This window comes from Eublepharis macularius, chromosome 11 (assembly GCF_028583425.1).
Source record: "Eublepharis macularius isolate TG4126 chromosome 11, MPM_Emac_v1.0, whole genome shotgun sequence".
In the NCBI taxonomy this organism is placed as follows: Eukaryota; Metazoa; Chordata; class Lepidosauria; order Squamata; family Eublepharidae; genus Eublepharis; species Eublepharis macularius.
The window spans coordinates 93,411,071-93,465,348 of NC_072800.1; the positions used below are offsets into that span (position 1 = coordinate 93,411,071).

The 54,278-nt window shown below is 49.1% G+C and overlaps 4 protein-coding genes across 4 annotated transcripts in view; 2 read left to right on the forward strand and 2 right to left on the reverse strand.

Annotated features, from left to right (window-relative positions):
• Window positions 1–1,362: 1,362 nt before the first annotated feature.
• Window positions 1,363–5,465, reverse strand: LOC129337800 (cathelicidin-2-like). The gene is made up of 4 exons (XM_054991751.1): window positions 5,200–5,465; window positions 4,064–4,171; window positions 2,984–3,067; window positions 1,363–1,655 (listed from the first exon to the last, which is right to left on the reverse strand). Exons 1-4 carry the CDS (start codon window positions 5,374–5,376, stop codon window positions 1,545–1,547), a joined length of 480 nt encoding a protein of 159 aa, XP_054847726.1. The 5' UTR covers window positions 5,377–5,465; the 3' UTR covers window positions 1,363–1,544.
• An 8,872-nt stretch (window positions 5,466–14,337) lies between these two features.
• Window positions 14,338–34,818, forward strand: LOC129337373 (antimicrobial protein CAP18-like). The gene is made up of 8 exons (XM_054990974.1): window positions 14,338–14,514; window positions 15,983–16,090; window positions 18,401–18,484; window positions 20,570–20,656; window positions 28,756–28,944; window positions 31,181–31,288; window positions 32,430–32,513; window positions 34,732–34,818. Exons 1-8 carry the CDS (start codon window positions 14,338–14,340, stop codon window positions 34,816–34,818), a joined length of 924 nt encoding a protein of 307 aa, XP_054846949.1.
• An 8,310-nt stretch (window positions 34,819–43,128) lies between these two features.
• On the reverse strand, window positions 43,129–47,036 carry LOC129337374 (cathelin-like). Its single transcript, XM_054990975.1, has 4 exons — window positions 46,854–47,036; window positions 45,669–45,779; window positions 44,704–44,787; window positions 43,129–43,239 (listed from the first exon to the last, which is right to left on the reverse strand). The coding sequence occupies exons 1-4, from the start codon at window positions 47,034–47,036 to the stop codon at window positions 43,129–43,131; spliced, it is 489 nt and encodes a 162-aa protein (XP_054846950.1).
• Window positions 47,037–52,760: 5,724 nt separating this feature from the next.
• Window positions 52,761–54,278, forward strand: part of LOC129337241 (uncharacterized) — a 10,893-nt gene continuing 9,375 nt past the window's right edge. Inside the window, exon 1 of the mRNA XM_054990795.1 lies at window positions 52,761–52,844. The gene's annotated coding sequence lies outside the window, so the exon portion shown is untranslated. The remainder of the gene's footprint in view (window positions 52,845–54,278) is intronic.

Consider the following 54,278-nt stretch of genomic DNA (forward strand, 5'->3'; position numbering starts at 1 on the left):
AAGTTGTAAAACTGCGGGAAAGTTTATGTAGTGTGGATTTGGCCCATATTCTGTGGTCTAGAACGCAACAGCTGATGCAGCAGAACCACTCAAAGTCTCATGTGTGAATCCTGCCTCTGCCACATACTGACTCAGCGGCCTTAGGCAAGACTCTCCTTCTCAGCCCTCCGGCATGAAGACAATATTTTACAGGGTTGTTGTAAGGACTGAGATTCTGGATCATACCCCTCTGCTCTGCTAGCAGTGCCTTTCTCTAGCAGTGCCTTTTTCTGCAGTTGCTGCTGGTAGCTGATTAGAGTGGCAGGATCCAACCCAATGTAGACGAAGCACATTGAAAACTGGAGAGGGGCATATAATGCTAACTACTGATGTTGGTTTGCAAGGTTATTCCAGACCTGTCTCTGCCAAATGCATTCTCTGCTATAGTTAGCTGATGAAATCTCTTTCCTGGCACATTTTTATTCCGCCTTTCCCCTCCTTTCCATTCATGTCTTTCTTCACATTATCCTCACAAGAGCCCTGTCAGGTAGGTAAGGTTGAGAGAAAGGGACTCATCTCCCATAGCCTAGACTAATGTCCTACTCCTAACCACTGTCTAAAGAAAATGGAGAAGGGGCACGAGAAGGGGGGGAAATATTCATTTGAGCACTGAGGAGCACAGAAGGGAGAGGCTGCGAAATCCTTTGTGGAGGTCATTGGCCCCAAAGGGGAAGACAACGTGATGCTTTTTCAACATTTTGCAAGATTTTCCAACGCAAGATGCACCTAATTCCATCAATGAATTGCATTTACCCAAAGCCAGTGTGGTGTAGTGGTTAGAGTGTTGGACCAAGACCTAGAAGATCGAGGTTCAAGTCCCGCATCTGTCATGGAACCTCACTTGGGCCCCTCCTCTATCTTAGCCTTGGTCTACATCTCACAGGGATTTTATTTTGAGGACAAATGGGGAAGGATCCTGCTGACTGTACCTGAGCTCCTTGAGAGCCAAGCTACAAGTGACGCCTCACACAGGTTAGACACTTGTTAGCTTCCCTCAAGTTTTGATGGGAAATGTAGGCGTCCTGGTCTTGCAGCTGTAATGGAGAGCCAAGCTGTAAAACCAGGACGCCTACATTTCCCATCAAAACTTGAGGTAAGCTGACAAATGTCCAACCTGTGTGAGGCGTCACTTGTAGCTTGGCTCTGAGTCTCTTGCCATGAAAACCCCACTAGGGGCCGCAACAAGTCAACTAAGGCTTCAGGGAAGGATCTTTCAGTTTGACAACAAGCTGGTCTTGGTGGTGGATTGATGTCCCCAAAACAACATGGCGCATTAATCTCAAACAACGTTCTTGCAAATTACAATCACAATGGTACAAATTTTATTATGGACTGAAGTCTTACGGCATGCATCAGGAAAAGGGAAAAGAAAGGAGCTGTGTGAGAAGCAACATGGGGCTTTCAAAGACTGCAGGCACAACTCCCCAGGTATCTTTTCCATGCAATTGTGGCAGTGCGTCTCGAAGGACTGCAACCAGCTGTAGGTTGGTTTTCTCCGGCCATTGCTATCCACGTAGTCGCAGGGCTGCCAGACCAATGCTGACACCATGCTGCTTTACAAAATTCTTGGTTTTCCTCCAGAATCTTCTCCAGCGGCTACGGGTGATGCGGTTCAGCTAGAGCAAGGAAAGGAGAGACAGGGGTCAAGAGCTATAACAGAGCCAATGTCTGCGCATTGTAGCAAGCCAGCAAGACTTTGGCCTGCTGGGGGCAAAACTGCCAAGTGGCCAGAATTTCAACCTCCTCTTCTCCAGTCTCTGGGACATAAAAATCCATTTGAAAACCACAACCTGATTCCCTTCCCCCACTCAACATAAACTCAAAGATCCAAAGAAGTTAGCTGTGTTAGTCCATAGTTGCAAAATAGTAAAGAGTCCAGTAGCACCTTTAAGACTAACCAACTTTATTGTAGCATAAGCTTTTGAGAACCACAGCTCTCTTTGTCAGATGACAAAGACAGCTGTGATTGTCAAAAGCTTATGCTAAAATAAAGTTGCATCTGATGAAGAGAGCTGTGGTTCTTGAAAGCTTATGCTACAATAAAGTTGCATCTGACAAAGAGAGCCGTGGTTCTCAAAAGCTTATGCTACAATAAAGTTGGTTAGTCTTTAAGGTGCTACTGGACTCTTTACTATTTTACTATTTTATAAACTCAAAAGGTCTTAAACATAAAGTGTGAAAATTTTGGTAGACAAAAGCTGGTGATCGAATATCCATGTATGTGTGTGGACTCCTCCAAATTGACAAGGATGGATTCAGGAAGCCACTGCTTTTCGTTTGTTTCTACAAGATGGGCTGAAAAGATTATACTCTTTGGGAAGAACCTTTCATATGCTCAGAGGCAGTCTTTCCTTACATTAGAAAAGAGCAAGAGTCCAGTAGCACCTATAAGACTAATAAAATTTGTGGTAGGGTATGAGCTTTCATGAGCCACAGCTCACATCTTTAGAGAAGTTCTCTGAAAAAGTTCTCTGAAGAAGTGAGCTGTGACTCACGAAAGCTCATACTCTACCACAATTGTTAGTCTTGTAGGTGCTACTGGAGTCTTGCTCTTTTCTACTGCTACAGACAGACTAACACGGCTACCCATCTTGATCTATTTCAATATACTGATTGTTTGGGTTTTTTTAAACCATCCATCAGATGTGTACTTTGCATGTGCTCAGGAGCACGGTGTCTTTGGGGAAGACACCAAGTGGGAACATCCTCAAACACATACTTTTGGAAATCAAAGCTGCAACCTGTCAGATCTCTGCATGCATCTGTACAGACTTTGGAATAACTTTTGGGAGTCCTCTTGGCTCTCCTATGAGATATCTGCAAAGACGGACTCAGAAGCCGGTCCTTGCTGGGATCTCCCCCCCTCCCTCCCTCACGCACACACATTTTGGCAGCACCCCAGCTCTGAATGCAAAAGAAGAAACAGAGTTGTCCAAAAAAATACCTCCTGATCCATATCTTCACACTGGACGATGATCAGTGGTGGATCCTGATCAGCAGAATAGAACCCAGAGCAGTCCCTGTCAACCTGCCCAAGCAAAGGAGGAGAGAAATCAGCCCCAAGCAAGCTACGAGTTCAGGAGCTGCTCACCCCCTTGCACACCCTCATCCTTGCACCAGGGTGAGCAGGACAAGCCTGCATGGTCCAGCCCAGGGCATTTCCAGCCCGCGTGAATTCCCCCCCCCCAAGTATACTCCAAATTTCTCGCAGAAAAAAGGCCCTTTGGACTCTGTATCTTTCCTGCATATCCCCTCAGGCATAGGGGGAGGGGGGGACTCAATAGCCCAGCATAGCCCCAAGCCCACTGCAGAATGGACCCTCTGTTGAAGACTTGGAGGGGATCCGCACTCCCTGCTTAAATGGCACTCGGCATCCTCTAGAGTTGCCACATCTGGGTTGGGAAATTCCTGGAGGTTTGGGGCTTGAGCCTGGCGAAAGTGGCATTTGGGGAGGGAAGAAGCTCAGCAGGGTACAACGCCAGAAAGCCCACCCTCCAGAGCAGCCATTTTCTCCAGGGGGAAACGATCTCTGTCCTCCGGAGACGTAGTAATTTTGGGAGCTCTCCAGGCCCCTCCTGGAGTTTGGCAAGCCTAGCACCATCAAATCCCATTATGTCTGCAACACATCAGCTATTCTATTTTGGGGCTTTGGCTGCAGGCTTGGGTCTTCGCTGGCAGGCCCAAGAAAGCCCCGCCCTCAATTTGTTTTTTGGACTGAACCAATTTCCGGTCTGATGAAGAGTTCTGCAGAGCTCCAAAGCCTGCACCCTCTTTGGTGTTCCTAATAAAAAGGTATGAAAAATCTTTTGCTTTGAGGATTTTTCTGAAATGGGGCACCGTTACCTTCGCTCTTTGTTTGGTTCAGGAATACACAAATGAGTGTTAGGAAGACAGCAGGCAAACCCCACCCCGCCATATCAGGCAGAGCATCACCTGCATTCTTATTGCACGCCTGCCGTTCAGGCATGGAAGCTGTGCAGTACGAACTGGGCCCTCTTCTCTCCCCTACGAAGGATCTCCTTACCCCATCGTCTTTGTAGTCACACTGGCTCAAGTCCAGGTTCTCGGCTGTGGAGCAAACCGTCTCTTTGATGGAGAATTTCAGAGATTGGATGGTTTTGGCAGAAGGGTCCTGCAAAGACATTCAGCCCAGAGATCAGTCATGTCTGCAGTGGGGGCCTGAAGGCAGCTGCCCTGCCTTGCATGAGCTGGACTCCTGTCTGGAGAAGCTGGGAGCCGCCAGTCCTTGATCTGGCCAAGTGCTGCTGAAAGCTGCACAGCAGCAGGGCAGGGAGAAATTCAGCTATGCACATGCACGGGGAACGGGGAGCTCCACCTGGTGGATTTCTGCCTGTTGTGATGCTGTAAAAGGTACATTGGCCTTGTTGGGAATCCAGGAATCAGGGGAGGTCCAGAAACACAATGGACAGGTTGCCCCCCTGCAGCCAGCCAGGAATGGCAGATGGCTGGTTTACCCCTGCCTGCATTAAGAACTATTCTGAGGGTGGAACAGACCTGAAGAAAATGTCTGGACCTTTTAGCAGAGGCTTAATGTGTGGAAATGGGCCATTACACATTTCATGACTTGGGGGTAAGTAAAAATAATAACTACACTCTTCTGGACAGATCAGTGCCCCACTCAGAGCAGTGAACGAAGTCACTGTTGTTAATATCCCCATAATACAGCTGGGGAGCTGGGCTGGGGGGGAGCGGTTGACTGGAGGCCACCTGCTGCTCTCATGGCAGGAGTGGGAGTTGGACTGGCAGAGTGCTGATTTGCAGCCCAACCACTTGACCACTATGCCACAGCAGCACACCTGGTAAATTAAAAGTGACCGGACACTATTTCTCCTGGTCTATTGGCAACCCTGTGGCAAAAGAGGAGGAGGAGGAGGAGGAGGAGGAGGAGGGATTCAGATTCTCCTTTCTATGCTCAGCCCTCGATGGGCCCAATGGATAGTCAAACAGCGGGCCACGGCTTTAGGAATGCTTGGATTCAGCCATGCTTTTCAAAAAACAGTCAGATTTTTCAGACGCCAGTGCCTGGAGGCTGAAAGGATTTCTCTCCCCCTGAATGAAGGGAGCAGAGAGGAAAGAGGTGCTGGTGGAGCAGCGTCCTCTGTGCTCACGGAGACAGGCCCCGGTCAAGGAGCGACTCACCCAATCTGGCAGGGGCTCGGCTTCCAGCAGGCGGAAGGCGTTCTCCTGGCCCAGCTCCTGGTTGTAGGTGGAAACCGCAGACGCCAGAACCTGCTCATAGCTGAGAGGGGTAGACCGTGTGGGGGCTGCTGAGGCCACCCCCACAAGCAGCATCACCAGTGCCCAGCAGCTCTGCATCCCGGCTTCAGGGGGTGCCCAAGGTGCCACTCCAGCCTGCCTGCTCCTTTTTTATATCCTTCCCCCGGTGGGCCTGGTGGGCTAACATCCTGTCGGCTGGGGATGGAGTGGCTTTCTCTCCCCTCGGCAGGAAATGCCCGTTGTTGGCCAATTTGCCAAAGTGGGATAGCAGTTGGATCTGCAGAGAGGAACTGCTGAAATCCTTGGCTCTGCTTGCACAACGGCCCAGGTGGGGAGGCTGGGAGGGAGGGGGCTTTGTGTTAGGAAAGGCTGGTGCAAGTGGGAAGTCCATCTTCTGCTGGATCAGGGACTCAATTGAACTGGCCCATCTCCCAAGCTATAGATCCACTGTGAGAGACCCTTGAAGTGAGTGGGGGCTGTGCACAAGTTCTCACCTATTTGGATCTGGAGCACACGGATATGCCTGATACCAAAGCAGGCAGCGTATATCGACTGGTAGCAGCTCTCCGGGGTCTCAGGCAGAGGCCTGGTCCTCTTTAACTAGAAATGCTGGGGGATTGAACCTGGGCCCTTCTGCACGCCGAGAAAATGCTGTATCACTGACAGCCTCTCTGCACGAGACGTTGGACATAAAGAATACATGTTGGGAGATGCAATGTTAGCTAGGAAGGGTAGTTTAAAAAGACAGAGCTGGTGGCAGAGCAAAGGCTTTGCTATACACTGGAGCTGCGTGAAGGGGCTGTGAAACGCCAGAAGGGGAACTTCAGCCCATCAGAACCTCTCCAGGTCCAAGCCCAGCTCTGGAAGGCAGCTCCAGCCCATTTCCATTCCTGCCTGCTCTCCGGTTGCAATTCCACACAGTTTTAGATTGGAGAGGAGAAATTGACAGAGCCTTCTGGAGTCGAAGATGAGTGATCTCCGCGGGCTCTGTCTTTTTAAACTATGCTTCCCAGCTAACATTATGTCTCCCTACATTTGATGAACACACACCAAGGCAGCTCATGTACAGAGACTCTAAGCCATGGCCTCTGTTGCAGTGGAGCTAATGCAAGAGAATTTCCAGTTGGTCTGAATCCCAAGACTCCACACTTGGAGACTTCGCATGCTCTTGAAAGGCCGAAGTCAGTTGGATGCAGAGGCCTGCTAGAATTTGTGCACACGCACAAAACCCCCCTTGTAGTACGCGGGACTCGTGTGCTATCTATTTATTTAGAAAATGTGTATGCCTCCTCTCCAGACCTTCTCAGTGGGATCTCTCATCTCATTGCCAGATTATTTTATTCCGTCATTTTTGTGCTGTCATTTATCCGCCAGTCCAGCTCCCTCTCTGCTGGATGTCCTTCCATATTTTTCCCCAGTGAAGTCACATCTGCATTTTGAAGCACTTTTAATTAGCACTGAGGAATCCCTCCCCCCATTGCAGTTAATGCAGCAGGGAGGGAAAGACTGGGAGGAATATCCTGGCCAGGTGTAAAATTTTGCTAAGCATGAGCTATCCCCTTCTTGTTGCAGGTATGAGGCTCAGGCATACCCAGAGCCATCAGCCTAAGGGCACGAGCCAAAGGGCTCTTCGCTTGTAGAATCATAGAGCTGAAAGGGACCTCCAGGGTCATCTAGTCCAACCCCCCACACTGTCAGGCTATGGATGGCAGGATATGGCAGACAGATCCCTGTACCATTGCAGCAAGACGCAGGTCCTTGGTTAAATGGTTTTATTCAGAAATCAAATCATTTTCATATATGTGTCCATAGAACTACTCAGAAGCAAGGTAAGCATCTAAGCATCAAGAGTAAAAATTGACAGGAATGACGACATGTGAGAAAGTCCTTTCTTTTAACATTCGAGTTTGCTCCTTTCCCCCTCCCAACAATAAATAAGAGTTCGAGCACTCTCCTTGTGTGAGAACGGTTTACATATTCATACTATCAAGATGAGTCACTGAAAACCAAGAAATAGCAAAGCCCAAGAGGGAGTAGCATACAAGGTCAGAAATACTGGAAACTTTTGCAGTTCGTTAGATAAACACATGTGAAAGCCTGTGAAAGAAATCGTTATGGCATTGGTAATATGACATCAAGTTACAGCAGGATACATTGGTTCAGAACAAAAGGATTATTAAAATTGGCATGGATGGGGCTCAGACATAGGGTTGCCAGCTCCAAGTTGGGAAATTCCTGGAGTTCTAGGGGGTGAAACCTGGAGAAACCTGGAGAAAGTGGGGTTTGGGGAGGGAAAGGACCTTGGCATGGCATAATTCCATAGAGCCCACCCCTCAAAGTAGCCATTTTCTCCAGGGGAACTGATCTCTGTGACCTGGAAACCAGTTGTAATTCTGTGAGATCTCCAGCCACTACCTGGAGGCTGGCAAACCTACTCAAACATGACATTCTGCCCCCACCCCCAAAGATAGCCCCTCTCCTCAAGGGCCAGGTTTGTCCGGATAACGTTTATGGAAGTTTGAAATCAGTCTGGGGGCATTCATATGGGATTGCTCTACCCATTCTTTGTAAGATTCATCGAAGTCCTTCCATCTGACCAGGTAGAAAAGTTTGTTGTGTTTAATTTTAGAGTCTAGGATTTCCTCCCCTTCATAGTGAATATGTCCCATCTATTAGCATTGGGTGTGGGGATCCCCTTTCTGGATGCCGCTGATCAGGTGGGGGAGCCCTTTTTAGAAGACTGAAGTGGAATACTGGGTGGATTTGTTTTAAATTCTTTGGGAATTCAATTTCCACAGTTACATCATTGATTAACTTTTTTTACAGGAAAAAGGCCTAGATATCTCCACCCCAATTTTTTTGCTAGGTTGTTCCCCTTTTATGTTTTTGATGGACATATATACAAAGTCTCCTGGTTGTAGTTTCTGTTGCTCTGAGCGTTTTTTGTCAGCAAATTTTTGTCGTCCTCTTTTGCTTTGTCCAAAGTCTTTTGGATGATTCCCCATTGGGAAGTTAAGTTAGTCCACCATTCCTCCAGGTCTCCCACCTGTTGGGAGCTACGGGTAGCAGCAAAAGGCAAGGTGTTTCCTTCATATCCATGTACTATTTTAAACGGGGTGGCTCCTGTCGTGCTACGTACTGAGTTGTTATATGCATATTCGCGAAATCAAGAAAATCAAACCAATCATCTTGTTGATAGTTAATGTAGCACCTTAGGAACTGTTCTAGCACTTGATTTGTGCATTCAGATTGTCCGTCGCTCTCGGGATGATAGGTGGAGCTAATTCCTTGTTCAATCCCTGCGAGTTTAAGAAGCTCCCACCAGAATTTGGCAACGAACTGTGGACCTCAGTGGGATATTACCTTATTAGGAAACTACTGCAGTTTTACCACGTGTTTTAGGAACAGGCTGGCTAGTTTCTTAGCTGTAGGAATTGTAGTACAAGGATATTCCACAATGCAGGAAATTCACAAATATTTCCCCCCAACAACCTCAGTGACCCCTACTCCATGCCCAGAAGATAAGCAAAAATGTAGACACTAGTCCCTGTGAATAACAATCCAAATCTCACAATTTTATCTATCTTAAAGTGCAAGGTGAATGATGAAGCAAACTATGATTATAACAGTAAACATTCACTCTATTACATAAATGCCACCAGCACTCTGATAACAACACTATATCACATGTACTCATAAACATACATCAATAAATACAGAGTTCAGGAATCGTATCCAATAAATATTCAATAAATTCAATAAATAGTAAAAACAGTATATGAAACAGTATAAGCTTGCGCTACAGGTCCTCAGATGTAATTCTATGCAACCTCAGTCCATCTATTCCTACGGTGTAAGTGGATGGTAGAAAATATATTCTGTTATTGCAAAGTGGGTGGATAGGTCTATATTATTGCAAATAACTTCAAGATAGTATGTTTCTTCTATAGTTATCTGCTTAAAAGCCTCCAAAGAAGGAGAGCCCACCACCTCCCGAGGAAGCCTGTTCCACTGAGGGACTGCTCTAACTGGAAGGAAGTTATTCCTAATGTTTAGCTGAAAACTCTTTTAATTTCAAGCTGTTGGTTCTGGTCTGACCTTCTGGGGCAACAAAAAACAACTCCATGCCATCCTCCATATGGCAGCCCTTCAAGTACTTGAAGATGGTTATCATATCACCTCTTAGAGCCAAGCTACAAGTGACGCCTTACACAGGTTGGACACTTGTCAGCTTACCTCAAGTTTTGATGGGAAATGTAGGCGTCCTGGTTTTACAGCTTGGTCCTCCATTGCAGCTGCAAGACCGGGATGCCGACATTTCCCATCAAAACTTGAAGGAAGCTGACAAGTGTCCAACCTGTGTCAGGCATCACTTGAAGCTTGGCTCTTAGTCATCTCCTCTCCAGGCTAAACACACCGAGCTCCTTCAACCTTTCCTCATAGGACTTGGTCTCCAGACCCCTCACCATCTTTGCTGCCCTCCTGTGGACGCGTTCCAACTTGTCTCTTTCCTTCTCAAATTGTGGTGCCCAAAACTGAACACAATACTCTAGGTGAGATCTAACCAGAGCAGAAGCTAAGCAAGGTCAGCCCTGATTAGCAACCGGATGGGAGACCTCCAGGAAAGACCAAGAGGCTGGCAATGGCAAACCACCTCTGTTCTTCTCTTACCTTGGAAGCCCTTCGGAATCACCATAAGTCAGCGGCAACTTCACGGCACTTTACACGCAGAGACAGAGGAGGAGAAGGAGAGCGAAGGGAAAGCTGGGGGCAGTCTCTGTGGAAAGGGGGGGGCTGTCTCCACCAACCTTATGGCGGAATGGCACCTGAGTCCTGTCCCAGGGCACACTGGGCCTAGCATTTGGGGTGGGTCAGTGAGGAGACACATCTTCTCCATCACTGTCTAAAGAAGTGTGTGGTGGCTCTTGAAACGGGAGCAAGTTGCACATGTGAATGGCCTCCAAGCTCAACTCCGTGAAACGGGAGGACATTCCCAAGTTAACATGAAAGCCTTTGAAAATTCATGCGCCGCATTGAGGCTTCTGCCAGGGCTGAGCCACAGCTCAAGAGCATGGGCCCTGAAGGGGTTAATTTTCGATCTGGATTTCAGTTTGCTTCTGGTGAACCTCTTGTGCAAGGCCCCACCACAGGCGCGGCTTGCAGTTGGGCTGCATCAGCATTAACGTGGTTGCCGTTGCAGAAGTCAGACCTCCACAGGCAGGCTGCCTCTCGGATGACCTTGGGGGGCTGATTAGGAAAGCTTTCCTAATGCTTGGCTCTTATCTGCCCCCCCCCCGCCTGTTAAATGCTGATTCTCTTAAGACATCCTGTTTGTACAGGAGAGAACAAAGGCATTTTTCTTCTCCCAGTTCATCTCAGCTCCACAGAGCACATGCTCCCTGTTTTAGGAGCACAGAGGCTGCAACAGCGCCAGGATCAAAGAGCAGGGCACTGACGGAGGCGGCTCCAGGTAAATCGTTCAAGTGAGCAGAGACCTCTGGTGTAGGGAGAGGCGACACCCAGAAGCGCACCCATTACACCTCACCAATTGAGCTGACCGGGAGGGGAAGTCCTTCCAGATTCCAAAGATCGGCGGGGGGGGGGGGGGGAGTCATTCTCTGAAGTCCTAACGACACGTTACATTTTCTCCCGGGTCTGCCTCGGTCCACGCAATCAAACCTGCACTGCGAGTTCCATGCTGGGAACTCAGGCCATTTCCGCATGGGCAGTGCCAGGTTTGGGTGGCCTCTTCTGCTGCCCAGCACAATGCCCCTTCCTGCTTCCCTTTCTACAATTGGACCTTGAGCTTGTTTGGAGGTTCTAGGAGGGGAGCGCAGCTATGGGATTCCCTTGACCAAAGAACGGTGCTCTTCTTCTGTCTGGAATAGTTATCCTCTTCCACTGAGCATACAGCTTCAGGAGGAGTAGAAAAGAGCAAGAGTCCAGTAGCACCCACAAGACTAACAAAATCTGTGGTAAGGGATGAGCTTTCGTGAGCCACAGCTCACTTCTTCAGATACAGCTAGAAAGTGAGTCCATCTGTCCTTATACCTTGGAGAGTGATTTCAGATGCCAAATGACAATAGCTAATGAACGACAATAGCAGGTGTGATTGGAAGGAGGGATGTACATGGATTGGGGAGGGAGGGAGGGCACCTGCAGAGCCACCCGGATCAGCTGAACCAATCCTGGCAGTCAACAGGGTGGCAGATGTCACAGCCAGATGGCCTTCACATTTCCGCTGCTCACCAACCCTCTCACCCCCCCTCCCCGTGCCATATGCATGACCTTTCCTCAATTGCGCTGGCTGGTGCGTTCAGCTGGTAGCACTGCTGCTGTGGCCACCAGAAGTGCTGCCACTATGCGCCATCTGCATGCTGTTCCCTGTTCATGCTGGGAAGCTGAGGGCCAAGCTAGAAGTGACGAATTACACTTCAATGGCAAGTGAACAGACTCACGTGTATTCCTCCCCGTTCACTTGCACTCCACTTGCGCTCCACTGTCTGGAGATCAGGGGGCGGGGCCACCAGCCATGTGACCATTTTCAAGAGGTGCCGGAACTCCGTTCCACCGCGTTCCTGCTGAAAAAAAGCCCTGGTTACACTATAGGTCACAGCATGGGGGTCCCAAACCCAACCTCTATACTTGAATGGGTGAAGGGCCAGCCATCTCACAGAGGCATCTTCTCGTGTGGAATCCTTTGCTGGCCAACATCTGGCCTCTTGGAGTCCCAAGAAAGGGGAAGAGGTTGAGACAAATCTTCCTGCTGGCAATGGAGCACAATTTAGGCATTGGCACAAAACCTACCAGGGCTGCGAATGCAAGCAGCAGTGGCTGACCAGTCTGTTTCATGAGCAACCTAAACTCAGGAAACCCCCACCCCCCGTCCAAGTTCGGCCCTTTAACCTCTTGGCTGCATGGGTCTCCCACACAGGGCCAGTTGTCCTGCCAAGCCACACAGGTGACTGCTGAGGGCAGCTCAGAGAGGACAGGGGACTCATCATCTCTCTACACAAGAGGCCTCAGCGCATGTTGGTCAAGTGTACGAAGAGGCAATGTTAGTGGGAAGCATAGTTTAAAATGGAGCCGGCGGTGATCACTCCTCAGAGGGTTTGTTAATTTCATCTTTGCCTCCCCAAGGCTGTGTCAATGTCACTTTGTAAGTGGTCATACTTGCCCTCACGATATTAAGGCTTATGAATTTGGCGATATCATAAGCCCCTCTGCTCGTGTGTTTAAAACACAGACAAGCTGCCTGGCTGGGCAGGAGATGGGAAAGGACTGGAATGTGAGAAGAGGATTAAGGCTAACTTAGCCCCACACCCCGGAGTTTGTGCACAACCACAGAACAAGGGAGGTCTGCAGAGGTACTCGGATGAATCCATTCACACACCCTGCCAATTCTACCCTTTAGCCACTCGCCTATTATAACCTCGCCCATCCAGCCATTGTGGGTCATCAAATAATCTTTTTACACCTATAGTTCCTCCCAGGAAAACCTGATCAAACCTTCCTAGTTCATTGTCCTGCCTTGGAGACAATTCACCCGCCTTATTGTCTCACCCTGGAGACAGTTTTCCAGTCCTTTGTCCCACCCTGGGAAGAACAATTAAGGCATTGCTTTAGGGCAGAGACTCAATCCTGCCTCAGGGCGTGTTTCACAATATATCGGACTCTCCTGCCATGTGCTCAGCGTGTGTGTGTGTGTGTGTTCTGGGCCCGCCACACCCTCAGATGGCATGTCTGAACCTCTTGCCCTGAAGTACTGGTCACTGGAGCAGCTCTCCCTCGGACACCCTCAGTCTTCTGGACCTGGTAACTCTAAAGCCAACTCTGCAACTCTCTCCAACTTTCCTCCCTGCCTTTTCTAGTTAGCTGTGTGTGTGCGTGTGTGCTGCGTGTTTTGTGTGCAAATGATCTGTAGTATTTTAAATAAATACCCTGTTTTGATTGAACATCTGCCTGCTTATTGAAAGGGTTCTCTAGAGGAAGGGATCCTCATAAACAAAGGCGCAAAAGATCCCCATTACCCCTTCTTGCAAGCTTCTCCTTGTTGCTAATTCGCCTCCCTACTCACAAGGAGACCTGGGCCGTTTCCACACGGCTCCCCGCTGCTCGTAACAACCCGGAATATTGCAAAAAAACCGCGGAAGATCGCGTTTTCTCACGCAAGATTTGCGCGACATGACGTCACACAAATCTCGGGCGAGAAAATGCGATCTTCGGCGTTTTTCTCGCTATATTCCGGGTTGTTATGAGCAGCGGAGAGCCGTGTGGAAACGGCCCTGCTCTTTGGGTAACAACAACCTCTCCAGACTAAAACTGTGTGGGATGGCAACCAGAGGGCAGTGAGGAATGGAAATGGGCTGGAGCTGCCTCCCAGAGCTGGGCTTGGACCTGAAGAGGTTATCATGGGCTGAAGTTTCCCTTCTGGCATTTCGCAGCCTCTTCACACAGCTCCAGTGTACAGCAAAGCCTTTGCCCGGCTGCCGGCTCTGTCTTTTTAAACTACCCTTCCCGGCTACCATTGCATCTCCCGACATGTGTTCTTCACGTGTCACATGTCTCGTGTAGAGAGACTCTGGTAGACCAGGTACTGAGCTCACGCTGCTGCCTGACCGGTCCAGGCTGGATTCCTGCAGCGATGCTGTGAGCAGTCCAGTAGAGGAGGCAAAGGGCAGACATTTCTTGGGGCAGCCAGACCACCTTTGGCTGGACCTGCTCCTCTGCCAGGTGCTGCCCTGCAGAGCCTCCCCCCCCGCCCCCGCCGTTGGCTCCAACTTCCCCAGCAAGGCGACCCCCTCCCTGTGCCACCCTGAGGACTATTTTGCAAGCAGTACCCAGGGATTGCAGTGGTTCCTCTCCTCACATCCAACTGATAGCCTACCTTTACACATTGGCCAACAACGGGCATTTCTTGCAGAGGGAAGAGGGGAACCACCTAGTCAATAAGACGCTAGCCCGCAGGGCAGGATGCCAGACCACCCCTTCCCCAGAAGAGGTGGGCTACAAAAGGAGCCGAAGCCTCCACAAACAGACACTACCTTGTGGCAAGCCAAGATGCAGACCTCCTGGGCAATGCTCCTGCTTTTTGCTGGAGCAGCCGTTGCACACCCTGCACCGCCCCCTCCGTTGAGCTATGAGCAAGTCCTTGCCTCTGCTATTGAAACCTACAACAAGGAATCGGGCCTGGAGAACGCCTTCCGGCTGCTGGAACCTGAGCCACAGCCAGACTGGGTGAGTAGCCGCAGGGCGTTCCAGCATGGGTGCCTGGCTGTGTCTGCTGGTGTAAGTCATCATGAGTCCCAGTGAAACCATTTGGGAAGCCATTTCATTGCTGGGATCTGCGACAGGCCCCAGTCCTTCGGCATCATCAACATTCCCCCATTTTGCTTATTTATTCAGACTGTGTTTGTGTCCCCTTTTTCCAGGTAGCTCACACAGCTGGCCTGGGGTCATGCTTAAAGTGTCGTAGTGGAATGTGGACAAGTCCTTCTCTGTTATGGAGACTCATTGGGTGACCTCAGACCAGTCACTCTCTTACGGCTTAGCCTACCTCACAGGGTGGTTGTGAGGAGTATAAAATGGAGGTAGGAATGATATAAGTTGCTTTTCTCCCCAGTAGGGAAGAAAATGAGGTCTATAAACACACATCATGATAATATCCAAAAGCATTTGAAACTGTCACATTTTTAACACAGCTGTAAAACCAGGGCAAGAACTGGATTTTGAAAAGCCTTCTGAAACAAAGGAAGTCTTTAGCTGATATGGGAAGGCCTTCCGTGAGGAAACCAGTCAAATTCCAGGGGGAGGCACTTCCAGGGGCAGCACCTATGAGCTCCTGCCAGATGTGCTCCCATCACTGAAGGTTCCTGCAGCACGGACCTTCTGAATGTGCAAATACGTTTCGCTTTGGGTTTAACATGATAGGCGTTTTCACACAAGCCGCTAAGAATGCCTTTGAACATCACACTTGCACTATGTGTGTGCCTTCATATGGTATGCATTGTGAGTCCACAAAAATCCAGCATTTACACATGACAGCCATTTAAAAGCCCATGGAGTGTATTTCCAGGCAAGTTGCTAATGTAGCCTTCCAAAGATAAGTGGCAAAAGGTGAAACTAGTCATCTTCCTTTCCCACCCCACCCCCCCGAGAAGGGGATATGACGAAGGTTCAGTCCCTGACATCTTTAATTAAAAGGTCTGTACCAGGTGCTGGGAAGCTCTGCCCGAGACCCTGGAGAGGCACGGGCAGTCAGATGGAGCAAATGCAGCAGCTGCCCAGCTCTGTAAGTTCCCTCACTTCCCTGTGGGATCTTTCTGTGTAGTACATTTTAAGATCCCTCCGTTTTGATCTTGACAACAACCCTGTGAAGTAGTCCAGGCTGAAACGGTGTCTGGCCCAAGGTCAACCCATGAGCTTCCGTAGCAATGGGTATTGAGCCCATGTCTAGTCCAACACACTAACCCACGCACCATCTCTCTGCTTCTCCATCCACACCCCAAATCTTTCCCACGTTCTTCATTCAACAGCAAACTCTATTCTCATTATCTCTCTGTATAAATGGTGTCAGCTTGAGAGTGCTTTCCATGGTGTTTGCCTGGGAGGTTCCAACGTTCTGCCCCTCTTGAGTGGTCGGGGTAGTGAGTGGTTCCAAGCAGCAAAAGAGCTGACGTGAGCCTTTTACTAAATTCCCTCTCAGGATCCTTCTGCCCTGACTATTCAGCCACTGAAATTCTCCGTTAGAGAGACGGTGTGCAAGGCAGCGGAGAGCTCTAACATTGACCAGTGTGACTACAAAGATGATGGGGTAAGACTTTGCAGTACGTTAGCAGGATGAGAAAAGCCAGTTTCCCATGATTGTGGTTGTGTTGCAAGCACAAAAGTTAGCACCAAGGGCAGAATTCAGCTGCCTGAGAGACTCTTGTTAATCCTCAGTGCTGTGAAAATTAACTTATAAATATCCTGCACGGTTCTTCGTGTCCAGCTGATCAGACATAATTGTAAAGTATAACTTAGCTAAATTTGGAAGTATAAGTGATACAAATCAATGACATGATGGGGCTGACCAAGTGAGCTCACGAAAGCGTCTGTCCTGGAAAATGTTGATCTTTACGGTAATATTGGACTTGAATTGTATTCTAATACAAACCAAGCAACTTTGCACCTATTTATCTATTTTGTCGAATTTGCATGCAAAGATGTTCAATTTATATTAATTATACAAGCCACGCCATTCAACATTGTAGGATAACAAATTCTAGAACCGTAGATCTTGGACAACTTGATCCAGATATTCGTATGCAACGTTCCAAACACCCATCGTTTGGACTGCAAGAGACGGAGCACGAGAAGGAGAGGGAGATAAAGGAGGTCAAGTGATACATACCAACAAGGCACACACACTGTTTACAGGGCATCCGCTGCTCTGGGCACACCTGCCAAACAGTAGGATGCCAGATCGTTTTGCATGGCAAACAAGCCCAGTTTTCTACTCATGCATCCAAGGCAGAGGAACTGGCAGGTCTGCTGGGGCAACTGGCTGGCATGGCTTATGGCCACCATCACCTCTCAGACCCCCACAGCCACCAGCCAGGTCAGAGATCAATCCCTGAGGCATTGACAGTAGCACAAGTCCTTTGTTTACTCCCATTGTGTCTAGCCAAATGCAACCCTGGTAGCTCCTCCCCAGGCGCACACACACCTTTATTTGCCAGCATGCCAACATATCCGGCACTCAGGTCAAAAAGGGCCTCTGGCCCTAACCTATCACTGCTCTTTGCAAAAGCAAAACTGTTCACTGAGCATGCCCAATTGGAGTCACAGCAAGCGAACGAACGCCTCCGGTGAGATCAGGCTAGGAGGAGAGGCTTCTATTCCAAGAATCCTATGGAGAGCCTGTTACAGCAGTAACCTTTTTACAGCAGTGGAAGCTACTTCGGAGGTGCTTTCATTGGGTTCAGTCCAAAAATCTCCAACCTCTCCAGGGTCCAAGCTCTGGGGGGAAGAACAGGCTGAAACAGAAGGCAGCTGAGCAGAGAACTGATTGGCTGGCTTTCTGTGACCCGACCAATCCCCAGAGCTTCTTTCAACACATTCTCTTTTCAAACATTAGTAAGGAAATTAATGACTCACCAGATGAACTCTGCTCTGTAAGAATGAAAGTATGAAGTCTGTCTTCACCAGTTAGTAAATCATGCACACACTGGCCACCGCGTGCGACGCACCAGGCCACACACAGCATTGTCATCTCTCCCCGAGCCAGGCCTAGAGTCCCCCTGGGGTCTCGATAAGCCTGCAGTTGTCATAGTCCTACAAGGGCATAAGACATGGTTTGTGGCTTGTGTTTGGCTTCATGGGTTAGAGGTTTGCAAGCCTGATCCACTCGGTTACCTGGACGTGGCAGCAGGGCCAGTTCCGGGTTTTTAAGGGGTGGGGCAGGCAGAGAGTTCCCTCGGCCCCCTGACCTCCTCTGCCCGTCGCCATGCCCCTGCTCATACCCTCCCACCGGCACACCCTCCCCGCTGCCTTTGTGTTCGTCCCCTGCCAGCTGACAAGCCCTTCCACCGCCCATGCGCACAGCTCACTACAGCCCAGTGGCGAGGGGCAGTGTTTGCATCTGGGGTCAGGGAGGTGGAGCACTAGCAACTGAGCGGGTGGGGGGAGCTGGCATCAGTGGGCCCTGCCAGGAGCCCCAGGCCCTGCCCCAGGCTATGTGAAGTCAGCCCCGCACAGCAGTGAAGCCACCTGGAGTTGAGCGCATGTTGGAGCATGGATCATAATGACAGGCAGCCAATTTTGACTCTGAGATGAGAGTCTCTTTGTCCTTTATGGCTTGTGCTCGACTGAGAGCCAAGCTACAAGTGACGAATGACACTTGCCTGGCAAGTGAACAGACTCACGTGTACTCCTCTCTGTTCGCTTGCCATTCACTTGCACTCCATTTGATCAAGTGGAGCGCAAGCGAATGGCAAGCGAACAGGGAGGAAAACACGCGAGTCTGTTCACTTGCCAGGCAAGTGTCATTCGTCACTTGTAGCTTGGCTCTGTATCTGCGCCGAGCCCTCCTTGCTTGGTGATGAGGCAGTGACATGGCCCCTTTCTCTCTCTCTCTGTGTAGCTCGACCGAGATTGCTCCGGATTCTATTCTGCTGCCCAGAGCCCACCTTTGATGGTGGTCCAGTGTGAGGGTGTGGCCCAGGAGGTAGGTGTGGGGCTGGCATTACTGGCCTGCCAAGACTGCAGAGGGAGAGGACCCTGCCAAAGCCAGCACTGAATTCCTTCCATCTAACCCTGCAAGGCGCCCCAGAGTGCCACCTCCCATTTGTGGCTGCTCAGAAAGCTGAGGGGGCGGAGAGGAGGGGATTGGGGGCTTAATTGCATAGCTGAGAGCTGAGGATTGTGAACCCATTACAGGTGCCTTGCAGGAAGCTTCTAAGCAGCTTTATCGGGATTAAATAGAACCTCCATGTTCAGAGGCAGTGTACCTCTGAATGCCATCTGATGGGGAGGGACAACAGAAGGAGGCTTCGGCCAGGGTACCCTGCTTCAGGAAGGTAGCTGTGTTGGTCTGCAGCAGAGCAGCAGCGGCGAGACCAACAAGATTTTCAGGCTGTGAGCTTTTGAGAGTCAGAGCTCCCTTCTTCAGATACAAGGAGGACGCCTGTGCCCTGCTTGCAGGTCTTCCAGGGCATGTTGTTGGTCACCGTGTGATAAAGAAGGCTGGATTAGATGGGCCATAAGAGGACAGAACCTCTTATGATCTTATCTTGGCCATCTGAAGCTTCTAGCATTCTCCTGGGTTCCCATTTGTGCCTGCCATGGAGCCAAGGCTTGAATTTGTTGCTGGGGGGATACACCCAGGCTAGAGAAAAGAGAACACCTCTGAGGGCATTTTGAAAGAGAGATTGTTGCCTCATTTGAACAACGTTGGCAGGTTTTTGTACCACTTCCAAAACCTGCAAGACCTGTTTGTCCAGTGGTCACATAGGAAAGAAATGTGTGCAGACACCAAGGCAAGCCATGCCTTTCTCAATGTCCCTTTAGTGCTCTTCAGGACTGTTGTCTTGCTTGCCACAAACATCACAAGAAGTTCTTGTTCTGGTGGCTGGGCAGGGAGGGGAGAGGCCCCGAATGAAGCAAACAGAAGGTACCGTAAGAGGAACTTGTCTAAATACCTTTTGGCTCCTTGTTTGTGCCTGAACAGCCTGAACAGTGTGTGACCTAGAGGGGGCCAGTGGGCCCTAGACCCCATCGCTTGTGAGGGGCTCCAGGGGAGATGATTTGCCACAGTTAATATGGTTTTGTCCAGTGTGAAGAAGAGACAGATGGGGCCGAGATGTCACTAGCCACAAAGAGTTTGACAACAAGAACAACATTCCATTTATATACTGCCCTTCAGAACAGCGTAACGCCCACTTGGAGCAGTTTACAAAGTGTGTTATTATTATCCCCATAACAATCACCCTGTGAGGTGGGTGGGGCTGAGAGAGCTCTGAGAGAGCTGTGACTGACCCAAGGTCACCCAGCTGGCTTCAAGCGGAGGAGTAGGGAATCAAACCTGGCTCTCCAGATTAGAGTCCTGCCGCTCTTAAGTGACTGACCCAAGGTCACCCAGCTGGCTTCAAGTGGAGGAGTGGGGAATCAAACCTGGCTCTCTAGATTAGAGTCCTGCTGCTCTTTACCACTGCACCAAACTTGACAAGAGAAGGGAAACATCCACTGGTAGGGGAACAAACCTCTATAGTCTGGAGATCAGTTCCAGGAGATTTCCAGGCTCCACCTGGAGGTTGGCAACCCTGTCCACTAGGCATCACCATCTTCCTGAGCCAGCCACACTCCACCTCTCTGTTTCTCTGTCTATACATTTGAAAGCTACCCTTCCTCCAAGGAGCTCCATCAGGTATACATGGTTCTTCCCTTCTACCCAGCCAAGGCTCCTTTCTTGGGGGAGACTCTGTTGGGTCAGCCGAGCACTGGCAGGTGTTTCCCTTTCTGGACCCACGTCTCACCCATGAAGAGCATTCTTGCTGCAGGCTTTGGGCCAAGGTCTTAGGGGTGGGTTCAGGAACCCAAATGGATCGCCCAGTGAGGAGGACGGTGGCGCTGTTTATGTTCTGAAATGAAAGGGCCTCCGATTCCCAAGCCCGTCCCTGAGCGCTGTGCAAATGTTCTGATTGACCCAATGAGAGCCAAAGAGGATTTCCAGCTACCGGGTGGGGGGAGTGGGGGATGCCGCCCTGAAAACCTTTACCTGCAGTGTCTGTTTTTTCCCCCTACCCCATTCTAGTTGGAGCGTATCAAAAGGGGCCGTTTTAAAAAGTGGGTGAAGAAAATTGGCGCGTTCATAAAGAAATACGGCCCAAGGATTGCATCTGTACTGTGCAACATTGCTGGCTGAGGAGCTCCAGAGAAAGAGGAAGATGGACTTGAGGCGTCCCCACTGGAGGGCGTGTCTCTGTGCAATTGGAAACACTCTCAGGATTTTTCTTGGTTCTTCTCTGGCTCCTATAGAACTTCCTTCTGCAATAAATTGTCTTTTCCCACGGACCACGTGTCATTTGCTGTGGTGCATTTACGTGCACCTAGCAAGAGCAGCCTGCACATAAACTGAGGACCGGTCATAAAATCCTAGACTTGAGCATCCCCAGGCAATCCACAAATGTGCATTTCCACTCGAAGTCTCTCGCCCTCTCCATTGATGAGGGTGACTCTATTTTACTGAAAACCCAAGGCACGGTGAGGGGAGCTGATTTCGCCCTTCCCTTGCTTTACCTCCTGGTTCTTCTGCGGGGATTTCTTGGCCCTCCGGCCTGGCTTAAGCAGATCCATGGGGGGAAAGTGGTTCAGACACTCAAGCACAGCAAGGGAAGCTGGGGAGCAAGGCTTGGCCCCCCTCGCACACATGGTCCAGTTTCACTTAAAAAAAAAAAGAGAGAGACAAACCCCATTTACATGTGAAAGGAAAGAAATGCAAATAAATAGATGTGGACCTGCCTCCTCTGACATCAAGTTGGGCCCTCTGTTCAGCTACGAACAATCCAAACGGCATCTGATTATGGTTCAACATCTCCCATAACTCTCAGTGGGTTGGATCCTGCCAGTGTTTGTGTTAGTGAAAGCAGGAGAAAAGCCCATTTTTTTCACCCTCAAAGAGCTGTGCTGGGAAGCGTGGAAGCCACATGGACAAAATGAGGCAGGATGGGGGCTGCAGCGCAGATGGGAATTGGGTGGGACTGAGTGGAGAAGCTGTTCCGATCCAACCCAACATAGTGTTCTGGAGTACTCTGGTCAGGCCTAATTCAGATATAGGTGTGCAATTAAGGGTCAAGCTACAAGGGACGAATGACACTTGCCTGGCAAGTGAACAGACTCACGTGTATTCCTCCCTGTTCACTTGCCATTCACTTGCGCTCCGCTTGATCAAGTGGAGCGCAAGTGGAGCGCAAGTGAACAGGGAGGAATACACTTGAGTCTGTTCACTTGCCAGGCAAGTGTCATTCGTCACTTGTAGCTCGACCCTAAGAAGACCTAAGAGCCAAGCTACAAGTGACGCCTTACACAGGTTGGACACTTGTCAGCTTCCCTCAAGTTCTGATGGGAAATGTAGGCGTCCTGGTTTTACAGCTTGGTTCTCCATTACAGCTGCAAGACCAGGACGCCTACATTTTCCATCAAAACTTGAGGGAAGCTGACAAGTTTCCAACCTGTGTCAGGCGTCACTTGTAGCTTGGCTCTGAGTGTCTAGTTAGCTTTCCTATATCAGGTTAACTTCTAGCAGGTTACATTTTAGATCCGTTGCCAGGTGTAGAACACGAGTAAATACTATTACAGAATCTCTGCTTGCATTCTAAACCTTTATTAAAACATGATTATTCAGCGTTCTTAATATTAGCTAAATCAACATAAAATCAACCTATCCTCCACTGCTACATAGATCATTAAATGAGAGCAATGACATGAGTTCAAGGAAGTATCTTACCCCAAAAACAAGCAGGTTACAAGCACGGAGCACCATCTTGACACAAGCTCTCGTTCCGTTCAAATTCTCATAGTATTATCTCCTAACAACAGCTAACTCTCCCCCTTGATAAGGGCACACATTCTTGGCTAATTAATTATTTTGGTTTTTTTCTTTGTTCATGCTATTTATAGTCGGTCTTTCTCACTGAGACCCAAGGCAGATTACACAGTGTGACTCAGTACAGCCAATTTCAAAGACATTTCAATAGACATACAATGAGTATATATACACAAATTTGCAAAGATTTAAAGCCAGCATAAGCTAAATACAGAGCTGAAGAAATGCTGAAACAGAGCATATGCATTTCGAAGATGGACATAGGAACTACCCAGTAGAATCATACTTAAGCAATGGTTGTAGAAAAGAGCAAGGGTCCAGTAGCACCTATAAAACTAACAACATTTGTGGAAGGATATGAGCGTTCGTGAGTCACAGCTCACTTCTTCAGATACAGCTAGAATGTCAATTAAGCAATGGTAGTAAAATCTATAGTCCCTCCCTATCCCTTTACTTACACATCTCTTGAGGCCACTTTCTGACAGTCCAGCCCTCCCATCTGAGTAAAAAGCCCTCTTGAATAATTTGGTTTTGCATTATTTACAGAAGGCCAGGTGAACGGGGGCTTTCCTAACTTCCTCAGGTAGACCATTCTAGAAAGGGGGGGGGCACATGTAAAGGATGTAAAGGATAAAGGTAAAGGTGCAAGTACCGAGTCATTACTGATCCATGGGGGGATGTTGTATCACGATGTTTTCTTGGCAGACTTTTTACAGGGTGGTTTGCCATTGCCTTCCCCAGTCATCTACACTTTACCCCCAGGAAACTGGGTACTCATTTTACCGACCTCGGAAGGATGGAAGGCTGAGTCACCCTCGAGCCGGCTACCTGAACCTGGCTTCCACCGGGATGGAACTCAGGTCGTGAGCAGAGCTTGGGCTGCAGTACTGCAGCTTACCACTCTGCGCCACGGGGCTCTTATTGTGGGCCACATGTACAGGCAGCTTTTGATTTTGCCCATGTTCAAGGTGGCACCTGCGGAAGGCCGTTCAGATGAGTGAAGCTGCCATGGCAGAACATAGTGAGAGAGGCAGTGCCATAGATGGTCATGCAGAGCTTTGTAGGTGATAGCCAATACCTTGAATTGAGCCTAGTAACCAATAGAGAGCCAATGCCATGACTGCAGAATGGGGGTAATATTGCTGCTCCTCCTAGCTCCTGATAATAAATGAGCTGCAGAGTTCTGCACCAACTGGAGTTTCTGAGTTAACTTAGAGGGGAGACCTACGCACAGTGCATTACAGTAGTCAAGTCCTGATGTTACCATGGCAAGGATCCAAATGGCCAGATTGTCAAGTCATCTTCCGGGCTAGCCTGAGTTGTGAGAAGGCAGGTCTCCAACAGCAGTCCTATAAAAAACGCAATTTAAACCAGTCCAAGGTACAACCTTAATACCCACTTCTGCCTCCAGTTGCCTCAACAGGATGGCATGGTCTACTGCATTGAAGGCTGCCGATATATAATTTCAACACCATACAAAGTTACCTATACTTGAAGTGTCTTCTTAAAACAAATGAAAACTGTTGGTTCATTCTTGCTGTTTTTTATCTTAACAAAGTCTATGTAAAATAAGTGATCACAAATGTCTCATACATATGAATATCTTTTGGCCCTCGACCAGTTCACCCATCCTTGAAACATCTGTCCTTCTGCAAAGTTGGATATTCCTGCCATTCTCAGACACTCTCTGGGTCTCAACAAATAATATCTATTGATGCGGGTTAGAGGGCTTCTAATCTACACAAAGCCGTACAATTGCATTACTCCTTTGTTTCCTGCCCTGTCCAAGGTTGCTCTATTCTAGATCTAGCTGCGGCTTGTCTAGCTGTGGGGCCAGGATAGCCCTGTTTCTTTGTGCAGAGACATCGTCTATGATCTCCTTGGTCAATAAATCCAGCAACAATCCCCCTATTTTTCTGGCCAGATCTGTGACAGTAGCTTTGAACATTACACCAAAATGTCATCTGAAGGGCCTTCTTGGACTACTGAATATTGGTTAGTAATCCCAGTGGTGCAGTTAGTTTGTTGCTGCAGAAGCAAAAAGAAGTCTTAAAGCTGAATAGATTTATACAAGCAGAAACTTTTAGGGACATACAGCGGCTTCTGTTTAGATCAAGAGGAGTTAGCCAGGTTAGTCTGTAGTTGCAAAATAGTAAAAAGTCCAGTAGCACCTTAAAGACTCACCAACTTTATTGAGGCATAAACTTTCGAGAACCACAGCTCTCTTCATCATAAGTGAGCTGTGGTTCTCAAAAGCTTATGCCTCAATAAAGTTGGTTAGTCTTAAAGGTGCTCCTGGACTTCGATCAAGAATTGCTTCTGTTTAAGAGACCACAAGACTCTTTTTTGTTTGGGGATTTTGGAGTTTCCGGTGTGAAACTCGGCATCTTTAGCTTCCAGCAACATTTGAAGCAGAGGATGAAGGTTTTTTTAAATGCATAAATATATTTGTTTTCCAAGCCTCACTAAACCAAATGGAAATTCTACAGAATGATTACTGATAAAGGAGTCAACAAAAAAGCCCTGAATTACAATAAAAAGCGAAAGAGGAGGGAGGAAAACAAATAAAATTATGTAGGATTCTCCTCTCCCCCACAGGGCCTATGTGTTAAAAGCACGCAACGCTTCAAGACAACATATTCCGAAAAGTCCTCTGTCTATGTCTGACCTCGCCCTTGAGAAGAGTTTAAAATGGCCCAGCCAAGGAGAAGAATGCCGTTCCTAAGGTCGGAGGGGTTAAGATGCCACTTTAATTCCATAGATTCCAGGAATGGCAGCTGAAAGATTTGCACAGCGACAGCAAGAGAGCCTCTCCCCCTGGCATGCCAAACACGCAGGAGGTGTCCATACACACCTCCAGATCTCTGCCCCCTCCCCCACAACAAGCCAGTGCTGCAGGCACAACCACGTGCTGGCTATTCTCTGCACCCCCTTGAAATTGCACGTAAACTGCCAGCAGAGACGACACGGCTGCGCTTCCTTCTTGGCACACCCTCTTGGTACTGTGAAAATGGTCCCTATAACTGGCTGGTGGGGGCATCATTTTTACTGGGGCAGATCAGGTGAACCAGCAAACCAATATTGCTTGGGCCAGCTTGTGTGCTTGGTGCTTTGCCTTTCCTAATACTGTACATCTGTAAACAAAGAGATTTGGTTGTTGTGCATTTTCCGGGCTGTATAGCCGTGGTCTTGGCATTGTAGTTCCTGACGTTCCACCAGCAGCTGTGACTGGCATCTTCAGAGGTGTAGCACCAAAAGACAGAGATCTCTCAGTGTCACAGTGTGGAAAAGATGTTGGCAGGTCATTTATATCTACTCAGGAGGGGTGGGGTTGGGCTGAGTCATCCTGTAAGAGTTTCCCAGGGTGTGGAATGCTAACGGAGGGAGGCTTCACTGTATCCTAAGGAGGTTCTTTTGCATATGGATTGGTGCTTGATATGCTAATCTTCTCTGCAGGGCTATTGTAGGGTATAGAGTATTTTGTTCGCCTGGTGTTTTTCAGGATTGGAAACCAGGACTGGTTTTCAGGTGTTTTTCAGGATTGAAAACCCAAAGAGATTTGGGTTTTTAAAAATATATTAAAAGTCTCTGGTTGCCAGATCCGGCTTTTACTAACTAAGTGGGGAGTGGGATGCAAGGTGTGAGGAAATATCCAAGGAACAAGAAAACTTGGGATCACTCAGACCTGAGAACCATCCTGCCCTGGAAGCTTTTATAAATATCCACCTTTCTCACCTGCCTTGCCCTTGCCAGTTACTCTCCCAGGCCCCTTGCCCCTTCCGTTTCCCACCCTTTGGAGGTCCTCCAGAATCCCCCAGCTTCCAAGCTCAGGGTCTGCTGGAGAAGTGAGCATGACCTGGGAAGGAATTAGGCTAAAAAACCCAGCTCCACTTTGCTCTCAGCTCATACCGACTGCCCAGCTCCTAAATAGGAAGCAGTCAGGGGACGCGCTCCCTTCTGATATGTTGCCAAATGAACACTCTCACATTTTAGGGCACCACCTGAGAGCATTCATCCATGGAGTACAAACAGTAGGGTGAACATGGCTGTCTCATTGCAAGGGCCTACAGCAAACCCATGCCCTCCACCCCACTGTTCATAGACTTAAACAATAACAAGCTCAATGTTTGGTGTTGCCTTCCTACTGAGTCAGACCCTTCATCCATCAAGTATTGTCTGCTCTGACTGGCAGTAGCTCTTCAGGGTCTAACAGACAGAGATCTTTCACATCACTGGGCCCCTGGCCCTTTTAACTGGAGATGCCAGAGCTGAACTTGGGTCTGTCTGTGTCCAAAGCAGGAGTTCCACCGCTCAGACACAAACTCACAGGTCCATATTAATGCCAGAGGAAACGCAACGAGCCCGTTACCTTTGGAATATGAAATGAGATGGTTTCACTTGATCAGTAAACCTTCCCTCCTTCGGCTTAACCAAAGCCTGCAGCAACCCCAAACTTTCCACCAGACAATGTGAGAGCCCAATTGACCAGCAAGAGACCTGACGTGACGTCAGTGTTGATTTCTATCGATGTTGAAAGAACTGCATGAAAAACAGGGAACCAGGGAGGTTCATTTCGGCAAAGTTTACAAAACAGACTTCTGCTAAGTACATTTCCAAAGCAAATGCTTGCCCTCCATTCTCACCCTGCAAAATTTATGGGGGAAAAGCAGGGATGAATTTGGAGCTTAAAACGCAAGGGTGGACTGGAACATTAAAACATCCCTAGAGCAAGCTGAGCCAAGTGGTGGTGGCAGCAGCGCAGCGGCCGCTTGGCTGTGTGCTGCAGTGATGATAGAAAAGAGTCCAGTAGCACCTTTAAGACTAACCAACTTTACTGTAGCATAAGCTTTCGAGAATCACAGTTCTCTTTGTCAGATGCTGCATCTGACCAGATCGAGGGGGGGCAGGGGGTAGTCTGCCCCCGGCGCTACCAAGGAGGGGACGCCTGTGCTGATAAAAAGCCTGGGGTGCGCCTGCGCCGATAAAAAGTGAGTCAGTGGCAGTAGGCCTATGAGGGGCCACAGAGACAGCGGGGAGGTGAAGCACAGGGGACCCCTCCTGCACAGCCTCTCCCTGGCTCCACCACCCCTCAGAGGTCTGTCTGGGAGCAGCAGGGAGGCGAAGTGTGGGGAAGCCCTCCCGCACAGCTTCTCCGCCAGCTCCACGGCCCCTTTCCTCATGTTTTAGGGTGCCTGCTAGCAAGCAGACATGTGAAACCCAACTCTTGTATAACATGAAAAACATGTGCAGGCGTCTGCAGCCAGAGGCAGAGGAAAGACCAGTGGGAGGGTATACCATGCAGCCCTTCTTTTGCTCAACTCCCCAAGCTAGGGTTGCTAACCTGCCTGGAAGAAAAAAATGAACTGTCCTTTGTATAGAGGTTTAACAGGATGTTATTTGTCAAGTGATGTTATTTCACCCTCTTCTCTGGTTTTGGCATTATGTGTATGTTTATAGAATTACTTTATTTGTACTTTGATCTGGATAGCCCAGGTGAGCCTGACATTGTCAGATCTCGGAAGCTAAGCAGGATCGGCCTTGGTTAGTAATTGGATGGGAGGCCTCCAATGAAGACCAGGGCTGCAGAGGCAGGCAATGGCGAACCACCTCTGTTAGTCTCTTGCCATGAAAACTCCACGTGTGTGTGTGTGTGTGTGTGTGTATGTGTGCCATAAGTCATAAAAATGCAGCACTCTCCGCCACCACACATATATACATTATTTTAACAGTTTTTAACAATGAAATGTTTTAATGTTTTGATGTTTGCTGGCTTGGGGACCTTATTTGGTGGCACAGAAATGTTTTATTATCTTTCCATATAAAAAACGAGCCATATTGGCGACGACTCACTTTTTATCCTGGTGCGCCTGCACAGGAGCACCAGGATAAAAAGAGCGTCCTGGCCAATACGGCCTCCAGAGGGCACCACCGCAGCGGGATGGCCAGGCGAGCTGGCCCATCTGTCCAGAGGGCACCGCAGTGGTCGAGAAGCCCGGCGTTCCTGGATTTTCTAGGGCCCTTTTTAAAAGACGGACTCTGTTGCTAGTTAAACTAAATATTTAGCTCCATGCCATGAAAAGCTTCACCTGTCTATTTCCACACATTAAGCCTCTATTAAATGGACAGGGCCTTTTTACCCAGGCCTGCTGGTAACCCTGACTGTTTTTTCCTTCACAGGAGAATGACCATAAGTCTCAGCAGGCAACAAACCAAGGGTCTGCTTCAGTAACAGCAGCCTCATGTCTTCATGGGCTGTCTTCCAATATTGGTCAACCTGTCTGTGGACAAAATGCAAAGCCGCAGGTTTGAGGAAGCTGAGCCCACGACCTGTCTGGGACGGATCCCGCAAAGAGGCAGCCTCATCCTATATAACGGGCCGAAGTCTCCTCTTCCAGCTTGTGCCCAGAGCAACCATGAGGAGCGCCTGGGGAGTTCTTTTTCTGCTGGGTTTCGGCACTGCCGTCCCTCTGGAAGCCCCAAAGACCTTTGAGGAATTCCTTCCACAGGTGGTCAAGATCTACAACCAAGGCCCAGGTGTCCAAAACGCCTTCCGCCTCCTGGAAGCAACACCTCCGCTTGGAATGGTAAGTAAGGGTGGGGACGGAGGGCTCCGGCTGATTCCATCTAACCGAACAATGTTTGAAATACTTCTCACGAGAATCAGTGGGACAAACATGCTCCGGAATTCTCCCCTGAACACCTTTCTCTTCAGTAGTTTCTTGTCTGCAGTCAGCTGGAAGCTGAATTAAAATGCAGAGCTTCATACAGTTTTTCATGTAGTGTAATATTTCCCATAACAAACCAGGATGTTTTTACTCAGAAGTCTGTCCTTTTTGCAAAGATTCTGCCCCTCCTGCAATTGTCCTCCTCTGTTTTATGGCTGAAGTAGTTGGGGAGGGATTGGGCAATGTTTTTCTCTTTATGGCCAAAAAGCTTTTTACTGTTTTTCAGTTATCATAATTTCATAGCTGCACAATTATGATAATAAAACATAACAAAAAATCAGGCTCTGTCTCTCTCTCTCTCTCTCTCTCTCTCTCTCTCTCTCTCTCACTCACTCTCTCCTTTTAGTCCACAGTTCCAGACCAGTGAAAGAGTTTTCATTGAGTTGGTTGCTGGCAACCATCGGGGATGCTTCCAGTTCTACTGTCAGAGGAAACTTAACATTTGATTTATATACTGCCCTTCAGGACAACTTAACGCCCACTCAAGTGGTTTACAAAGTGTGTTGTTATCCTCATGACAATCACCCTGTGAGATGGATGGGGCTGAGAGAGCTCTGAGAGAGCTGTGACTAGCCCAAGGTCCCCCAGCTGGCTTCAAGTGGAGGAGTGGGGAATCAAACCCGGCTCTCCAGATTAGAGTCCTGCCGCTCTCTGAACCACTACACCAAACTGGCTCCTAGTTCTATCTAGCCCACTTAAAGAGACTTACTTGGACCAGCAGGGGCTCAGGCTGTTTCCCCAATTTGGGTCCTCTTCATGCAAAACAAATGCTTCACCATTGAAGTACTGTCCTTTTCTCTAAAAGGTTTTTGATACTGTTTGTGCGTTTTTAGGCTGCTTTTCTCTCCAGGGAGACCCAAAGCAGCTTACGAAAAGAAGAGGTTTCCAAATTACAAAAAAAAATTACAACCTTTTTTTTTAAAAAACAAAGAACTGCTGGCAAGACGCTTGTGAGCAAGCCTGCCACAGCTTTGGGTAATTCTGGCTGTCAGTTCATTCATTCATTCATTCATTCAATCAATCAATCAATCAATCAATCAATCAATCAATCAATCAATCAATCAATCAATCAATCAATCAATCAATCAATCAATCAATCAATCAATCAGGAACATTCACTTGAATAGCAGTAACATTTTTAATTCAAAGGTCCAGTTTGGATCAGGAGTCCCTGGTGTATAGGGAGAAGGGGATTAAGCCTGCCCCCCTCACTGTTTTCCCAACCAGAAATAGCCCCAGGGGTGGGGTTATTTGCCCCATGGAAGAAACATGCGTGTGCTGATGGCAGTGTGTAATTTTCCCCATTGGGGCCAGTAGCAGCTCCACAGAACCATTTCAGGTCAGAGGGCTTAGCTTCATCTCTACACATACCATAATTGCGAGCTGAATTGGGACCCTGTGCGCTTGGGAATGGAATTCCTAGCCCAGAGCTCCAGACATCTGTTGGGGACTTCGTAATATGTGAAGTGACCTGCTAGCTACAAAATTCAAAACCATGACTCGGGTGAAAAAAAATCCACCTCTGGGTTGTCATAAAAAGTAGGCCATTAGATACCTGCCACCTCTGTGGATAATGCTTGCCCTTTGTGGCTGTTGTGGTCTGTAGCCGTTGACAGGCTAGTCCTTTGAGTTACCACCTTTTCCACTAGCCCTTCCAGCCAGCCGCTGACCTTTAAAACAAACAAGGGTTCAACCGCTTGTTACACAGGGCCAAAGACTCTGATAAAGGCAGGATGTGGGGCATGACTTTGGGGGAGGGGGGCAAGCTGGTTTAAGGGGCTTAAAAGGTGTTTTTTTTTAATGGTTGATGGACAGGCTGCTAGGTCTGGATCCACCAGCCACTGACCTTGATGGACCTCCAAGGCTGGGAGAAGGTAATTTTCATCTCAGACAAGACAGGCTCATTTCCAGTAGTAGCCAGAGTCCAGGAGCAAAGTCCTTCGCCGCTCTCTCTGGCGATGGCCAGGAGTGAGCTGCGCCCCTCTGGTGCACCAGGGCCCTCCTCCACTGCCTCAGTGTGCCACCCCAGATAGCTGCTTGGCTGGGTTCACAAGGGAACCAACACTGCTGGTCTCAGGTCTCATTGTCCCGACAGGATTCAACCTCTGGAACGCTTCAACAGCTGAACTTCACCATGCAAGAAACCACGTGCCCCGCCTCAGAAGATGTTGTTGCTGAACAGTGTGAATTCAAACCTGATGGGGTAAGAAACAGCCAGTGTCAGGGGCTGTACTTTCACTGCGCTTTCTCCACTAGGGACTTCTATTAAGCGGTGCAGGGGCTCCAACGCCTGAGAGCCAGACCTTCTCTCCGAGAAGCCCTCCTTCCAGTGTCCCTCGTGAGGACTGAGGTCGATTGTCCCCTCTTGGTATGAAGGGAATAGCATTCTGCTCATGCTCAAGGGAATTAATGGCTATATGACTGCTCCACATGTTCAAAAGGTGACCTACGGTTGCCAGCTCTGGCTTTGGAAATTCCTGGAGATTTGGGGGTGGAACCTGGGAGGGGAGGGTTTGGGAAGGGAGGAACTCATCAGGGATGCCACGGAGAGCCAAGCTACAAGTGACTCCTGACACAGGTTGGACACTTGTCAGCTTCCCTCAAGTTTTGATGGGAAATGTAGGCATCTTGGTCTTGCAGCTGTAATGGAGAGCCCAGCTGTAAAACCAGGATGCCTACATTTCCCATCAAAACTTGAGGGAAGCTGACAAGTGTCCATACTGTGTAAGGCATCACTTGTAGCTTGGCTCAGAGTCCACCCTCTGAAGTTGCCAGAGCAACTGTTTTCTGTAGCCTAGAGATCGGTTTTAATTTCAGGAGAACTCCAAGCCCTCCCAGGAGGTTGGTAAACCCTGTTTAAAAACCAGTTCTGGGGCTCAGCTAAACACAGTAAATGCTGGTACATATCATGGCTTGACTGTATGCCACTAACATTTTGGAATTTACCAAATTGGCTGGCAGAATCCTGTGCTTTTACCAGTGAAGCTACAGACACCGTCCCTTTCTCTCCAGCGCTTTTTCCTCCCACCTGTTCTTTCCACTTGTCCCATTCATTCCTCCCCCTTCCTTCACCTTGCACCCCCACTCGTTCCCAGGGGTTTGGCTCATTCCCAACTACTTGTAGTTCGTTAGGCAATGAGGGCAATCGACATGCATTGCCTCCCAGACCTGCACTGCGGTGCTTTGGCGGTGGATCCCAAAAGGCACAGTAAGTTTAGGCTTCCACGTGAAGATGCTTGAGAACCACTGCAGTAGACCTTTTCCCAGTGGGGATTCCCTGTTTGCCTGGTTCCCAGAAGAGGCTTCAGTCTCTGGAGACCTAACACACTCTCTTTCCTTTGCAGCTGATGAAAGATTGTATTGGATACTTCTCCACCAAGCCAGAAAATCCCATGATCCTTATTAACTGTGACACTGCGATTCAAGAGGTTGGTTTTCCATTCCGCTGATGCCGGGAGCTTCCGGAGAATGTTTTCCCCTTCCTTTGGTCCACTCTCTGAGGGTTGTCCTGGCTGTTACATCCACAGGACGTCCCAGAAGGCCCTTGCTGGGCTCCGTTATTGGCTCACCCACTGGAGGGCTTCTACTAGCTTGGGGTGGGATGACTATTAGAGATGGGCACGAACCGAAATATGAACCAAAGTTCATCACAAACCGGGCTGGTTTTTGGTTTGCGAACCAGCAGTTCATCGGAGCTCATTTCTGACGAACCGCGATGAACCACTATGATTTTTAGAGCAGCTCACATGGTTTGTTTTTCAATTCGTCACTGCAGACAGCAGTGCCAATCAATCTGTTACCTAGGCAACCGGGGGCGGGGTAGGCTTTCTGCAGACTTCTGCAGCCCTGGAAGTGACGAACCAATGAACCAAACGAACTGGTTCACAAACCAGCCAAGTTCATGGCGGTTCGTGAAACACAACGAACCATGAACTGCAACGAACCGCCATTTTCCCAGTTTGTGCCCACCTCTAATGACTACTGTACATGTCGGTCAGAGATGGAAGGACATAACACAGCACAAAGAGCTCCCCTGCTTTGGGGGTTGGATCCTGCCAATGCACCCAGCTTACAGCAATGCCCGTCTCTGGCTCAAGTTTGCCTACTCTGGGTTGGGAAATTGCTGGGGGTTTGTGGGAGGGGGGAGGAGCCTGGGGAGGAGTTTGGGGAGGGGAGAGAGTTCATCAGGGATGTGAGCCCATATAGTCCACCTTCCAAAGCAGACTTTTTAGCCAGGGGGATTATCTCTGTCATCTGGAGTTCACTCGTATTCCAGGAGACCTCTGGCCCCACCTGGAAGTTGGCAACCCTCACCCTCTGGTGGCCACTGCCTGAAATAAGAAGGGATTTGGGTGCCACAGACTTCTGTGAATCCATCTTATTGAACACACATTACATTTATTAATCACATTATCAAAATATCTATCATTATCTCAAGGGGAAGGAGGACATTTCAAGGGGGGGCTCAAGTTTCCATGGCCCCCCATCCCCATGAAAATACATTCAGGATGGATTCTTCTTATAGTGAACACCATGAACAGATTTCTTCTAGGTGGTGCTCTCTAGTTAATGATAACATATGCACCAAAGACCTACTTTATCAGGATTATTTCTGAGGCATTTCTTCAAGCCTTGGCTGCTGGTCCAAGGTTGGGCTCCACCCTTTCCCCGATTCCTCCCTCCCACCCCGAAATGAGAAAGTCTACATGCCTGCCTGCCCATTTTTTATATATTCTTTGTTGTTGAAGGTGACTATAAATACTCATTGGTTTAATATCTTTCTGTTCTGCTGGGTTTGGCGTTTTAAGGTGGGTCAATTTATCTTGCGTTAGGCGTTTGGTTTTAAGTTCTTCATTTTAAATGTTGGCTCTGTTTATTTTGCTTTATTGTTTCAGGTGGGTAGCCGTGTTGGTCTACAGTAGAAGAGCAAGGCTGGAGTCCAGTAGCACCTTAAAGACCAACTAGATTTCCAGGGGACGAGATTTCAAGAGTCAGAGCTACCCGACAAAGGAAGATTGGCTCTTGAAAGCTTGTGTCCCGGGAATCTCTTCAGTTTTTAAGGTGCTACTGGACTCAAATCTTGTTTTACTGTGTTTCTAATTACTGGATATATTTTTTAAAAAAAATTGCATAGAAGTCACCTTGAGAGCTTATTGTTGAGGAGCAGGGTTGCCACCCTCCAGGTGGAGCCTGGAGATCTCCTGGAATTACAACAGATCTCCAGAATACAGAGTTCAATTCCCTTGGAGTAAAATGGCTGCTTTGGAGGGTAGACCATATGGTATCGTACCCTACTAAGATCCCTCCCCCAACACTGCCGTCTTCAGGTTTCACCGCCAAATCTCCAGGAACTTCCCAACCTGGAGTTGGCAACCCCACTGAGGAGGCACGCAAGCTTTCAGAATAAATAAAGCCCTGGGCCTGCTCCAAACTCCCAGCTCAAAATCCAGGTAGTTAACAATGCTAGTGACCCACATGGCATGAAGACTACGTTACTCACGAAGGACAGGATTCCCACAGACACTTACAGAGGACTGACATTAGCCCTTTACCCACTTTGAGGTCAGGGAAGGAAGGGGACCGCAGCTATGGCCAAGGCATATCACTGACACATAAGTGCCAATTGGTGTTTCTTTCTCTCCTCAGCCAGTCCATGTCACCCGGTTCCGAGGTCTTGGAGGGTTTCTGAAAGGATTTTCAAGAGGAGTTCAGCTCTGGGATGCCCATCACTAATTGCAAAAGCGGTCAAGCGATGAAGATGGAAAACAACGTTCTTTGAAACCTTTGCTTTGCATAATTGGCTTGGTTGCTGTAATCGCTCCATTTAAGTTCAATGTCATTTGCAGGAGAATATATTTAAAGAGCTAATCTTTGATGGCAAGTGTGCTTTCTGTGTGTGTGTTATGTGCTATCAAGTCGCCTCCAACCTATGGCGATACTATGAAGGAAAGACCTCCAAAACGTCCTCTCCTTAACAGACTTGCTCAGATCCTGCAAACTGGAGGACGTGGCTTCCTTTATTGAGTCCAGCCATCTCGTTTTAGGGCTTCCTCTTTTCCTGCTGCCTTCCACTTTTCCTAGCATTATTGACTTTTCCAGAGAGTCGTCTTCTCGTGATGTGACCAAAGTACAATAGCAGCCTCAGTGCTTTCTATACCAGTTCCTTAACTACCTGGGATTTCCTCTCTGCTGCTCCTGCAATCTAATGCAGAAAGGAGGGTATGAGAAGTACAAAGGGACACTGACTTTCGTACAGTGATCTTTGCACAGCTGCTCATTTAAGCACACAGACACAGAATCTGTGGGGACCCCAAAGAACGATGCTCCAAAGGCACTGGCTGCACCCGACAGGTGCTGGGCGGGGGGGACAAGGCCTGATCCCTCCAGAAACAGCCTTGATCTGGGGCTGGTTGTCCATGAACAAGAAGCCTTGAGGACCAAATTGGCTTATTTGCAAGGTGGAATAGAGCCCACCTGTGTCGCCGGAGTACTGAATCTAAAATGCTTTGAACTCACGAAACAGCTCAGTAAGGACCAACCAGTTTGGTGTAGTGGTTAAGAGCAGCAGGACTCTAATCTGGAGAACCGGGTTCGATTCCCCACTCCTCCACTTGAAGCCAGCTGGGTCACCTTGGGTCAATCACAGCTCTCTCAGAGCTCTCTCAGCCCCACCCACCTCACAGGGTGATTGTCCTGAGGATAATAATAACTTTGTAAACTGCTCTGAGTGGGTGTTAAGTTCTCCTGAAGGGCGGTATATAAATCGAATGTTGTTGTTGTTGTTGTTCTCATGCAGCAAAATAAGTGAGCAAAGCAATTACTGTCCCCTTGTTGCTTCCTTTGCAACTCAGGTTGCCATCCTCTAGGTGGTGCCAGAATTACAACATCTCCAGATTGGTGGTAGGGTATGAGCTTTCGTGAGTCACAGCTCACTTCTTCAGATACCAAGTGAGATACCAGTCTGGAGAAGTGAGCTGTGATTCACAAAAGTGCATACCCTACCACAAATGTTAATCTTATAGGTGCTACAGGACTCTCTCTCTAACTGACTGACTGACTGACTGACTGACTGACTGACTGACTGACTAACACGGTTACTGATCTCCAGATGACAGAGCTCAGTTTCCCTGGAGAAAAGGGCAGCTTCAAAGGGTGCACTCTATGGCATTATACATCACAGAGGACCCCACATACTCCAGTCTTTATCCTCAGATCTGCAGGAATTTCCTAACCTGGAGTTGGCAGCCCTAGTGCCACCAGACCCCTGCTAACCAGTGTGCCTGCTTCAGGGTTAACATTCTGCTTCCAGGGGTGGAGGTGGCCTTTTCTTGCCGCAAGCCACCTTGCCCTCAGGACAAGGTGAGCAGAAAACAGCCCTAGCTTGGGAACCGGCTCAGCTCCCAAGGCAGCATACATGGTGCTGCTATTCCCATTTTAGCCTCACAAGAACCCTGCGAGGTAGGTTAAGCTGAGAGCAAAAGAGACCTGGATCCCAAAGAGGATTTTCATCCATGGAGCACGACTGCCTCACTTCTCCCTGCTGCTGCCCCAAATGCTGCTTCTGGGGGACAGGAGACCTCCCCCCAGCATCAAGGGGAGGTTGTCTGCAGTAGCATGTTGTTGTTGGAAGCTCTGAGGATCGGTGGCTACAGTTGGAGCCATATCAGAAAGTTTTGGTCACAGATTTGGTCCCCAAATCTCATTTTGCCTGCCCCAGTGTAATGCTAGAATGAGATTAGTCCTAGGACTGACTGCATTTCATGTCTGCAACACTTTCTAATGTAATAATGCAACAGATCAGCAGCAGTATGGACCCAAAAGGTGACGGTATCACTTCACTTGAGATGACAAAACACCTTGAACTGCTCAATTCCACAGCGGTTTGGCTCGGAGCCGGCAATCAGGGACACAAGCCCAGGAGAATTCGGGTGCATCTTTCTAGGGGTAACAAAAAAACTTTGAACTGGTCCTGCCAAACCATTTTCTTTTCAACCAGAAAAGATGGGTGAAGTCAGCAGGAAGCAAAACATGGTAGGTCAGTCCAGGGCAGATTTGCTTAGGCAAGTCTAGCAAACAGAACCTGAATGCCACTGCCTTTATCTCAAGTCGGCTGCGCCCTCACATTTTGTTCTGGCAGCTAGGAAGCGTGTCAGCGGCAGATGGCCACCCTCCAGCTCACTGGGTGGATCTGGTAGACGTGAGCACAAGGCAAACTGCTTCCTTCCCAGAAATCAAACCTGGCTTGCATTTCTCAGGTCAGTAATGCTCTCTTATCTCAAAGAGAGAAATCATAAAAGTGGCCAAATCCAAAGTTACCAGAACACGCCTTTGGACGTCAATACGTTGCCTCACCTCTGAATTTCCACGTTCCTTCTAACTCAGCATTAATTTTATTTCCTTTCAGCGAAAGGCAACAGTGGGCCGGGGGGGGGGATTCCTTTTCACTCTCTTTCTTCACCCTCTGCTTGCTTTCCTCTGTTGGCCAATAAGCATTATTTTCTGGAAATGCACAGAGCAGAGAAAGTCCTCTCAAGTTTGGGGAGGGGCTGGGCCTCAATGGTAGAGCATCTGCTTTGTACGCAGGCGGCCCAAGGTTCAATTCTCTGGCATCTCCTCACGCACAAAAGCATGGGAAATGGAGAGCTGAATCCTGCCCATGCTCGGCTTTGCCATGGCAGCCACAGCATTGCTTCCTCTGCAAGAGGAGCTGTTGTCTTCTCGGCTACTGGCCTCCACAACCAAGAGCCAGAGTAGAGCTAGCCTTCGGATGCCTGCAAACCAAGCCCCAGCCAGGATGGGTGAATATTTAAGGGACCGCTGGGGACTGGAAGAGTCCTGCACTCGAATCATTACCTTCAAGCAGTTCCTAGGATTCTCCCATGGCACTGGTTGGAAGAGCTTCCAGCCAGTCATTTTTAACCAGCCGAAAAGCAGGTTGTTGCAATGCTAAAATGCTTTTCAGAGGATAAGTCAAGCATAAACCAATGACCCATTTAAAGAGAACCTTTTTGAAAGTTCTTCCTTGAGGAGGACTTGAAATAGCCAATATTTAAGAGCAAGACAGGGGTCCAGTAGCACCTTAAAGACCAACTTGATTCTAGGGTATGAGCTTTCGAGAGAGCTCCGATTCTCAAAAGCTCATACTCTGGAAATTTAGTTGGTTTTTAAGGTACTACTGGATCCAAGTCTTGCTCTTCTGCCGCAGCCTGACACAGCTAGCCACCTGAAACTAAGCCAATATTTAAATAATTTTAGTTTATGCAAAAGAGTAGCCACACTAGCACTCGCAAAAGGCTTTAAGTGTTTTCTGATGGAGAACACCAAAATCTCCAGTGGCAATGGGTTCCATAGTCTAATCATGTATATAAAGTACTCCCTCTTAAACCTTCAACCCACCAGTTTCAATGGCTGACCCTGCCAGCCTGTAACTTGCCAACCTGACCCATGTGAATATTCGAATCGCAACTGAATTTCTCAGTGCTAGTGTTCTTTATCTATTCCTTCTTGCCTTTTGGTTCCAGCTTGATTAAAAAATTTTCCTGTTTCCTGATGGGTAGTAAGTTCTCCAGCAGCATTCAAGCTCCAGTTGTGAATTACCAATTTTATGTGCGTAGGGGGGCTTAAATACTGCATTTTACTTAGCAGTCAGCCAAAGCCTCTCTGCTTTATTTTTATTTTACTCTTTAGAATTATTCTGCAATTGCACTGTTATGATAGTAAACAATTTTCAACAATAAAATTAGTAGAGCTCTGAGTTGGCTGCAAAGTTCAAGGCAGTATTTAAGTTCTCACATAGTACACATATGCAAGAATTGATCATTTACAACTGGCTCGTGACTCATGAGTCACAAGGAACCTTTGCTAGGACTTGCTTCTGTACAAAGACCAAGGGGAAACCCCACATTTAATCATTTACCAAAACACAATGACATAAAGTGAAGTACAATGATATTGGAATATTTATATTTTTTTGTATATTGCTGTGATATAAGTGTAATAAAGACCAGTAAAGTGCTCACGTGCTCCTAATAAATATACTCTGAAATATTCCCATGTACAGAATTACTGTTCTTATACAATAAATATATAAGTATCAGTCATTCAATAAATATCATAAATACACAATTACACGGCTGCAAAGTTCATATATATACAAGAATGTTGTTCTATTTTCTTTTTCTGTTTGCAGAAGCACTGAAGCGCATGCCATAGACTCATGTGGACAGGTGTAGCTAGATTATTATAGGGCATATGGTGGTAGAGAGTGCCCTCAAGTCATAGCTGACTTATGGTGACCCCTGGTGGGGTTTTCATGGCAAGAGACTAACAGAGGTGTTTTGCCATTGGCTGCCTCTGCAACCCTGGTCTTCGTTGGAGGTCTCCCATCCAATTACTAACCAAGGCCGACCCTGCTTAGCTTCTGAGATCTCACCAGATCAGGATCACCTGGGCTATATTAAGTGGAACTACAGTTCAAATTCTGCTTCCCACTGAATCCCAGAAAGCAGTTCTCTTGCAATATGAAACAATCTGTTTCTAAGTAAAAGATGCTTAGCTGCTTTGAGTCCTTCCTGTAGGAAGTAAAAATGGCAAAACTATTTGAATCAATCAATGAAGTCCCCTCACTAGGACACTTAAATTGTACCACAGGATTGGGGGGGGGGGGAAACAGATGATAAAGGGATCTTGAGAATGGAGCTCATTGAAGGCTAAAATTGCCACCAATTACTTTCTGGCTGTGATCCCATGCAGATGGCTGCTAAATCTTTCCCCTCCACTTAGGCCCATGTCAAAGGAAGCTTCAATCTGCTTCATTTTTCTGCATCAGAATGTTTAAATGGGCAAGATTAAGCCCTTGGAAATTCCAGGGACTACGGCCAGTGCTTGAAATTTATTCCTGGGCTCTGTATACAAAGGGCAGAACAAAAGATAATAGGGAAGGCAGAAGCTTCACAATACAGAAAAGAGCATCAATTGGTATTTGTGTGTAACGACTCTCCAGAACGGCTAAGGGCATAGTTTGAAACCTCAGAGAAGTTAAAGCCATTCTAAGATAAGGAAAGATGATTTTGGACAAATAAGAGGCTCTGCCACATGGTCCCTCTTGAAAAACTTGACCCAGGGAGAAAATTCGGAACAGAGTGGTACTTCTGTCCAATGTTGTGTCCATCTTAAATATTCAGTCTTATACATTGAGACTAGGAAAGGGAACACCCGGAAAGACATCCCCCAGGGAATAACAATGGAGGATATTGTTAAACCCAGTGGAGCAAATGGCATCTGAATGCAACCGTGTATTGCTTTGCCGTAAGAGTGGACTCGCGGAAAGATTCCTTTGCTTTCTCCAGAATCTAAGTAAGGACAAGTGCAAATGGGCTCTGATAGAAGGTAACCCAAGTTCAGCCTGCACTAAAGCCACTAGAGTGCCACGAGGCAACACTAAAATCCTCTTTAAAAAGAGATTTGGGATGGGGTCCAGGATCGCAATCAGACATTCGGTCCAACCCCAGATCTCTGCACCATATAGGAGCTTTGGGGTGGCCTTACACTGGAACAATATCAAGGCCAGCTCAACTAAAAATCCTCCTTTCAAGGTGTAAAATTTAAAGATGGCTGGGGGCAGGTTTCAAAACGGAGGCTTTTGTTATGGCCAGGTGGGCTTTCCATAAGAAGGTTTCGCTAAATGTCTCCCCAAGATACTTAAAAGTTCTGCATTGTTCAATGGAGTTGCCATCAATTGACCATTTCAGTCACTGAAGTCTCTTTCAAAGACCATTACTTTGTTCCTGGCAAAGTGGATGTTTAAGGCTTCGCCCTTGCAGAAATTGCCCAGTTTGTTCAGCATCCTCTTTAAACCAATACAAGTTAGAGACAACACCACCATGTCGTCTGCATATAGAAGAATCGAACATTTCTGACCCACCCACCCCTCAAAGATGATGGAAAGAACTCAGGGCTTGACAAGCTTGGAACTATGTCAATTAAACAGAGATTGAAGAGCAAGAGGGCCAAAACAAAGACGGTTAGGGGATTTGGGAAAGAAGTCCTATGAAATGTTGAAGAAGAGGAGACAGAATAGGGACATGACCATATTCTTCAAATCCCTGAATGGCTGTCGAATGGAAGCGGTCAGTGACTTGCTCTCTGCCGCTTCAGTGTACAAGACTATACCTCATAGACTTAAGTGACAGGAGGGCAGAATTTTGTTGAACTTTGGGAACTAACTTTTCCAAGGGTTACAGGCACCAATTTGGCTCAGGAGTGCAGTACGAGGGGTGGAGGGGCTTCTGCCTCCCCTCCTGCATCGTTTTCCAAAGCTGAAATGGTTCACAGGGAGCCTGTTGGTCCCACTGGGGGGCTCCATGTGTACTGACCGCAATATGTAGTGCCCCACCATGGAGCAAACACTCCCCCTCCCCTGTGGCCATTTCAGCTCGGGAAAACAGCACAGGAATGAAGTCTGAATCGTCTCCTCCCCTTGCGCTGCACTTCTGTGCTGGATTGTGCCCTGGGGTGTTTGGGGATGTTAGTGTCCTGACGTTACATGTGACTGCAAGTTGGGTCAATGGACCCCCAACCCAACGTATGTTGCACATAGAAACAGAGAGCTGGGACCCCAAGAGTCATCTAATCCAGCCCCCTGCACAACGCAGGAAATTCACAGCTTTCCCCTCTCACCTCCCCCAGTGACCCCTGCTGTATGCCCAGAGGAAGGCAAAAACCCTCCAGGGTCCTTGGCCAATCTGGCCTGGAGGAAAATTCCTTCCTGAGCCCGAAGTGGCGATCAGCATTACCCTGGGCATATAAGAAAGGGCCACGAAAGCCGAGCACCGGCTCATCCCTTCATATTGTCTAGTTTGGCTCTCTTTGGAGGCCTTCAAGCAGAGACCAGACAGGCATCTACCTCTTGTGCTGTTTCCTCTCTGTTCTCTTTGCCAGGCCACCAATAGCCACATCTGTCCCTTCCCCCTTTTATGGCATGCATAAGTAACTGACCCCCATTTTCCCAGCGGAAGGCATGTCAGTTGCTGAGAGCCTCGCTACAAGTGACATTTTTCACGTGGAGGACACTTGATCGTTTTCACAAGTTTTTCTGGGAACTGAAGTCCCTCTCCCCCACCCCTTTTCCTTCTGTTCCTTCCCCTCTCTGTTAGAATCGCTGCCTGAAAAGACAGAGAAAGCCAGCGGCAGCGGCAGCTTTTGCAAATCGTCTTGCTCCGGGGGGGGGGGGGATGCTCTGGAGAAAGCTGACATGTCGGTGAAGATGCCCAGGGAGAAAGTTGCAGCTACCCACCCCCCAAAGATCGTTGAGAGCAGGCTTGTGACTGGAGGAACGATTTGCAAAAGCTGCTGTTGCCGCCGGCTTTCTCTGGCTTTTCAGGCAGCGATTCTAACAGAGAGGGGAAGGACACTGTGACTTCACCGACATGTCAGCTTTCTCCAGAGCATCCCCCAGCAAGACCTAACCACGTGCAGGGGCTCTGCCCAAGACAGGGCCATCCTTGAGAGAGCCAGTTTGGTTCCCCACTCCTCCACTTGAAGCCAGCTGGGTGGCCTTGGGTCAGCCACAGCTCTCTCAGAGCTCTCTCAGCCTCACCTACCTCACGGGGTGTTTTGTTGTGGTGATAATAATGACGTACTTTGTAAACTGCTCTGAGTGGGCGTTAAGTCGTCCTGAAGGGTGGTATATAAATCGAATGTTATTATTATCATCTCTGGGCCCTTCTGGGTTTATGCTTCTCTGGGGAGAAGGCTCACTCTCTTTAGCAAGCAAGCACGGTGATGGAGGCTGGGGGGTTCTGACGGGCTGCAAAGCCACGAGACTGTCTCTGTGGGACTCTCCCTTCTCAGTGCCCGAGCAACATAAGACTGGTCTGTGAGTGTGGTTTCCCAAACAACAATTTATTGCAGGAAGACGCTCTATATGAGTCAGACAAAGTGCAAAGAGACCTCAGGTCACTTTGGCCACCCCAAGGCCCTCCCAGTGAGGGCGGGGCAAGACTGGGATGGCTTCGGCCTTCTCTTTCTCAGGACTTCCTTATTTTATTCGATAGTCACTGCTACGGATGAATCATATTTCTCCCCACCTTTGCGGAATTTCTTGATTAATTTTTTCTTTAAAATTTCCCAGGTGCCTCTGGTATTGGGATCCAGCTAGTAAAGAATTAGAGCAAACTCACTGAGGTCGCAAGTTTCCATGGCAGCAGGAAAACAAAAGCGTTATAGGTCTGAGATCTCAGTTTGGGTTTATCTGGCTGCTTTGCAAATTGCACCTTCCTGAAAACAGGAACCGAATTTCTACTTCTGCAGATCATCAAAAAGAAGGGCAAAGGGCCCCACAAAAGCTCCTGCAAAATAGCTGGAAATAGCTGACATTATATGATGTGCTAGGATTTTCCCAGATCTCTATGGTAAAAACCATAGAGATTTGGGGGATTCCTAGAGTGTCATGTGATGCCGTGATGCCACTTCTGCTTACTTTATTTTATTCACATTATTTATAGTCCACCTTTCTCACTGACCAAAAGTGATGTCACACCATCCAAGGACTCCAGATTCCTGTGTTCACACACGCGCACGCGCGCGCGCGCGCGCACACACACACACACACATTCACACATACCCTGAAATTCCCAGGGATTGCCAGCCAAGGGCTTGCAACCCTACTGTAGAGAGGGCTGTAGAGCCAGCAAGGTGGACAAGGCAAATGCTTCTCTCTGTTTTCCTTTTGTCTATTCAACAGCTATCCCATTGTTATTCTTAGGGACTTCCTATCAGCTCCACTGTCTGTGCTCCCCATCTCTCCAACATTCAAGAGGGCAACCCGCTCTCTCTGAATCTCTCTCCATCTCCTAAATAGATAGCTAGAATGCCTATCTTTCCTTTCCTGTCTCAGTATGGATTTCTTTAACAATACATAGGGGAAGAGTAGGAGGGGGAAATAGCCCTGGGAAGGGCCCTGCCCCACCTCCCAAACGAGGGAGGAAGAGAGAAGCAGCATATGCCCCCCCCAGTGGGCCTGGTACAGCCTCCCTCTCACCGATCTTGTAATGTCACCAGCAACATGGTAGTATCACTTCGAGCACAACCTAGAAATGACATCATCGCATAGGGGACAATGCCCTAGCGTTCACCCAAGACTTTATGGTTTAACCATAGAGTTTGGGCCAAATGCTAGAACATTGCCTGGCCCAATGAAATACCTTTGTTGCACCAGAAGCGATGTTGTGGCATTGTCATCAATGTTAATCACCTCCTTTCCCCCAGAATTTCCCCACCGCCACTCGAGTGGCAGGCAGGCAGCAAGGGCAGCAACAGGGGGCAGGAGGTCACTCACGGAAGCAGAAGACCTGGCCCCCCTACTCTTGCTGTGTGAGGCTCAGGCAAGCTGGGGGGGGGTGGCCACCCCTTCACCTCTCAAGGCTCAGGTGGGACAGGGGCCACCTTTCTGCCACTGGGTTTGTCCCGCCCGGGGGGGGGGTGCCTTCAGCCCATCAGACAAAGTTCCAGATAGAATATCCTTTCCTTTCTTAAAGCAACAAGCCTCATGCGCCCAGCCAGCTCCTGCTAAAATTGCAGCAAATAAGGGGAGGCTGCACCAGTCACCCAAAGACCTACCTCCTTCTCAGCATCGTCACACCTTGCAAATATGAAATGAGAGCTCTGCTCAAAGGTATACATTCCAGAGCAGAATTTCTCGAGCTGCAGGATGAGAGAAAAGCAGCAACATATTTTCGAGGTCTCTGTGAAACAACATTCTACAAGAACTAAAGAGGAGAAAGAGAACCGTGATTAGATTACTGCAATACACTCTATGTGGGGCTGCCCTGGAAGACTGTCTGGAAGCAACCGATACAGAAGGCTGTGACCCGAGTGTTGTCTGATGTGGGTCGTAGGGACGATATCACTCCAGTCTTGTTCCATCTACACTGGCTCCCAGTGTACTCCCATTGTAGTGTACTCCTGGGGGACGAGGAGGCTGGGCAAGTCACGTGACCTCTTTTTATGTAGTGGTTGGATTGGTTTTTGGCAATGGGAGGGAAATCTCTCGGCAGCCCTGGAGAAGGGGTAAACAGGCCTGAGAGTCCGAAAGCTCAAACTTCATATCTCGTGGGCCGCGTGTTATCAGAAGTGATTGGTCAAATGCAAGATCGTTACTCAGGATCAGCACAGAGCCATTTTTGTCCAGCAGGAATGGCTTGGGACGTTAGAACAACCCCTCGAGGAAGCACAGTTGACTGGCCCCAGGGCTGTCGGCAGGCCTCGGCTTGGATCCAAGCTGTAATGGTGATGACGGGAAAGGAACTGCCCGCCACCTCCTCTTGTGCTCCCATGTCCCCGACCCAGCTGGGGCCCTCACGGGAAGTGACGGAAGAGCCCACCTCCCTTGTCACTGGTCAGGTCCCAGCCAAGCCACATCTGCAGCCAGGTGTGGGTTGCTTGTGGCTGCCGGCAGCCCTCCAGAGAAGCAGTCCCTGGAAACCTTCCTGGAAATGTAGAGGACCAGCCTGCCCCATTCTCTCCAAGGAACTCCAGAACCGACCCAGGGTGTCGATTAGGTCCAGAACAGGGCAATCACTTACACCTCCGTCTTTGAAATCACATTCCTCCGTGGGCGTTCCCTGATGCGCATCACAGACCGTTTCTTTAACGGTCAACTTCAGATCTCGCTGAGAACCTTGAGGTATGGCATCCTGAGAAATAAAACGAGCCAATGAGAGAGGCGGTTGAGCGAGGCCAGCCAGCTCTAGGCCTGCTGGCCCCCTTTCCACTCCTCTCGACTCTGCACCCCCTCCCCCGTGCCTGGGACCCACAAACACACGAAACGGCCTTGTAGGGAGCCAGACCGAAAAGCAAAGTCTCCTTTGGCAGGCAGCTGCTCTACAGGGTTTTTCACCTACGGCTTGCTCCCTTGCACTGGGGATTGGACCTGGGACCATGTAAGGCAGATGCTTTGCCACTGAGCCATGGCCCCCACCTAAATGAAGCTGCCTTATCCCGAGGCAGGCTCGGGGTCTCTCTAGGTCAGCATTGTCTCCTTTGCTTGGCAGCAGCTCTCCAGGGTATCAGGCAGAGGTCTTTCTCATCATCCACCTGATCTTTAAAACTGAAAAGGCTGGGGATTGAACCTCCGGACTTCGGCAACGTCCAAAGTAGGAGCTACACTGCTGGGATGCCAGCCCGCCCTTACTTCTTTCTCTGTGCCCTGGGTCAGGGCACCTGCTACTGCCCACCAGGGACAAAATCTGGAGATTCTGACTAGGAGGCGGCTCAGGTTCTGGAACCACATCCAGAAGTAGAACTCAGAGCCCAAACAGATGGGATGCCTGACATGTGGAGGACACACTTTGGTTTGCCACAAAGTTGCACGGGAAGTGTAGTGAGGAAGAACCTCTGCCAGGGAGAAGAGGGAGGGAATCCCTCTTCTCCCTGGCAGAGGTTCTTTCTCTAGGCGTCTCGTCTACTCGGCTCCCTCTCACCGCTGCCAGCTCCCCTTGCTCCCCTAAATGCAGAGGCGAGCTCGCTGATGGCGGCAAGAGGGACAAGGAGCCGATCGCCGCTGCCAGCTCCCTCTGACCGCCACCAGCACAATCAGCTCCCTCTCAGCTCCCTCTCGCCGCCGCCCGCATGGGACCCAGTCAATTCTCCCCCAGGGACCCAGTGAATTCTCTTACCCCCTTTAACCTGGGGGCTTCCTGCTTTTCATGTGGGGAAAAAAATCCCCCTGTGGAAGCAGCATCCTAAGTACCAAGAACAAGAGTACTTGCCCACTCCGGCGGAGCAGCAGCTTTGAGAAGCCGGAAGGGAGAAGTTCGCTCTTCCAATCGGTTGTAGGTTTCAACAACACGCGACACGGCTTCTTCAAAGCCCAAGACTCGCTTCTGAGCATGCCGTGTGGAGGCGAACAAAGCTGTGGCAAACAGCAGGACCCTCCCGAAACGGCTCTCCATCCCCCGATTTGTCCCTTGCCGCTGCTGACATGGCCTTCCTGGCCAGGTGCCTTACACGCACCGATGCTCCAGCTCCCTGGCCTGGAAGAGAAGCTGACTGGCCTGCCCCAAAGGCTGCTATGTCCGTTGTGCCTCAAGGAGGTCCTGCCCATCCAGGCCTGTCCAAAGAGGGCCGATCTGGGCAAGAGGGAAGGCACTGGGGGCCAGGGAGGAACAGGCTCTGTTCCTTATTGCCCAAATCCGGTTCTGAACGAACACGCAAGGAAGCAGAATTGGATTCTGTACCGGGAAAAGACTCTGAGCAATACTTTGTTGTACTTTCTGATCTGGACATTACCTCTTACAAGCTCCAGGACCTGTGAATAGAAGAGTTTCAGGGGCTGTCTACACAGTATGCTTGCCTGGGGTCTGCCCCTGGGCCCAGTCAATGATGAGGCCTGTGAATTCCACACTCGTAACTCATTTTCCAGGCCTCCAGGGGCCTGATTCGGATTGCAACCATGGCATGTGGGGAGAGAGGGCACCAGCCTTCCCCCCCCCGCCCCATGTTGCCTTCCTGACCTGAATTGACCCTGGGGACCTGCTATTTAATAATAATATAATAACAACATCATAACATTCGATTTATATACTGCTCTTCAGGACAACTTAACACCCACTCAGAGCAGTTTACAAAGTGAGTTATTATTATCCCCACAACAATCATCCTGTGAGGTGGGTGGGGCTGAGAGAGCTCTGAGAGAGCTGTGACTGACCCAAGGTCACCCAGCTGGCTTCAAGCGGAGGAGTGAGGAATCAAACCTGGCTCTCCAGATTAGAGTCTCACGCTCTTAACCACTACACCAAACTGGCACCTACACCAAAGTGGTTCCCTGTTTGATTTCAACATCACTCTACACATTATACACATTATACATTTGCCCCTCTCGAGGAGCTTAACATGTACTGATGGGCTGCATGTGAACTGCAGGTGGGTTGCCAAGAGTCTAAAGAATCCATGCACAAAGGAGGCTTGCAACTGCGTCTCTCCACGATCCACTGATCTAGTTTTACCCCTCTCCAATTTGCTGGGGGCAGCTAAGTCAACTGCACCATCTCTGGCGATTGGCTGCAGAGACACAGCAGAAAAGACACAGGAGAAGGCCGAGTTTTAGACGAATTTGTGGTCCATAAATGAGGGCCAAGATGGCAAAATGGAACCCAGTTGTGTTGTTAGTTTAGGTGGGTGGCCATGTTGGTCTGCAGAAGAACAGCAAGATTCGAGTCCAGTGGCACCTTAGAGACCCGCAAGATTTTCAGAGTGTGAGCTTTCGAGAGTCAGAGCCCTGAAAATCACATGGGTCTCTAAGATGCCACTGGACTCACATCCTGCAGTTGTGTTATGATGTGTGTTTGTACGTCTATATTTTTTACTGGATTATTTGAACATTTTATATATCCTTATTTTAGATGCTGCTTTACTGGTTTGTGTGTTATGTGCCAACACGTTGCCTCCAACCTACGGTGACCCTAGGAATGAAAGACTTCCCAAACGTCCTACCATGGACAGACTTGTTCAAATCCTGCAAACTGGAGGATGTGGCTTCTTTTATTGAGGCAAGCTACCCCGTTTTAGGTCTTCCCAGGGCTTTTTTTCTGGGAAAAGAGGTGGTGGAACTCAGTGGGTTGCCCTCGGAGACAATGGTCACATGGCTGGTGGCCCCGCCCCCTGATCTCCAGACAGAGGGGAGTTGAGATTGCCCTCCGCGCCACTTGGCGCGGAGGGCAATCTCAACTCCCCTCTGTCTGGAGATCTGGGGGCGGGGCCACCAGCCATGTGACCATTTTCAAGAGGTTCCAGAACTCCGTTCCACCATGCTCCAGCCTTGGGTCTTCCACTTTTCCTAGCATTATTGACTTTACTGGTTTAGATGCTGGTTGCCCCCTTAGGAATTCTATTTGGGTAGAAAGGCAGCATAGAAATGTTTTAAATAAATAAATAAAATACAGCCCGGAAAACCCACAACAACCAAATAAAATAAAGCTCCATGTGCAGAGTCCGTTCTCTTCGGGAGGTGGCTTTGGGCCTCTGCTATAGGCTTTCTGGGGCATCTGCAGGGCGGCTGGGAAGATGGACTTTTCAGTCCTCTTCTGTCCCTCAAGGAAGACACGCTGATCAAGAAGTGGATGTCTACTGCCACCCAGAGGCAACATCTTATAAATGCAACCTTGCAGTCTTTAAAAGTTACCCTCAATTCTAGATCCAGAGGAGTTAGCCGTGTTAGTCTGTAGTAGCAAAATCAGAAAGAGTCCAGTAGCACCTTTAAGACTAACCAATTTTATTGTAGCATAAGCTTTCGAGAATCACGTTCTCTAAAATTGGTTAGTCTTAAAGGTGCTACTGGACTCTTTTTGATTTTGCCTCAATTCTAGAGGGGTGTATGGCTGTGTTCATCTACTGTAGCAAAGCAAAACAGAAGCCCTGGCGGCCCCATAAAGATGAACACAGTTTAGTCCTGCACTAGAGGCCTGCCTCAATTCTAGAGGGGTGTATGGCTGTGTTCATCTACTGTAGCAAAGCAAAACAGAAGCCCTGGCGGCCCCATAAAGATGAACACAGTTTAGTCCTGCACTAGAGGCCTGCCCCGCTCACCAGCCCCATAGCTTGCTGCGCACACAATATTCCTCTGTTCCCTGCACATTTTGCTTGTTAACCCAAAAAGCAACATTTGGCCATATTTTCCTCCTATGATGATAAGCATTTTCAGTACATTTTGTTTGACAACAAATAAACTATTCTGAAAAAGAAACACTTGAATTTAACAACAGGTAATATTTGCATTTTTGGTATAGAATGTAACACAGCCACTCAAAACACAGTAATTTCTTTAATAATTACACTCAGCTTTCTTACAGCTACACATACATAGTTAAGAATCATAAGAACAAATAAAAAATGTTGCAGCTCAGCTGTTATCAGGCACAAAGTACCAACGTAAATGAACTGGTTTAAAGGAACTGACAAATAATTATTGTTGTAGATTCTTCCCACCATTTGGATATTCATGTAAAGACTTTGTAAAGAGTGGTATATGTGTTGTTACCTTCTGTTATTTATTGTATTTATTAACAATCATTGATAAGCTAGGCACTGTTGCACTTATAGCACTTTTAAAAAGTTTATAAAACTTTACAATTATTAGATTGATTGTTGTGAACTCTGGGATTTTTTCTCGGCTGTTATCAGGAGCAAGCCGAAGCATTGAACATCTGCCGTCACTCCACTGGCTACCCATTAGCTTCCGTGCTCAGTTCAAGGTATTGGTTATCACTTACAAAGCTCTTCATCGCCTTGGTCCGGCATACCTCCGAGACCACCTCCCCCCCTATGCTCCTCCACAGCAGCTTCGCTCTTCTGAACAGGGTCTCCTGCAGGTGCCACCCTGCACATGGGCAAAATCAACAGCAGCCCACACATGGGCTTTCTCTGTGGTGGCCCCTACCCTGAGGAATGGCTTGCCTGAGTTCAGGAGAGCCCCCACTCTCCTGGCTTTCCGCAAATGATACAAACCCAAATTATTCAAAAATTTATTTATTATATTAGATTTTTAGTACACCCTCCCCGCCAGGTGGGCTCAAAAGGCTTATGTATTGTACGGAGGGGTCTCAGATGCTCCACAAATGAATTACGAACTTCACACTGCACCACTATGTTGCACTGGATTCCTGCCAATGCTATGTCTTTGTGAACTTTTATCTATTTACCCTATGGCATTATTTATGGAAATGTTCTTGATATTAACTGTACTAATCCTCACACTGTATAATCTGCTTTGAGTTTCAGTGAGAAAGGAGGAGTATAAATGACATAGATAAATAAATAAATAATAAATAAATAAATAAGTAAATTTCTGATATGAATAAATAGGCAATGCGATCCTAAGAAGAGTTACTCCAATCTGAGCCCATGGGCTTAGACTGCAGTAATTCTTCTTAGGATTGCACTGAACAATGACTTACAAAAAGGAAAGGGAAAAATAAACACCGCAGGGCCAGTGACCACTCCCCTGCCAGGGTCACCCTTCCTCCTGCCTTTCAAGCACAGACAACACAACACCTAGGATCTCCAATGCTGACACGAGATCCAGAGGGGTTAGCCGTGTTAGTCTGTAGTAGCAAAACAGCAAAGAGTCCAGTAGCACCTTTAAGACTAACCCACTTTACTGTAGCATAAGCTTTCGAGAACCACAGCTCTCTTCGTCAGATGACACTTTAACTGTTCTCTCATGTGCAACAGCTAACTCATGCAACTCATGCCCTGTGCAATCTTACTTAATGCCAACGCAGACATCAGGACTTCAGAGGGGGAAATGGGTTCAGCAAGGATAGAAAAGGCACCTCCTGTATCTTTCTTTCAGTCCACTCTGCTGCTGTCCCTTTGGTTACCATCAACAACAATAAAAACAACAACAAGTTGTTGTTCACTTCTTCAGATACAGGTATCAACTGTGGCTCACGAAAGCTCATACCCTACCACTAATTTTGTTAGTCTTACAGGTGCTACTGAACTATTTCTTTTCCACTGCTACAGACAGACTAACATGGCTACCCATCTTGAATTTTTAAAGAAATTGTCTTTTAATTCCACAGAGATTAATCCAGAGGCAACATTTTCCCAAATCCATTTGTATCAGGAATATTCCAATTTAAGACTTCAGACCACTTTCTCCTTATAGATTTACTTATTTACATTCTTTATAGTCCGCCTTTCTCATTGAGACTCTGGGCAGGTTACCGAGGGTGAGTCAGTGCAGCCGATTTCAAAGACATTTTAATAAACATGTGACAGACATATGCATGCAAAGCTGCAAAGATTTAAAAAAACAGCAGAAATCCAATATAGATCTAAAGAAATATTGAAACTGTACAAGCAGTTCTATGTCTGACATTAAACAACCTATCTGTGGTCCCTCCCTATCCTTTTCTTGAGGGATCCTCACTAGACTATTCCCTTATTTATTTCAAACATTTGCACCCCACCTTTCTACCCAAAAGGGATTCCCAAGGCAGCAAACATTTTAAAATTGCTATTTTTAAAACAGCTGCTATTGCTGTTTTAGATTGTTTAAACTGTACGTTTCATTGCAACATTTTTTACTGACTATAATCCGCCCTGAGCCTGCCTGCGCGGGGAAGGCGGAATAAAAGTCGAAATAAATAAATCAAAAAATCAAAACAACTTTTTAAACAATTAAACGCACAAGATGTTTGGTCTAATCGATACCCGATATAGTTTCAGAAACAAAACGTTGCAGCGCTGCTTTCTTTTAAAGCCTTGCACATTTGCACGTGGGTGTCCATTTCATGTTTACTGAACCGTCTGTGAAATGGACCGCACTGACTCCCCCCGCGAAGTCCGCCTGGAGCCTCGCTGAGAAAGGCAGACTAGGAAGAACGTCCATCAAATCAAACCGAATCAAAGAAGGCCCTTTGGCCAGCCCAGGCTTCACCCCGACGTCTCGTGTGAACGCGGCGCAGCCTGGCCCGCGAGCGCGCGCGGCCGGGGGCGCGGGGCGGCGGCGGCGGCGGCGGCTCCTCCAGGCTCGCGGGCTCCAGCAGAGGGCAGCGGCAGCTCCTCGGCGCGGCCGCGGGCGGAGGAAATGAAGTCGGCAGTGGCGGCAGCAGCAGCAGCGGGTCCCTCCTCCCGGCCGCGCGCGGAGAGGCAGGCGGAGCCAGCGGGCCGGCCGCGCTTTGTGGCTCCGGGGAGCGGGACGGACGGACGGGCGGCGCCGCGCTGGGCCCGGAGAGGCGGCGGCGGCGGGCGGGCGGGTAAGGGGGCCGCGGGGCGGGCGCGCACGGAGGGGCCGGATCGGGGCCGGGCAGGCGGCGCGCCGGAGCGCGCGGGGCTGGCGCGGCTGCGGACGGGGAGGCAGGGCGGGCGGCGAGAGCCGCGCTCCCCTCCGCCGCAGGCAGGCCCGGCCTGGCGGCTCCCGCCCGGGGAGCGGAGAGCCCGGCCCGGCCGCGCTGCTGCCGCCCGCCGGGCTTGCCCCGGGCACTCGCGTAGGGCGCGGCGGGTGGCGCGTCCCGCCCGGGGCTTGGCCGGCGCGGGGCTCTCGTGCTCGTCTCCTCTCGCGGCCCCGCGGATCAGCCCCTGCGGCCGCCTGTTGCCCCCGGGCGGGCGGGGAGGCCGGCGCGGCGCCGCCCCCGAGGCGCGCCCCAGGGCGCGGGAGAAGTTCGGGGCCGGGCCAAGTTGCTCCCGCGCCCGCCTGCGCCTTGGCGCGCCCCGCGGCTGCGGCCGGATTGGAGCGGCGCCCGGCCCGGCGGCCCTCCGGCTTCCGCGCCCACATTCCGGCGCGGGCTGAACGCGGCGCCCGGCGGCGCCCGGGGAGGCGCGGGAGGGCGCCCGGGAGCTCCAGAGCGGGCGAGGCGTGGGGCGGGCTGGGGGCTCCGCAGTCGTGGGCCGCAAAGCCGCCCCCCAAGCCAGCCTGAGCCCCGGGCGGTCCGGAGGGGCGCCCAAACGGGCCTCCCGGCATGGACGTGGGTGGTGCGATGTGGCGCGCGTGGCCTGCAGGCGCACTCGGGAAATGCCCGGCCCTGTGCAGCGGGGGAAGCGGCCCGCGGGCTGCCCTGCCTTCGCCCCGGATCAGATCTTGTCAACAGGTGGCCCCGGCCCGCTGCTTCTTTCCGCGGCCGCGATTATCGGCCAGTGAGTGACCTGGAACTGAAGCAGGCGCACAATGCGCCCGAGTCCCCCTTGCAAATGACCACGGAGCGCCGAAACACAGCGTGCGCTCCGATCAGTACTACACTGTGCGGAAAGAGAGTTGAATTCGCTGCCAGCCATTCAGGATCGGACACGGGAAACTCCGTGTACCGGTGACATGCTCTGACACCCGGCACCTGAAAGTGCCTGGTACTGAGTCCGACCCTTGGGCTATCAAGGTCCGTATTCTTTATTCTGATAGTCGAGAGTCCAGTAGCACCTTTAAGACGAATCAACTTAATTGTAGCGTAAGCTTTCGAGAACCATAGCTCTCTTGGTCAGATGCGTGGAGGGTATGAAGAAACTGACCAGAGAGATATAGATGGGGAGGGGAGTTGATTGATTAGACCAATGGCTCGTGTGCAGAGTCCTAGTGGCTCTCCAGGGTCTCAGGCGGAAGTCTTTCACATCACCGGCTACCTGATCCTTTTCACTGGGATCAAACCTGAGACCTTCTGCATGCCAAACACTAAGCCACGGCTCCACCCCTTGTAACCGCT

What these genes read in the sequence shown, in the direction of transcription:
- LOC129337800 (XM_054991751.1), bottom strand. Translation starts at nt 5,376, where the DNA reads ATGCAGAGCTGCTGGGCACTGGTGATGCTGCTTGTGGGGGTGGCCTCA. An exon ending in CCGAGCCCCTGCCAGATTGG is followed by an intron (nt 4,172 to 5,199) that starts GTGAGTCGCTCC and finishes ATGTCTTTGCAG; the next exon opens with GACCCTTCTGCCAAAACCAT. An exon ending in GTGACTACAAAGACGATGGG is followed by an intron (nt 3,068 to 4,063) that starts GTAAGGAGATCC and finishes TTGCTTGGGCAG; the next exon opens with GTTGACAGGGACTGCTCTGG.
- LOC129337374 (XM_054990975.1), bottom strand. Translation starts at nt 47,036, where the DNA reads ATGGAGAGCCGTTTCGGGAGGGTCCTGCTGTTTGCCACAGCTTTGTTC. An exon ending in GTGATTTCAAAGACGGAGGT is followed by an intron (nt 44,788 to 45,668) that starts GTAAGTGATTGC and finishes CTCATCCTGCAG; the next exon opens with CTCGAGAAATTCTGCTCTGG. An exon ending in GTGACGATGCTGAGAAGGAG is followed by an intron (nt 43,240 to 44,703) that starts GTAGGTCTTTGG and finishes ATTCTTTACTAG; the next exon opens with CTGGATCCCAATACCAGAGG.
- LOC129337373 (XM_054990974.1), top strand. Translation starts at nt 14,338, where the DNA reads ATGCAGACCTCCTGGGCAATGCTCCTGCTTTTTGCTGGAGCAGCCGTT. An exon ending in GTGAATTCAAACCTGATGGG is followed by an intron (nt 31,289 to 32,429) that starts GTAAGAAACAGC and finishes TTTCCTTTGCAG; the next exon opens with CTGATGAAAGATTGTATTGG. An exon ending in GTGACACTGCGATTCAAGAG is followed by an intron (nt 32,514 to 34,731) that starts GTTGGTTTTCCA and finishes TTCTCTCCTCAG; the next exon opens with CCAGTCCATGTCACCCGGTT.